The 72,089-nt window shown below is 37.4% G+C and overlaps 3 protein-coding genes and 1 pseudogene across 5 annotated transcripts in view; 3 read left to right on the top strand and 1 right to left on the bottom strand.

The window, feature by feature from the left end:
* The window catches only part of LOC145087810 (P-loop containing nucleoside triphosphate hydrolases superfamily protein), a 4,268-nt gene extending 2,669 nt beyond the window's left edge, over positions 1 to 1,599 (top strand). Inside the window, exons 9-13 of the mRNA XM_079025885.1 lie at positions 74 to 176; positions 725 to 808; positions 906 to 1,001; positions 1,092 to 1,219; positions 1,344 to 1,599. Of these exons, the coding sequence (XP_078882011.1) occupies positions 74 to 176; positions 725 to 808; positions 906 to 1,001; positions 1,092 to 1,219; positions 1,344 to 1,454 (522 nt within the window). The 3' untranslated portion in view covers positions 1,455 to 1,599. The remainder of the gene's footprint in view (positions 1 to 73; positions 177 to 724; positions 809 to 905; positions 1,002 to 1,091; positions 1,220 to 1,343) is intronic.
* A 20,643-nt stretch (positions 1,600 to 22,242) lies between these two features.
* Positions 22,243 to 31,373, top strand: LOC145089873 (ATPase family AAA domain-containing protein FIGL1-like). Its single transcript, XM_079028261.1, has 11 exons — positions 22,243 to 22,638; positions 22,961 to 23,064; positions 23,184 to 23,317; positions 23,402 to 23,520; positions 29,652 to 29,744; positions 29,850 to 29,951; positions 30,050 to 30,152; positions 30,666 to 30,749; positions 30,854 to 30,949; positions 31,032 to 31,159; positions 31,253 to 31,373. The coding sequence occupies exons 1-11, from the start codon at positions 22,243 to 22,245 to the stop codon at positions 31,364 to 31,366; spliced, it is 1,473 nt and encodes a 490-aa protein (XP_078884387.1). The 3' UTR covers positions 31,367 to 31,373.
* A 92-nt stretch (positions 31,374 to 31,465) lies between these two features.
* SOX (sulfite oxidase) lies at positions 31,466 to 34,267 on the bottom strand. The gene is made up of 12 exons (XM_079025886.1): positions 34,089 to 34,267; positions 33,644 to 33,759; positions 33,501 to 33,563; positions 33,370 to 33,406; positions 33,217 to 33,298; positions 32,846 to 32,964; positions 32,664 to 32,759; positions 32,459 to 32,569; positions 32,260 to 32,361; positions 32,111 to 32,158; positions 31,809 to 32,024; positions 31,466 to 31,726 (listed from the first exon to the last, which is right to left on the bottom strand). Exons 1-12 carry the CDS (start codon positions 34,161 to 34,163, stop codon positions 31,610 to 31,612), a joined length of 1,182 nt encoding a protein of 393 aa, XP_078882012.1. The 5' UTR covers positions 34,164 to 34,267; the 3' UTR covers positions 31,466 to 31,609.
* Positions 34,268 to 53,423: 19,156 nt separating this feature from the next.
* On the top strand, positions 53,424 to 55,111 carry LOC145087812 (pentatricopeptide repeat-containing protein At5g56310 pseudogene; annotated as a pseudogene). 2 transcript variants are annotated; one of them, XR_013700889.1, is made up of 2 exons: positions 53,813 to 53,951; positions 54,106 to 55,111. The product of XR_013700889.1 is annotated as a pentatricopeptide repeat-containing protein At5g56310 pseudogene, transcript variant X2 (transcript). The 2 variants fall into 2 exon arrangements; XR_013700887.1 differs by having other exon boundaries at positions 53,424 to 55,111.
* Positions 55,112 to 72,089: the final 16,978 nt, after the last annotated feature.

The raw sequence follows: 72,089 nt of genomic DNA on the forward strand, positions 1-72,089 counted from the left end.
TAAATACTTAAAACCATATAGTCTTATTGGATTCTTCACTTTTTTGCAACTTAATGAGTAATTACTACTGCAGCGTAAGTCAGATGGTGAGCATGAGTCAAGCAGACGACTTAAGACACAGTTTCTCATTGAAATGGAAGGATTTGATAGTGGAAGTGAACAGATTCTACTCATAGGTGATCTTTAAAATCCAAATTTTTTCTGATGTTTATTCATCTTATAACATTTCAATACTTCAAGAGTCATTTCCTATTGCAACTGTAAAAGCCAGTAGTGTACTTCAAACTCTAGCATTACAAAGAAAGGTTAAACTCAAGAAATAGCAACGTACTTTTGTTTGTTCGTTTATTGTAGTATTCTACTTTCATTTTTTTCTATTACAACATTATACTTTGAAAAATCTGCCCTCCTATAGCAATGCTAATAAAAAGCACATTTGATTGCTATAATTGGGTATATCTTTTAAAGTATAATGTTCTAACAAGTACAATGCTATTTAGATTTTTCAAAGTACACTGTCTTAATAAATAAGAGGACAAAAAAGATGTAATGGAAAGAAATGAAAGTGGGATGCTATAACACACAAATGACTGAAAGTACAATATGCTGCTAAATGGCAGATTAAGAGCTTTATATCCACTTCTGTTTTTTTAGTGCAAAAATCCCACTTGTAAATTTATCTACCACTTTTGTATTTACTGGCATTTACATTCTGAAATGGCAGGAGCGACAAATAGACCACAAGAATTAGATGAGGCAGCTAGGAGGCGATTGACCAAGAGACTTTATATTCCACTCCCTTCCTCAGGTGCAAGTGCAACTTTGATTTACCTTTTTTTCTTTAAAATTCCTTATGCTACTTATATATACAAGGCTAATTACGTAATTATGTCTTTGGTGTAAAGAAGCAAGAGCCTGGATAGTCCGTAATCTTTTGAACAAGGATGGACTTTTTAAACTCTCAACAGAGGATATTGATACCATATGCAAATTAACAGATGGTATTCTTTTTCCTCTATTTGATGTGGATGTATGTCTTACTCTTACCCTTATCTTACTTGAACTTGAACTTGTACTTTGATTTGTTTTAGGGTATTCAGGATCTGATATGAAGAATTTAGTGAAAGATGCTTCCATGGGTCCACTCCGGGAGGCTTTGACACAAGGCACTGAAATCACTAAACTTAAAAAGGAGGATATGAGGCCAGTTAGTCTACAGGTACGCACTTTGAAATTAGCATGGATTATGAACTTTTATTAACTGAAAAATCAACAAAGAGTTTGCTAGTTTAAGTAAAAGTTTTGGTTTGTCTGTTGTCACACACTATTTTTGTATTTTGTAGGACTTTGAGAATGCACTACAGGAGGTCAGACCTTCTGTTTCTCTGGATGAACTTGGCACATATGAAATTTGGAATAATCAATTTGGGAGCTTATCGCCATCAACAAAGTAGCTTCCAAGTAAATTTCATATTTAGTTTATTCATAACTTGAAGGGCGCAAGTTTCAAAGCTTCTCTTGTGTAACAACTTGAAATTGTTTCAAAATGTTCAATGACAACTATGTTTACTCCATAATCAGACCATTCTTGTTCTTGTATATATATATTCACTAAATTGGAACTCCATGGCTGTTAAATGGAAGGAATCTAATATATTTGCTTAGATTAATTACACAAAAGCAAGGTATGGTTTTTTATTTTTATTTTTCACTCTCTTGATGGTTATAGTGCAATTAGGTTTGTAAGTTGGGGTTTTTGGGGATAATGAAGTAGATGATAAAGAAATTTCAATGGATGTTGAGGTGATGGTATAATAACCTTAAGAGATGAAGATTATAACTCCATTAAGTGTCAATTTTCACATACTGTGAATGCAATGTTGAGTGAAATCCGAAACTTTTGATTTAAGGTGAACCACTTGGATTCAAGTGATGGGGTTGCTAAAATTGCTCAGCATATTGGTTAGAACCCAAATTTGGTGAAAAATTTTATTTGGAGTAACGAAATCACCCTAAATAGGAATTTGGTTGATAGTATCTGTTCATGCCCGTTTTGTATGTGTCAATGGGCCTGGAATATAAGTTCTTATTTAAAAAAATGGTATACTTTTGAAAGTGGGATGTTACATATACAGAGAAAAGAAAGTTATGTTTACATAGTTATACACCTTGCGTTCATCTTATAAGCAATCAAAAAAACATTAGCTTCAAGATTTGTTGGTCGACTTAAAGGAATTGACGTGAATAGGTGTCCCTTATCAAAAGCTAGAGGGTTCAAGTCCCATTGGAGACAAAATATTTTGATTTAAAAGTAAAGTAGTGGTTACCTATGTAAGTCATTCTTTAAAAAAAAAAATTCCAATTGACATACAACACTAGAAGACAGTGTAACAAAAGTAGTAGAGAAGCCAAAAGTTCCCTTGGACAAGCAAATACAAACCTTTCAATGCTCAAATTTGACATGTTTCCGGTACTTGTTAATTTGGGTATGCCAAACTAGTTCAACAACATCTTCTTTTGCCCAACCTAATCGTGGAATCAAAACCATATCATAAGGCAACATCCCACCCCAAATACCCAACTCCACTTCGATTATGGCTTTGCTCATTATAGTTATATTACCAACATGCTACATTAGGCAATGCACTACTATAAAAAAATCAAAGGTAAATTATAATAAAACGAGAATATCCTTCTTAAGGCGTGTTTGAGATTGCTTTTCAAACTCTTTATTGACTTTTTGGAAAAAACATCTTTTTGAAAGTCATCTTTTCCATTGAAAAGTTGTTGGTGATTTTAGTGTCATCATGTCATTTTAAGTAACTGGAACTAACATGTGAGCTAAGGGGCTTCATGATTTGTACTCTAATACATGTACGGGGTTGTGCGGAGTGCACGTATGTATAAGATCAAGTCAGAAGCCGGTTCGACGACTAGTCGGGGGTCCAAGGGCAGCGCTCCTAGCTGGGTCCAAGGGACAGAGCCCCTGGCTGGGGCCCCACTGGTATTATGGTAAAACTAACGAAACTCGTTAGTTTTTGGTAACCCTAATCCGGATTAATATTACTTGCTTCCAAAGCAACTAATGACGGCCCAACCCTAATGAAACCCTAATCGTGTTTAGTATATAAACAACTCTTCCTTTCCAGAAGACGCATGTTCTTTAGCTCTCGTTTTTCATCACACATTCACAGAACCCTTTAACATAATAGCTTACGTTTTCTGTACCTAGAAACGTAGGTGTCCGCTTGGATTATCCTAAGCTGAATTTCTTGTAACCCAGGCATAGGGTAGAAATATCAGTTCGGAAAGTGATATCACGATCCAAGCTGATATCTAGATCTCCACCGCAAACCCTAATTTTCCTGACAAAAGTTAGTGTTTACCAAACAATTTTTTAATTTATTGGCTTTATGAAAAATCAGTAAGCCAATAAACTATTTTAAAAAACATTCTCAAACACCCCTTTAATCGTGTCAATTAGTAAAAGAACAATATTTGTTTCCTAAAATTAATATCTTAAAATTGCGATGAAGATAAATCAAACAACCAAGAATTTAAAATTTTCTTTTGGAACCTCATGTAAAACTACATGTAACAATCTACAAGCAACATCACTAAATAACCGCGAAACTTAAGAACCACCAGAAACCTCAAAGGAGACATGGAGTAACCTGTAACCAAAAATTAATTAAATACGTTTTACAACACCAATGGTGAATATGTGTTATCAATGCCCACAAGTGCACATCCAGGTAGTTATCACTTCTGCGCCTAAAGACCTATTTAGAATGCTCAGTCAATGTCACTAATCGCAATCGCAAATTAGAGAGGCCTTGAGAGAAGGCACTGGAATTACTAACTTAAAATGGAGGATATGAGACAATAACTAGTAAAAGTTGCGTCATACTATAGATACACAGATAGAGATTGCTAGCACTTAAAAGAGCATAATTATTACGTTTATCTGTTGTCTCAATTGTAGGGCTTTGAGGATGCACTAAAGGAGGTGAGACATTCTGTTTCTATGAATGAACATGGCAAATATGAAGAGTGGAACAACCAATTTGGAAGCTTATCGCCATCACCCATGTAGCTTCTAAGTAAAATTTGATATTTAGTTTGTTATTAACTTAAAGGGCACAAGTCTGAAAGTTTGTGTTATCTAGTTTTTCCTGTTTTGGAACTTGATATTGTTTCAAATGCTCAATGATAACTATTTTAATTACTCCATAATCAAGTGATTCCTATTAGTTCTTGTGATGCAGATATTTATTCAATAGTAACATAGTCATCAAAGATATATTACCAACCAAATATAAACTTGTGATTACATGCCACGAATCAAGAGGGAATTGAAGGGAAAATAACAACAAAAGTGCACACATATGCATTTGAAATAAAAATATATTTTGCAATTTGAAATTTAAAATTCCATGAAATTAATATCTTAAGTTTACTCAAATCATCCTGCACCTACAAATTGTTTTTGAACACCAAGGCGTTGTTTGTTTTTTCGAAACGAAAATCCATGAAGTCTGCGGACCACCTCTGCAACAGAAGAGGTGGACTAAATGATTGCAACATATAATAAGAAACATGTTTGTTTTTTAACATCTACAGACTGTTACAATAAGTCACGAAAGAATACCGAAGAGCCTGAAATTTAAATAAAATGATTTTACAAACGGAAAATAGTTCTTGACATTGAAATTTTAATAATTTCAGTCTTAAAACATTGAAAAAAATATACTAAAAAGAACATTTAAAAAAACAAAAATATAATTTTTTTAAAAAAAATCTAAAAAAAAAAATGTAAGAGAAGCCTCTTGCTGACAAAGGCAAGAATGAGATGAACATTACATCAAACTCTGAAGGAGATGCTCTTATTTGTGCAGTTGAATCATGGATCATGGATTCTCGTGCGTCATTCCATGCTAATGATCATTCCAAAGATGTGATGCAAAATTTCAGGCAGTACCAACGGAAGGTCGGACTGGCAGACAACAAGAGCCTTGATATTACAAGTGTTGGGGATGTGGTCCTCAAGACTACTTTGGGTACGAAGTGGACTTTGAGGAATGTCAACTTCATTCAGGACTTGAAAAGAATGTTGATATCAGTGGGGCAACTTGAACCATGTCACTTTTGGTGATCAACAGTGGAAGGTGACAAAGGGAAACTTGGTGGTTTCCAGAGGTTAGAAGCGGGGTACACTTTACATGGTGAAGTTTTTGATGATGAGACACATGTTGTTGAAGAAGTTGGGGCATCCACTCTATGGAACCAAAGACTTGGACATATGAATGAAAAAGGAATGAAGATGCTTGCCTCCAAAGGAAGAATTCCAGATCTAAAGAATGTGATAGTAGATTTCTGTGAGCCATGTGTTCTTGGAAAACAGAAGAAAGTTACTTTTGCGAAGATAGGACATCCACCCAAGATAGGGAAGTTGGAGCTTGTTCATTCATATGTCTATGGTCCCGCTTCAGTTACTTCAGTGGGAGGATCTCGATATTATGTTACTTTCATCGATGACTGCACTAGGAAAATTTGGGTATATTTCTTGAAGCAGAAGTCTGAAGTTTTTAGTGCTTTCAAGAAATGGAAATCGATGGTTTAAAATGAAACTAACTTAAAAATCAAGTGCTCCAGATCCGATAATGGGGGTGAATACAGTAGCATAAAATTCGTTGATTTATGTGTTGAACATGGAATCAGGATGCAAAAGACCATTCCAGAAACACCTCAACAGAATGGAGTAGCTGAGAGGATGAATAGAACATTGAATGAAAGGGCGAAGAGCATGAGACCACATGCAGGTATGCCCAAGATGTTTTGGGCAGATGCAGTCAACATAGCTGCATACTTAATCAATAGAGGGCCCTCAGTTCCTATATGGTTCAAGATTCCAGAAGAAGAATGGAAAGGTCGTGCGGTTTCATTGAAACACATGAAAGTATTTGGTTGTGTCTTGTATGTAAAAGTCAATGACTCTGAGAGAGACAAGCCAGAGGCAAAGTCAAGGAAGTACACCTTTATAGGCTATGGGTTGGATGACATGGGTTACCGCTTCTGGGATAACGAGTACAAAAGGGTTATTAGAAGTCGGGATGTGGTGTTCAATGAGAATGTGCTATACAAGAATGAACTAGATAGAGGCTCAATCAGTAATAAACAACCAGAAAAGGAATAACAAGTTAAGTTAGAAGAAACTTTAGAAGACGACATTCTAAAACCTATTAGTACTCCACAGATAGGTGAAAGCTCAGGAAGCAATGGGAGCTCTGATGAAACTGGAGATAATAGGAGCGTAGATGATAGTAGTTCAAAGAATGAAGGTGTAGAAACTGAAACTCTTACCGTCCATAGATCCACTAGAGTACGAAGGCCTCCAATTAGGTATTTTGAGTCTTATCTAGAAGCTTTGAGGATGAAAGAATCCATACAGTGGATGAAGGCTATGGAAGAAGAATTGAGCTCACTTGAAAAGAATCACACTTGGTCCTTAGTCAAGCTCCCAACAGGGAAGAAAGCACTGCAAAATAAGTGGGTGTTTCGGGTTAAGGATGAGATTCATGACACCAAGGGATACAAGACAATGTTGGTAGTCAAGGGTTTCCAACAGAAGATGGGGGTTGATTATAATGAGATCTTCTCGCCAGTTGTGAAGATGATTACAATCAGAATGGTTTTGGGAATTATGGCCTCAGAAGATCTCCATCTAGAGCAACTAGATGTGAGAATAGCTTTTCTCCATGGAGAACTTGAAGAAGACATCTACATGGAACAACCAGAAGGTTTTCCCATAGTTGGCAAGGAAAATCTGGTGTGCAAACTAAAGAAAAGTCTGTATGGTTTGAAGTAGGCTCCAAGGCAGTGGTACTTGAAGTTTGATAACTTTATGAAGATGAATGGGTACATCAGATGTGAGATGGATCAATGTTGTTATTTGAAGAAATTCAAATCCTATTATATCATCCTATTGTTATATGTTGATGACATTTTGATTGTTGGATCCAACATGCAGGAGATCAACAAGATAAAGAAGCAACTGGCCAATGAGTTTGAGATGAAGGACTTAGGGATTGCTAAACAAATATTGGGCATGAGCATAGCCAGCGACAGAGTTACTGGTACTCTAAAACTTTCACAAGCCAAGTACATCAAAAAAGTTTTAGAAAAGTTCAGCATGGCAGATACAAAAGCCAGAAGTACACCATTGGGGAGTCAGTTGAGACTTACCAAGAAGCAATCCCCAAAGACGGAAAAAACAGAGAATACATGGCTAAAGTTCCCTATGCATCTGCAGTTGGTAGTTTAATGTATGCAATGGTTTGCACTAGACCAGACATTGCTCATGCAGTGGGAGTTGTGAGCAAATTCATGTCAGATACAGGAAGATAACATTAGGAAGGAGTGAAATGGCGCTATGATACTTAACAGGAATAGATGAGTGTTCCTTGTGTTTCAGAAGAAAAGGAGTAGTTTTAGAAGGGTTCGGTGATGCATACTTAGGTGGATGTGCAGATTCAGGCAAGAGCACAACGGGTTATGTGTTCACAATTGGAGGTACATCAATCAACTGGATGTCAAGGTTACAAAAGAATGTTGCTCTTTCAACCACATAATCAGAATACATGGAACTTGCAGAAGTTGCCAAAGAGCTCATAGGGTTGAAGAGTTTCTTATTAGAACTTGTAACAACCAAAGTGCAGTTCATTTAGCAAAGAATCCAGTGTTTCACAACAAAACAAAACTCATTCAGATGAGGTACCATTTTATTCTAGAGTTAATCAATGAAGGAAATCTAAACTTGAAGAAAATCCTTGGAACGAAGAATCCATCTGATATGTTCACCAAGGTGGTTACCAATGAGAAGTTGAAGCTTTGCATGGCTTCAACTGGCCTTTTAGAAGTTCGAAGAAAAGGGGTTGGCAGAGAGAGAGAGAGAGATAGATAGATAGATAGATAGATAGATAGATAGATAGAGAGAGAGAGAGAGAGAGAAAGGGAGTACTTTGAGGAATGGTGAAATTTTAAATGGCAGATGAAGTTATTCTAGCCTTCAAGTGAGAGATTGTTGGGGTATGAACTCTTGTCCAACATTAAGCATTTGGATCATGTTCATGAAGCTTTGGAGCACTTACAACTCAATGGAGCACTTGAGGTTCATGGAGAATGTGACAAAGGAACATATATTCTCATAAATGAATGGATCATCATAAAAAGGAATGGATCAAGTGCCTAAGGAACAAATCATGTACAAGGGGGTTTGGAGCACTTGGAAGAGGTTTGGAGCACTTAGAAGAGGTTTGGAACACCTAGGATGCATATGGAGCAACAATGAGTCCTTGTTGTGCCATTTGATAAAAGGATGGGCCAAGAGGGATGCTCTTGAGCCATATGTCACTCTCTCTTGAGCCATCTTATTCTCCTCTTGCGCCAAGATGCTACTTGTTGCTCCATGCATTTGTCTGTTGCTCCATGGTGATGTTGTTGCTCCAAGATTGATGTTTATGCGCTATACTTGATGCGCTTGCGCCATTTATATCCATGTTGCGCCATCCAGGGTTGCTGTTGCGCCATGAAGAAGTTGTTGCGCCATCATGAACCATCTTGGTACATGATGTGCCATATTGATCCAAGTATGCCTAGAAGATGATGATGCTCAAGAATGTTCCAGAAGATGCTGTATGACGGATGGTGATTGGTTGTCACCATTCATGGGCCTATAGGCCAATGGGCTTGGCCCATTAGGGTTTTAGGTTTGATCGCATAAGTATAAATAGGCTCACACCCCTATCATTGTAAATTGCTAGATTTTTGTGAGAGCTCAAAGTGAGATACAATTTTGAGTGCTTGTAATTATTCCAGAAAGTTAATAAAATCCTCTCTCTCTCTCTCTCTCTCTCTCTCGTTTGCCTGTAGATGTAGGTCATCTTGACTGAACCACGTTAATATCGTGTTCTTTTGATTTACATTTTTCAGAAGTTTTGTGTGTTTACCGAAGGTTGTGTTTTGATATTTGTCTGAAATGCTTAATTTGTTTTGTTGTCACCCAACAAGTAGTTGGAAAATAGAAAACATTAGCATCAATTGAATGAAGAAATCAACCATCTCATTATCAAGACAAGATAAAATTAGAAAACGGAAAATGAAAAACAAAAGACATTAACATAATAAATTTAATGAAATGTTATGGTGGGTAAATTCCCATGCCCCATCTGATTCATTAAAACAATATATATATATATATATATATATATATATATATATATATATATATATATATATATATATATATATATATATATATATTGTTTTAATGAATCAGATGGGGCATGGGAATTTACCCACCATAACATTTCATTAAATTTATTATGTTAATGTCTTTTGTTTATATATATATATATATACACACACACAAGCACAATAAGTAAAACCTAGCTCAAAAAATATAATTGGGTCTAACATAAAAATATATAAATACATGTGGGTTAACAAAATCAACCTAAAGGCACAGTAAACCATCGCCATATACAATTAAAATATAAAGAGAAATAGAAAGTACCAAATCAAAATCGAAATTGCATTCACAAAACCTGAACCGGAATCCAATCAAATTGAAATGAAACTCATGGAGAAATTTCACCACGAGGTTCAAATCTGAAAGTTCAAATTTGACAATGTGCTTAATTCGAGCAAGGATTAGATCACTGTGAAATCCAAACATCATTATGGCGACAATAGTCGATGATGATGGTGATTGGGTATCGAACGTATGGAACTGTAATTTTGGGTTGGGTAGGTTGTGAGTGTAAACCTGACTTGTGTGAACCTGGCATCAGTAGTTGCACCTCCATCTATGTTGACAATAAGAACTCAAATGACAACTTCGTATGTTCACATAACGAACACAATAAATGGTAGCAGTAGTAATTGTAGGCTTGTTTAAGTATAAATAGATGCTCTAACCTCAGTTGTAAGACACCAAAAAATAACAGAGAGTGTAGTGTGTAATACTTAGAATGAGTATTATTACCTAGAGGATTGTTTATCTTTCTTGTAATAGAGAGTGTTATTTCGTTTCTTTTGTTCCAGTTCAGAATAAAAGAGTTTTTCAACCCAACAAGTGGTATCAGAGTTTGGTTAAGCTCCGGGAAGCATACTTTGTTTTTAGGTCGAAATTTTATTGTCTCAAAAATATTTTCGGAGTACACCGTTGGAAAGGTCTCATTCCGAGGATTCAGAAAATATATTTTTTTTTGAATTTCCGGAAGGCCTCCAAAGCACCGGTAAAAGTTGGTCAAACTCCCCGGAAAAACTAGGGTTCACCGGAGAAGACGACATTGTAGCAGTGACATCAGCAGCTGACCAAAGTTCTAGAAATTGCAGTTTACCCCCTATTCTTTCGGAAAGTGCATTTTAGCCCATGTTTTTTAGAAAAATTGCAATTTTGGTCCCCGTTTTCAGAAAAATTTCAATTTAGCCCCTGTTTTACTTCTGTAAAAGTTTTGTTTGCCCCCTGAACTTCTGAAAAGTTCATATTGGTCCCCGTACTTCAAAAAAAGAATTCTTACTCATGTATACCCAAGTATATGCCAAGAATGACTACCCAACCTTGTCATCTTCTTAGTCTAAAGTTGAAAGTTTTCAAAGGATCGGGAAAGATGGTAGCGTTACGTTACACTATCCAATGCTCACGAAGATGAACTACGCGGTGTGAGCCATAAAAATGCAAGTGAATTTACAAGCACAAGGAGTATGGGATGTAATTAAAAATGCAGGACGAACGTAAAGATCGGATGGCTCTTGTGGCTATTTATCAAGCTATTCCAGAATGACGTACTTCTAATGTTAGCTGAGAAGGACATAACTAAAGAAGCATGAGAAACGCTTAAGATGATGTACATGGGAGCCGATCGGGTCAAGGAGGCTAAAGCTCAAACCTTGAGAAGTGACTTCGAGGTGATCCAGATGAAAGACAGTGAATCGGTATATGATTTTTCCATGAGATTGAATACTATCGTAACCGGTATTCGATCTCTAAGTGAAAAGATTGAAGAAATTACGGTTGTGAAGAAGTTTTAGCGAGTTGTACCGATATGATTTATACAAATCGTAACATCTATCGAGCAATTCGGAGATTTGAAGAATATGACGGTGGAAGAAGTTGTGGTTCGTCTTAAGACCCATGAAGAGAGACTTCAAAGCTATGGAGAAAAAGAAGGAGGACCATCTCTATTGCTTACACATATCGAGTGGGCATCTCGTTCCAAGCAAACTGGCAAGAAAAACTCGTCAAACACTTCAAGAGGACGAGGAGGACATGGTAACCGAGGCCGGGGACGAGGCCGAGGTCATGGACGTGGCCAAGGAGGTGGTGTAACGCCCGTAGATCCAGGCTAGTCAATTTAGAGACGATAAGCGTCAAAAATGACTTTTTGATAGAAGGTTATTTAAAATGAATAATCTTAAATAAGTTGTAGTATATGTTACAAGGATTCCGTACATATAAAGAACGTCGAAATCCGAGTTATAACGAAGAAGTTATGACATGTCGAAGTTTCACGACAGAACCGGCACGACACAGCGCGACGTAAAAAGTGAATTTACGTTAGAGCGATATTTAGCCTTAGCAATCTAAATGAAAGTCGTAGAATACGTTAAACTGTGAGCGTGCATAAATATAACGCCCAAATCTGACTTCGTATGTGGAAGTTATGATTTTTCTAAGTTTTGACTTAGCGGTGTGCAGCCCGAATACTCGATTTGAGACCGAGCGGTTTTTAGCCGAAACAATCTAAATGAGAATCGAAGATCTCATTAATTGTAGTAAAACGATAAAAAGATAGGAGAAAACGGACGTCGGATGAAGAAGTTATGAATTTATAACGGAGTTATCCTGTCCCGGCCTACTAAAAATAAATAATAAAAAATAAAGTTAAAATTAGCCGACGGAGTCTAAACGAAAGTTGTAGAGCGTAGTCTCACCTACGCGGAGATATAAAGAACGTCGAAAACGGAGTTCGTATGAGGAAGATATGAATTTTTGAAGTTTATTAAATATTTTCGATATTTAATTCAATTATAAAATAATCGATATTATCCATGGGGGGAGTCAGCGAGCTGATCCACATTATGCCCAGCGTAATTCGGGTTTCCAGCCCCCTATAAAAGGAAGTCGAGGGCAGCCGAGTTCTATTGCTCCATTCTTCCTTCCTCTCGCGTTTTTACCTCGTTTTGCGTGCAACTTATGCCCCGAAGCCCCGGTATCATTCTCGAGCCCCGAAGCAAGTCCCGAGGCCTCGAAGATCCCGAGAAGTGCGATTCCCGAGCCGAAGCTCTGCCCACGAGGAGCCCGGTTTTTGTGAAGATCTTCCAGATCTACCGAAGAATACTACTTCTACAAGTCGTAGTGCTGTCCGATCATCTTCTAATCAAGTGAGTGTGTAGTTACTTTCTTCTAAACACATAAATATTAAGTATTTGCTATGAAATATGTGCTATGTGTATAATATAAAGATGTTTATATGTGTCACACCCCAAAACCAAGAACGGCGGAAACGTTCTGGGGCGGAGGACGTCATGTATAGTATCACAACACAGTAAATGTAAATAAGTAAACAACATCATCCATTGCATTAAATATATAATTTTAATACAAGTGTTCTGTACAGTTATAGACACCAAAAATAATGTAACACAAAAATAAAATGAGATGAGTCTTGAATGCACTCCATTTTCTCAAAAGCTGGCCTCGGTACCTGTCTATTGATGACCTGAGAATACAAGTTATTTTGAAAGAGTATCAGCATTAAGCTAGTGAGTTCATAAGTATTTTAGTGTCAATGTTTGTTGTCAAAAACATCTGAACGGTCTCAAGTATAAGTTTGTAAAATGTATGTAAGTGTTTGAAAGTGTTTGTAAAAGTTTGAATCTCTTAGAAAAACCTATATTTTCTATTAAAGTAAGCTTCTACCAAGGCTTAGCTGTTTTGTATACTCGTTTGTTGTAAAAGTATGTAATTTCCCAAGTGTAACTATCATTTAATAAAATATAGTATGTACATTAATGCTTAAGTGAGGTTATCACTAAAATATGTAATGGGTAAATCATTGTAGTACTGTAGTTTTGTATATTAAGAACTACTGTTGTACTAACTACTACTACCTTAAACCGGATTTATATTAAGGTATAATGTGATAAATTGCTCCATGCTATCGACTGGTAACAACGACATAATGAATGGTCGTAATAAAAGAAATGACATTTGGCACCCGCAGACCTGCAGGTCCGGCTGTAGCTAGCAGCAAGGTGTAGGCTAGTCAATCCAGTATAGATCTATACGCAAACTCATGCTCTCCCTCCAAGAGAATTCTGGCTACAACTCGGGCCATGACATTTAAGGCATGATCCGACACAGTGGATCACAATTGTTACGTATTTATGTATATGTAATGTTTCTCGTTCTAGTATAGTTGTATATGTACTTGTTTCTAGTATAGCTGTATATGTACTTGTTTCTAGTATATCTGTATATGTACTTGTTTCTAGTATATCTGTATATGTACTTTTATGTCTATACATGTATATCTGATATATAAGTAATATGGAAACGACCTTCGGATGGTCACCCGAAATCCCACCAGACCACATCCAAATCGAGGAAAAGGAAATAGGGTGGATGGCCTTCCTAAGCCCTTTGAACATTATTTATATATCTATACATATATGGGCATGCAATTGAATATATAAAAGCATAAATAAGTTTTCATAAGACATTTGAAGCATAAATATAATTTCAAGAGAAGATCGACTTGATGTCGATCTATAAAACAATTTGAAGGCATAAGTTGATAAAACACTTTAAGCATAAGAAGCATTTGTTTGAATCACAGTCTATAAATAAGTTTGGATAGTAAAAGAGTTTGTAAAACATTTCAATGTAAAGTAGTTTGATAAACAGTTTGAACAGTGGTAAAAATCGTTGTTTCCCTAGTTATTAATCACATGTGATTAAATGCAATCACATGTGATTGAAGCAATAACTATAAGTATTTGACTTGTATTCCCCCCATAAAGTATTTAAAACATTTAAAATCATTTCAAAGGTTGATTTAAGGGGTATGAACTCACTTGTGGTGAGCTGTTTGAATTGCAGTGTCGGATACCGTGCTAGGTGGCAAACGGAGACTTGTTTACACGCACGAGCCTAGTTATCATATAATAAGCATATATATAACTAATTAGACAAATAATAACTTAATAAATAAGTTAAGACACTTAGAAAACATGTAAACACTTTTTATAAGTGTTTAAGGTCCAAATGGTTGCATCTAAGTTGCTACGGGACAAGGCAAAAGGGTTTGAAACATCAAATGGCCTTGCATAAGAGTTCACCACCCAACGAACCCCACCCTTTGGAGTTTACAGCTGTAAACTCATGGGTTTATGGCCGTGAACTCCTCACATGGTGGTTTTGGGTGTTTTAAAGTGTTATCTTGATCCTAGAACACTCCTAGCTTTGTTGGAATAACACATGAAGTAGTTTAAGGCCCTAGAATGCTCCATAGGGGAGTTTACGGCCTAAAGTCCATTTACCCTAGAGTTTACGGCCGTAAACTCCTATGGGTGATGGCTTTTAATTCATTTGAGGCACTTGCACATCAAGGATGGCTTCCATGATTTTACCTAAGGCTAATGGGGACAAGAGGCACACTTTTGTGCCTTCACTTGGAGTTTACGGCCCAAGAGGTGTTCCTTGGCCGTAAACTCCCTTTAAGGGATGTTCTTGATGGTTTTTCCTCCCCATTAAAGTCCTAGGTGTTCAAGGTAATTGTCTTAAGGCCTAAGGTGTGCTTGGAATGCTTTTTACCCTAGAAAAAGGGGTTTACGGCCCAAGAGATATTCTTGGCCGTAAACTCCTATAAACTTATGATTTTGATGTGTTTTGATGTCTAAAATAGGCACAAACATTTGAGGGTTAAAGTCTTTAAGCATTAGGGGAAGTTTAGGGCACATTTAGCCCTTGAAAAGGGGTTTACGGCCCAAGAGAAGTTCTTGGCCGTAAACTCCAAATACTTGTGTTTCTTGGATGATTTCTAGCCTATAAAGATCATACACAAAGTCCTTGATAAGATGCCTAACATGGGAATGGGTCTAGGAAGCATTAAAGTTCCATTTTGGAGTTTACTCCCTAAGAACGTTCTTGGGCGGTAAACTCCCGGATCTTGTAATCTAAACATGTAATTGATGTTAATAAGCATCTAACAAGTATTGAAACACATTTAGTAAAGTAGACTCACAATCTGGGATGAAAACCCGAAGATCCGTCAGAGAGAATATGGCTTTTCTCTATTTGGAATTGTAAATAATGAATTAATTTAATTTAGAAAACTATTTATAGTCCTGGAATATTTTGGCAGAAAATATTTTTATTCCTGATATAGGACCGCAACAGTATGAAACTTGAAATGCCCAAATTTCACAAAACCAGGAGCATCCACTCTCCTGATATCACCTTAAACATAAACCCTAATGTACACAAACTGATTCGGAAAAGTATGAAAATCATTGAAACTGAACTAGCTTCTACTGAATAGATGGTGTTCGTACAAATGGAAATTTCGGGTTGTCACAATATGTGTGAGCGTGTGGTCACTTTCTTCTAACACATAAATATTAAGTATTTGTTATGAAATACGTGTTATGTGTTTATATATTTTTTGTTTATTTGTGATGAGTATGGAATGAATGAACTATATAGGTTTTAATGAGTTAAACTGTATATATATTTTGTATCTACGAATATGTTGGGTAGGACATGGGTACATGAGATCCATAAGTATAGATCAGATCAAGAGGTTAGTTTTAGATCCATGAGTATGGATTAGATCAAGAGATTGTATTTAGATCCGAGAATATGGAATAGGAAAAGAGATAAACTTGTTATTAATCCGGGAGTATGGATTAAGACATAGTAAATTGTCCCTAGTCCGGGAGTATGGATTGGGCACAGTTATAGATCCGGGAGTATGGATCAGATATGGATTAAGATTAAGTTAATTGTCCCTAGTCCGAGAGTATGGATTGGGCACAGTTATAGATCCAGGAGTATGGATCAAATCAGGATTAAGGTATAGTTAATTGCCTCTATTCCGGGAGTATGGAACGGGTACAATTATTGATCCGGGAGTATGGATCAGATTAGGAGGTTAGTTTTAGATCCGTGAGTATGGATCAGGTAGTTTTAGATCCGTGAGTATGGATCATGGGAAATGGTTATTTTTAGATCCGTAAGTATGGATCAGGTTAAAAGGTTAGTTTTAGATCCGTGAGTATGGATCGGGTGAAGAGGATAGTTTTAGATCCGTGAATAGGGATCAGGTAAAGAGGTAAATTTTAGATACGAGAGTTTAGATCATGTCGTTGTGAGGATCGATGGGGGTGGGATAAGAGTTTCCTTTATATGGTGAAATTGTACAAGTTTGAATGTTCTATATTTATAAATATATGATATAATATTGTGGGATGAAAACCCTATTTGCTCACCAGGCTCCCAAACCTGACCCACTCAGTTTTCTTTGTATCACAGGTATCGATACGAAGACATATTTCACAGAGAGATTTAAAGGAGATATAAATCATTAGTGTAATTGAATGTAAGTTCTGTTTATGCTTATATGTCTGTATCGAAACATGACATCCCGAGGTTTTATTATTAAATGAAAATACATTCTCTTTGAGAAATGTTATGATAAGTTATTATCATATCTTGTTTTGGGAACAAATTCCGCAACCGTTTTCTTTAAAAGATTACTCTGATTTTATAAAACAAAGCATAAACAAATCGGTCTTTTCTGGCCGTGAAAATGGGGATGTTAGAGGTGGTCACGAGTACAATACAAATCGGAATGACCAGAATCCTTCTCGAAAGGATAAAAGTAAAATTAAATGTTTTACTTGTGAACAACTTGGTCATTATGCTTCGGAGTGTCCAAACAAGAATCGAGGTGAGGAGGCGAACCTCACTCAAGCCAACGAAGAAGAGCCTATTTTGATGATGACATCCGCAAAAGAATATGCACATAAAAAGGTGTCTCTAAGAGACAAGATTTGTGTTAATCTTCTTGCATCGGGAGAAAGTTGAGTCGAGTCTGAGGTATGGTATCTCGACAATGGTGCTAGCAATCACATTAATGGAGACCGTTCAAAGTTTCGCGAAATAGATGAGCAGGTTACAGGTCATGTGAAATTTGGGGATGGTTCGACCATCACTATTTTGGGAAAAGGGTCGATTTTATTCGATAGCAGAAATGGGGACCAAAGACTCCTTAATGAGGTATATTTCGTTCCAAGTCTAAAAAACAATATTATTAGTCTTGGACAAATGACGGAGGAAGGGAGTCGGGTCATAATGGATGGGTCGGATTTGAAATTGTTTGATAGAAACAAAACTCTACTTTTGAGAGTTAAACGATCCCCAAGCCGGTTATATAAAACTCCTTTAAGGACCGGTAGACCGACTTGTCTTTTAGTAACAAAAGACGAACCAACTTGGATTTGGCATTCTAGACTCGGTCATGTTAACTTTCTTGCCTTAAAGAAGTTGTCCGAAAAGAATATCGCAACCAGAGTCCCAAAGATTGAGCACCCAAACCAAATATGTGAAGGGTTCATTCTTTCCAAACTAACCCGAATTCCTTTCCCGGATCACATAGTTTTTCGGGCTGAAAAACCTCTACAACTTGTTCATGCGGACTTATGTGGTCCGATCACACCTATGTCTGTTGGAGGGAGTAACTATTTTCTCCTTTTAGTAGACGATTTTAGCTGGTGGATGTGGGTTTACATGCTATCGGAGAAGTCTCAAGCCTTGAGCGCTTTCAAACGGTTCAAGTTGACGGTTGAAAAGAATTCGGGTTATCAAATGAAGACACTTTGAACGGATCGAGGGGGAGAATTCATTTCAAAAGAATTCTCATTATTTTGTGAAGAAAATGGTATTCAAAGGCATCTTACGACACCATATTCGACTCAATAGAACGACGTTGTAGAAAGGCGAAATCGGACCGTTATGGACATGGCAAGAAGTCTGCTCAAAGGAAGAAATGTTCCAGGAGAGTTTTGTGGAGAAGCGGTTAGACATGCAATTTATCTTCTCAACCGTCTGCCAAAAAAAGCACTTCCCGACAAGACGCCTTATGAAGCATGGTTTGGCAAAAAGCCCAACCTTGAACGTCTAAAAGTTTTTGGTTGTGTTGCTTTTGCTAAAATTGTAGGTGGTCACTTGAAGAAGCTTGATGATCGAAGTAAGAAGATGGTGTATTTAGGTGTGGAAGATGGAACTAAAGGCAACCGTTTGTTTGATCTGCAAGACCGAAAGTTGCGAGTTAGTCGCAATGTTGTTTTTAACGAAAAAGAAGAATGGAATTGGTACAAAAACAAAGAAGAAGAGATGGTGACTCCTAAGACCTTTACCATAATTGAACCACAACCCCAAATACACCTCAAAACACCTCAAAATGACCCTGAAATCAACCCGAAACAACCAGACAGTCCCGGAATCGATGCTATCCAAGTTGGACAACCATATGCTGAATTTGACGAGCCTGAATCAGCCCCACAAACTCCTTCCTCAGCCCCATTTTCTTCAACATCGCCCTATATGGAAAGCCCTTTTAGTGAGATTGGGCCAAGGGGATTACGTCCGTTAACCGATATTTATTCTGAAACCGAAAATGTGTTCCTTCAACCCGGAGAATTGTTGATGATTGCAGCGGATCAACCCTTGAATTTTAAAGAGGCAGTAACCTCTAAAGCATGGCAGGAGGCTATGCAAACAGAGTTGAATGCAATCGAGAAGAACAAGACATGGCAACTTACTGATTTGCCACTCGGACATGAAGCAATCGGTTTGAAATACAACTTGGGAAAAGTGGTGAAGCATAAAGCTCGACTTGTAGCAAAAGGATTTGTACAAAAGGAAGGATTCGACTTTGATGAAGTTTTTGCACCGGTAGCAAAGCTCGACTTGTAGCAAAAGGATTTGTACAAAAGGAAGGATTCGACTTTGATGAAGTTTTTGCACCGGTAGCACGACTTGACACCGTGAGGCTCATCCTTGCCTTAGCAGCTCAACATGGGTGGTTTGTCCACCATCTCGATGTCAAGTCGGCTTTTCTCAATGGTGATCTCAAGGAGGAGGTCTATGTTACCCAACCAGAAGGATATGTTGATAAATCAAACAATCACAAGGTGTTCAAGCTTTATATAGATTTTTATGGTCTACGACAAGTTCCTCGAGCTTGGAACATTTGTTTGGATAAAAGCTTAAAAACGCTTGGTTTTACAAAAAGTTCACAAGACCCAGCTGTTTATAAAAGGAACTCGAAAGACAAAATTCTTATTGTTGGTGTCTATGTTGATGACTTGATCATTACTGGGTCGAACACTAACGACGTTGTCGAATTCAAAGAAAAAATGAAGAAAGAATTTGAAATGAGTGACTGGGGATTACTTTCTTACTACCTTGGAATCGAAGTTTCACAAAAGAAGTGCGGAATATCTTTGCGAAAAACGGCTTATACAAAGAAGATTTTAGAGCAATTTGGGTTGCTGGATTGCAATCCGACAACGTCACCAATGGAACTTAAGTTGAAGGTGAAGAAGGATGACAATGGTGAAAAAGTTGATCCAACTGAATATAGGCGAGTGGTAGGTTGTTTAAGGTACTTGACTCACACTCGACCGGACTTGTCATTTTCGGTTGGAATTTCAAGTCATTTCATGGAGGAACCGACCACTTTGCATTTCCAAGCTGTGAAACACACCTTACGATATGTGAAAGGAACCGTTGACTATGGACTCAACTATGTAAGAGGTCGTGAAGTTGAAGATTTGGTTGGTTTTACCGATAGTGATTTTGGAGGTGACCCTCTTGATAGCAAGAGCACAAGTGGAATGATTTTCTATCTAGGAAGGAACGTGATAACTTGGCAATCCCAAAAGCAAAAGATGATTGCTTTGTCCACGTGTTAAGCCGAGTTCATGGCAGCTACAACAACAGCATGTCAAGCCATTTGGCTTGCAAATATCATGAAGGAGCTCACGAGACATCATATCATGCCTATCACCTTATACGTCAATAACAAATCAGCAATCGCATTGATGAAAAATCATGTGTTTCATGGTCGAAGCAAACATATTGACATTCGTTATCACTTCATACGAGAATGTGTTGAACGTGGGCAAATTATAGTGGAATATGTCAACTCGAATGATCAACGGGCGGACATCTTTACGAAGGCTTTAGCATACGTGAAACATGGTGAAATGCGAAACGTGATCGGAGTGACGAATCTCGATTCAAGTTCGGTTTAAGGGGGAGAATGTGAGTGTAAACCTGACTTGGTGTGAACCTGACATCAGTAGTTGCGTCTCCATCTATGTTGACAATAAGAACTCAAATGTCAACTTCGAATGTTCACATAATGAACACAACAAATGGTAACAGTAGTATTTGTAGGCTTGTTTAAATATAAATGGAGGCTCTAACCTAAGTTGTAAGACACCAAAAAATAACAGAGAGTGTAGTGTGTAATAATTAGAGTGAGTATTATTACCTAGAGGGTTGTTTATCTTTCTTGTAATAAAGAGTGTTATTTCGTTTCTTTTGTTCCAGTTCAGAATAAAAGAGTTTTTCAACCCAACATAGGTGACACTAGATTCATTTAAAAAAAATGATGTGTAGTTCGTTAAATTGATTAATTGCATACTTCTATTCACTATATTTCTTAATTTAATATGTGGAGTTTTCAGAATAAAAGAGTTTTTCAACCCAACATAGGTGACACTAGATTCATTTAAAAAAAATGATGTGTAGTTCGTTAAATTGATTAATTGCATACTTCTATTCACTATATTTCTTAATTTAATATGTGGAGTTTCCAAATGACCGTATTCTATCTTTCCGTATTCTATTTCCATTTTTCTAGTAGTGCCCGAAACATAGAGCATCCACAATGAGAAGTTTAATGGAAGAGTTGAATAACGTGTCATGCCTACTTGTCATTCAATGGATACAACTCCACCATTGTGAAATGTCACCTTACATTCAATGGATTTGGAGTTCAATGACCATTGAACTCTTCAATGGGAAAAATGAAAGTGTTTAAATTTTTAAATAAATAATTTTTTTAATATGTTCCATTGAACATGTAGAGTTTAATGCATTGTGGGATAAAAATGAATAGAGTTGTATGATGTGGTATGAACTCTATAGACAGGCCCGTCCCAGAGGGTGGGCGATAGGGGCGACCGTCTAGGGCCCATCTTTTAAAGGGGCCCAAATTTTTTATGGAAATTGTTATATTCAGAAGATAGTACAATCAATTTTCTTTCAATTATTGATTTATTATAAAAAAAAACTTGATGACATTTGTGTATTTTAAGGGCCCACTTTTCTTCTCTCGCCCTAGGCCCAAAATATGTTAGGAACGGCCCTGTCTATAGAGTTCAATGCATTGTGGTGCCCTAAGTTCGTGCTTTATCCGAATTAACCCATTAATTTAAGCGTATACTTTATGTTGGTATTTAAGCTGACTGATATCCCTTCTCATACAGGGATAAACAAAACCCACGAAGAAATCAGAAACCCTCACGAGTTCTCCATCGTCGGTAAAAATCAGAAACCCACAAGTTGTCCATCGTCTTCACGGCAAAAATCAGGTCTTCTCAGTCCTTATTCTTATTGATTAATTTATTTGCTTCATTTGCGTCTAAAAAAGTGGTCGTGAACTTCCTTAAGCATGTGGTTGCTGATCAAAGCGGAGCCGCGGATCATATATACATATTTCATCATAGGCGCTGTTCTAAAAAGAACATACTGTATTTCATAGGTTGAATTTTTTTATGATTTTCTTCAAGTTTTACGTATTTTTTGTGTTCTGTATGACTTTCTTCAAGTTTTACGTCATTTATTGCTATAAATTTCCTGCTTTGTGAACCCCACGTCAACAGTTCTATGTAGTTTAGGTATATTTGCGTATGATCCTCAGTTTATGGCGATAGTTTTAACCTAATTTTCACCGTTGCATGTATTTAATTATATAATTAGTATATGTTTGCATTCTGAACGTACGATCGTTTTTGGGTTGCAGTTTAGGTTTCGCATGCACACTGTCGAGCCAGCATTTGTAGCTCAAGTCAAGTCAAAAACCGTATTCATCTTCTATCATGAATATGTATCAAGCTCAAGTCAATTCAAAAGTTCAAACTCGAGCTGCAGCTGCCCGATACAGATCTCAGATGCAAGCTATTAACCAATCTCATGGACCTCAAGCTGATCAGGCCAATCATGCCCATATCAGTGGCAATAATTCTGTCATTAATTCAGGAGAAAATGGTTCCAAGGTTGTTGCTGAGGGTGGTCCTTCTTCGTCTGCGTATAATATTAATGTTGATCATGAAGAAAGAACAAACAAAAGTAGCTTGACATTGAAGAAGAAGCGAGCTCACATTGAAATCAGTAACCCAAAGAATGAACAGGTCTTGTCTCAATCAAGCAACAAGGAAGCTAATGCTGGTCATGTTACTAGCAATACTTTGTTTACCGATGCAACAAAAATGATGGTATACATGTTTAACTTTGAAATGTCTTCTTATATGCATGCTTCAAAAGAAACTTAATTATTATCCCTTAATCATGTGTTTACTTACTCTAATTGCTACATAATTTGATGTGCAGCCTTTTTAATCCCATCAAAGAAAGTGATTTATATACTCTAGTAACTCATAAGAAATTAATATTGAGCAACAGCTTCTTTAACTTAATACTACTTTAATTTGTAGTATTGGCTTCTCTCTTGTTTTCCCATCTGAAATTGGAAAAATATTTAAAAAGCATGGGTCATAAATACTCTCGATCCATGATGCAAGTCACTTTATGCCACAGGAAATTATTGCTAGGCAAAGGGAATATTTGGCTGGACAAATAGGCAATGGTGTCACAGGTAATCTAGCATCATTTAAAGCTAATGGTGCTTCAACAGAAAAAGGGTAATTAAGTTCAATACTTGGTTGTTAATTAACATCATAAAGCTATTAGTTATATATATCGAGCATGGTTCTATATAAAAATTTTGTTCATTAATTTTAACTTATGATTAATTACGTACATGCAGCGTGGGTTTGCTACGTGGTCCTGATGGTCAACTTCCACAGCAGTTGAGGAATATAGAGCCTCGACTTATTGAGCAGATTAGTAATGAGATAATTGACTCTAATACCAATGTTCACTGGGATGATATTGGTTAGAGGTTTTTCGTGTTTCATTAACTTTTAATTATCTTTATTAATAAATAAATTTTTTTATATATTGTCATCTGAATTACAGCTGGATTGCATCATGCGAAAAAATGTGTAAATGAGATGGTGATATGGCCTTTGTTACGCCCTGATATTTTCAAAGGCTGTCGTTCTCAAGGAAGAGGACTTCTTTTATTTGGTCCCCCGGTAAGCTCAATATATATACATTAATCTACTATATAATATATCGTTTATGACAAAAGTCAAACTCTTTTGATTTGTTAATTGATATAGGGAACAGGTAAAACAATGATAGGTAAAGCTATTGCTGGAGAGTCTAAAGCAACATTTTTCTACATATCTGCGAGTTCAGTAACAAGCATGTGGGTATGTATGTATGTATGTGATTGATTTATAGCACTACGTACCCACATATTTTTTATTGGTTATATTCAAGTAAAACAAAAGGTTATAAATTAAAGATATGATAACTATATATGTATAGGTGGGAGAGGGTGAAAAACTAGTTCGGGCTCTTTTTGGAGTTGCCAGATGTCATCAGCCAGCAGTAATATTTGTGGATGAAATTGATTCTCTGATGTCCAAGGTATATACCTCACATTTAGATTTTATTCGAATACTTTAATTTATTTAGGCTAATTACATGATTCACTTTCCTTTTTTTTTCAATTTGATTACAATTGCAGCGTAATTCATATTATGAGCATGAGTCAACCAGGCGAATTAAGACACAGTTTCTTATTGAAATGGAAAGATTCGGTGGAAGTGAACAAATTCTACTCATAGGTGAATAAACTCTAACATCAAAGAGAGGGGTTAAACTCAAGAAATAGCAACATACCGCCATTGATTCACATATTTTAGCATCCAACTTTCAATACTTAATTTCTATAAAACTGTAATTTGAAATTTTTACTCAGCTATAGCATGCAGTACCAATTTAAATACACACCAATTTACATTGCTATAATTAGGTAGATCTTTTAAAGTATAATAATGCCTTGAAAAAAATATTTGTAAGTAGACGCTATAATTGAGTAAATGTTCCAAAGTAAGGAAAAGAAAAGGTAAAATGCAAATACTAAAATTTCTCGTGACACCCCTGCTATAAAATCTTGCGTGATGTTGTTATATATATATATATATATATATATATATATATATATATATATATATATATATATATATATATATATATATATATATATATACCTGAAAATTGAAACACCTTTTTCAGACAAATAAAGAGCTTCCATATATATTCACTTCAATTTTAGTGAAATCCCACTTGTAAAGTTTTATCTTATTTCACACCATTTATAAATCCATTTGCTTTGTGATCATATATACATCTGAAGGAGCAACAAATAGACCACAAGATTTAGATGAAGCAGCTAGGAGGCGATTGACCAAGAGATTTTATATTCCACTCCCTTCAGCAGGTACAACTTTAATTTATCTTTTTTTTTTTTTTTTTAAATTAACTCCTTATATATGCTACTTAATATTTATACAAGGCTAATTATGTCTTCCGTGTATAGAAGCAAGAGCCTGGATAATCCGTAATCTTTTGAACAAGGATGGACTTTTTAAACTCTCAAAGAAGGATATTGATACCATATGCAAATTAACAGATGGTTTTATCTCTACTCTTTTAAAACTTTATTTTTCCTCACTTTGATGTATGTCTTACCCTTACCTTACATGTATTTTGATTTGTTTTAGGGTATTCAGGATCTGATATGACAAATTTAGTCAAAGATGCTTCCATGGGTCCAATCAGAGAGGTTTTGAAACAAGGGGCCGAGATTACTAATCTTAAAATGGAGGATATGAGATCAGTTACTCTAAAGGTACATACGATTGAAATCAGCATGGATTTTCAACTTTCATACCTCTTGGGTTTTATATTTAAAACTAGGAGTCTGTTACAACAGATTGTATACATGTAACAGATTGTATATTTGTATACATGCGATTCTTAGTGGTTATCTTATGTTTGTATGTTCTCTCTAATTTTTATAGGACTTTAAGGATGCACTAAAGGAGGTGAGACCTTCTGTTTCTCGGAACGAACTTCGAATATATGAAGAGTGGAACAACCAATTTGGAAGTTTATCGACATCAACCATCTAGCATTTTTCAAGTAAATTTAGTTCATTAATAAGTTGATGATGGACAGATATGAAACTTTGTTTTTGCGCTCTTGGTTTTGGAACTTGATTTTTTTTTTTCGAAAATGCTCAATGACAATCAAACAAATCATAATTTCTCGTACATGTATTCTAACACTAAATTGCAAAAATAGTCATTATTTTTAGTTGAAAGTTACCACTTTGGTCTAAAATTTTTTGGACCAACACCATTGGTTCAAAAATGATAATTTTATTGTAGTTTTGTTCCAAAGCTTTTTGAAAATACTACAATTATATCTTTACTTTTATCTTTTTCCTTTTTCTTTTTCATTTATGCATTTATAAAAAACTCAAAAATAAAAATCCAACACCACCCTTACTATCCTCACACACCCACCGTGTCTCTCTCTCTCTCTCTCTCTCTCTCTCTCTCTCTCTCTCTCTCTCTCTCTCTCTCTCTCTCTCTCTCTCTCTCTCTCTCTCAGAACGTGCGTGCAGCCACTCAGAACACCACTACTTGCCAGAAATTTAGAACGCGACCACCACCACCATCATAACGTCATATTTTTGTCGTCGGAGGCACTAAAAATCTAGTGCCACCAGAAGCATGGAAATCCTAACACCACTGTAACCTAGTGTCGCATTCACCGGCGCTTTAATTTCTCGTTGAGACGACCTTCTGAGTGAGAGAGTGAGAGAGGGAGATACATCGTTGTCGAATCCAGAACACCACCACCTACCTTCTCTGACATCGCCTACTAGAAACCACAAGTCGCCGCAGCTACTAGGGGTGAGCATTTGGACCGGCCCGGACCGAACCGGTTATGGAGAATTTTATGGACCATGGACCGGATCGGATGAGTCGTGTCCGTGTCCATGTCCGGGTCCAGTTCCGGTTTTTGGACCCGTTTGGACCGGTACAACGTTAATTGCATATAGTATAATAAGTAATCTACATTGATGTATAATATTATAACTTGCAAAATTAATATGTTTCCGTTTCATGCCTGACTAATCTACATTGATGTATAATATTATAACTTGCAATTTGCAAAAATTAATTTTCCAAATAAAAGCAACTAACATATAAATCAAGTTCACCAACAAAAGTTAAACAATTTTAAGACAAACATACAAAAGTATTACCGTAACAACAAAAATCATAGTTTAAACTTTAAAATCAATCAAACTAACAAATTTCATAAACTCATAATCTAATCTTCCATTGGTCTCTTCCCCATATCATTGTCATACATATGTAATATATTTAAAGCTTGTGCAATCTCTACATAAACACAAATGAAAATGTTGTTAGTATTTAATAAGAAGTAATAATTGTATAAAAAAAGAATAAAGATTGTAATTTTTTTACCCAAAGCTATATCATCATCGTTCAAGATGTCACCAACGTTGTCAACTATCGAATTTGTAAACTTTATCACCTAATCTTGGGTGCATAAAAAAGCTTCCACTATCAATGTCGATAAACTAGTTTGATACTCACTTACAACTCTACTACAAGTGTTAAACGCGGACTCGGAATTATAGTATAAAATAATACTAAAAAGCTGAAATATTTCAGCTTTGATAGCTCTACTTTGAGAGATTGTAACTCAATGAATATAATACCAAAATAAACAAAATTATAGTCTAAATTCATCTACAAATTGTAAAATAAATGTTGGAAAAAACCGTAGGTCAATCCGACTTAAAACGAATGAGTTATGGGTGTTTAAAAAACGTCACAGATTATAAAATCTTGCTAAAAAGCTGAATTTTTTCAACTTTGATAGCTCTACTTTAAAGGATTGTAGCTCAGTGAATATAATACCAAAATAAACAAAATTATAGTCTAAACTCATCTACAAACTGTAAACTAAATGTTGGAAAAAATCGGAGGTCAATCCGACTTAAAACGAATGAGTTATGGGTGTTTAAAAAACGTCACAACTTACAAAATGTTGCTGAAAAGCTGAATTTTTTCAGCTTTGATAGCTCTACTTTGAAGGATTGTAACACGGTGAATATAATACCAAAATAAACAAAATTATAGTCTAAATTCATCTACAAACTGTAAACTAAATGTTGGAAAAAACCGCAGGTCAATCCGACTTAAAACGAATGAGGTATGTGCGTTTAAAAAATGTCATTAAAATCTTAATCATGTCCAACCAGTTCTAAACCCGGTAAAAACCGGACCGGACCGGGAAAAAAACCGGACCGGACCGGCGAGAAATCTTAGAACCGAGAACCGGCCTGGGGGTCCAAAAAAACGGTCCGGTCTGGTCTGCTCCGGTCCGCCGGTCCAAATGCTCACCCCTAGCAGCTACTAGGGTTTTTAGAGCCGATGTCGGTTTCGTTTGAAGATTTTGTCATAGAACTGGAATGTCTCTATCGTCATCGTCGCAAATCTAAAAGTCCAGTGTCGTCGCAGATCTGGAATGTCATTCCTGAGATCTCCAACAACTCATTCGCGACCACTTTTTGTTTTCTCAGGTAGTGGAACCCCTAGATCTCCAATAAAATGACAACGAGATACAACGTCAACTTCTGTTGTGTTTTTAATACATCTATACACATAAGATATGTGCAACGAAATAACAAAACAAGGTCTATATGTACATGCACCATAGGATCTAGGTTTTACTAAGTATAGCAACCTACTTTGAAATCTAACTAAAGAAAAGGTAAGAACTAAAGAAGTTTTTTGTACTGTTTGCTCGAACCTGAGACCGGGTATGAGGATGCTCTCAAGCTTAACTACTGCAGCCTATGGTTTCCCCTTAGGATTTTTCTTTAGATCATTTGTAGGTCTGAGCTGACGGGTTTCTCACCATTCTGGGTATCTGATTTTCTCAAAACACCCATCAATGTTGTAACCATCTTTTTCACAAGGCTTATATTTTAAATTTCTCTTGTCGACATCTGTGTAACACCCGATCATTTATAACAATGATTTACTGTGGTTTTAGAAATATATTAATTTTTTTTTTATCAAAAGTCAATTTAATAAAAACCTTGTATTACATCTAGTGTACAACTCATATTACACAAACCATACAACTGGTTTAACATTTGCATATTCTCTATTTCTTTGTATGTGATCATGGAATACATGACATTAAATAAAATATATGTAAGACAAAAATTGTATTGTGAGTTATAAGAATTTAGACTCAAATCATATACAATATCTTATAACAATTTGTTTTCATATTTTAAAATACTTTAAGACTATGCAATGCATGTCCTCACTCAATGAAAACTTATAGGTCCTTCCCGTATCTTTTATATGTTCTTTATCTCACAGTTGTATGTCACATCTAGTGTCCATAGGACATAACTTTCGGTAATAAATCGAACCTGTTTTATCATGTTAGAAGAACATATCAACTACCACGATATCTAGACAACTACTTCGCGACGGGGGTTATCATCCTAGTAGTATCTTGCTGATCCATTATAGGAAACTGTGGCTAGTTTGCCTTGTATTTATTCACTTGCTATGTTATATCCAGTAGCATCTTGCTGATCCCTTATACGAAGTTGTGGCTAGCATGCTCTTTATTTATTCACTTGCTATGCTATATACTCGAATGATGCATGCTCATTCTTTTTTTCAAGACTGGTCACACACAATGTTATGCTTAACAAAATAATCATAAGGGAACATATAATGTTAAGCCATTTCATATCAAAACATATAATCCAATTTTGCTTAGCAAGCTCATATTTTGCTATACTTTTCAGTTTTCAAGTATCATATTTCACATATATAAACTTTAAAAAATACATCGTTAAGCAATGTCTTATTTTATTAAGCCATGTATCCCAATAAAAGTTTCTAATATCTCACAACAAACAATAGATATATGTTTTACAATAACTCTTTGATATGTAAAATGTGCTCTCCCAAAATGTATAGTCTATTCTTTAAAAGTTCTGATTGATTTTGTATGATTCAAATTTAACTGAAGATGCACTCTATTTATACTAAATCTTTGAGCATGTTTCGTATAATCTAGAAGCTTAACCATCCACACGATATCCCAAAAGTTTGACACATATCCTCCAAATCATCATACATACTTATAAAGCTAGCATTTTTTCTTAAATCTCATGCATTTGAAACCCCCATTCTTTTTGACTTGTTTATATATATCTTTTTCTTGATATATGTAGGGAACAGGTAAAACGATGATAGGTAAAGCTATTGCTGGAGAGTCTAAAGCAACATTTTTCTACATATCCGCAAGTTCAATAACAAGCAAATGGGTATATATGTGAATATGTGATCGATTTGTAGCACTAATTTATGGTTATATTCAAGTAAAACAAAAGGTTATAAATTAAAGATATGATAAACCTATATATGTATAGGTGGGAGAGGGTGAAAAGCTAGTGAGGGCTCTTTTTGGAGTTGCCAGATGTCGTCAGCCAGCAGTAATATTTGTGGATGAAATTGATTCTCTGTTGTCCAAGGTATATACGTCACATTTAGATTTTATTCGAATACTTTAATTTATTTAGTCTAATTACATGATTCACTTTCCTTTTTTTCAAATTAATTACCATTGCAGCGTGATTCAAATTCTGAGCATGCGGCAAGCAGGCCAATTAAGACGCAGTTTCTGATTGAAATGGATGGATTCAACAGTGGAAATGAACAAATTCTACTCATAGGTGAATAAACTGTAGCATCCATTGGTTTATATATTGTAGCATCCAACTTCAATACTTAATTTCTATAAAACTGTAATTTGAAAATTTTACTCACCTATAGAGTGAAATATCAATTTAAATCCAAAGCAATTATTTGCATTGCTATAATTAGGTAGATCTTTCAAAATATAATTCCTTGAAAAGAAAGTTTGTAAGTACAACGCTATAATTGAGTAGATTTTTCAAAGTAAGGAAAAGAAATGGTAAAATTCAGTATAATGTTGTTATCAAAAGAAATTAAAGGATGATGCTATGATACAGAAATAGATGTAAGTACAATGCTATTTCTTACGTTTAGCCCAAAAAAAATAGGTCACAAAATGTCAACAAAGTGTTGAATTGATCTTGACACACCTTTTTCATACAAATAAAGTTTATGGCAGATAAAGAGCTTTCATTTTTAGTGAAAAATCTCATTTGTAAAGTTTTATCTTATTTCCATTTGCTTTGTGATCATACATATACAATTTGAAGGAGCAACAAATAGACCACAAGATTTAGATGAAGCAGCTAGGAGGCGATTGACCAAGGGATTTTATATTCCACTCCCTTCAGCAGGTACAACTTTAATTTATCTTTTTTTTTTCTTTAAAATTAACTCCTTATATATGCTACTTAATACTTATACAAGGCTATTTAATAAATATGTCATTGGTGTATAGAAGCAAGAGTCTGGATAGTCCGTAATCTTTTAAACAAGGATGGGTTTTTTAAACTCTCGGCAGAGGATATTGATACCATATCCAAATTAACAGATGGTATTATCTCTACTCTTTTTGAACTTTCTTTTTCCTCAGTTTGATATATGTGTTAAGTTAATTGTACTTTGATTTGTTTTAGGGTATTCAGGATCTGATATGACGAATTTAGTGAAAGATGCTTCCATGGGTCCAATCAGAGAGATTTTGGAACAAGGGGCTGAGATTACTAATCTTAAAATGGAGGATATGAGATCAGTTACTCTACAGGTCTTATATTTACACCTAGGTGTCTGTTACAATAGATTATATACAGTGGTTATCTTATTTTTGTTTTTTGTATGTTGTCTCTAATTTTTATAGGACTTTAAGGATGCACTACAGGAGGTGAGACCATCTGTTTCTCAGAACGAACTAGGCAAATATGAAGAGTGGAACAACCAATTTGGAAGTTTATCAACATCAAAAACCATGTAGCTTTTTTCAAGTAAATTTAGTTCATTGATGTTGGACACATTTGAAAGTTTGGTTGTGTGCTCTCTCAGTTTTGGAACTTGAACTTTCAAACAATACCTATTAGTTAATTCTCGTACATTTATTCAATCAAAACTTACATTACCAAGATATCAATTTATGTTACAAAACCCAAGAAATAGAAGAAAAAGTTTCACACAGACTAGTAGATATTTTATTATTGCCATGTATTTTGATTCATTCGCCTTACATGCTTGAATGCCTAACTTGTATATGAACACGATGCCATGATGTGTTAAGAATTCCCCTCAAGTTCCAGATGTCTTGAACCTTTTCAGGTTGAACATTTGCAGCCGTGTCCACCTGCTCATTGATATTTAAACTTAAAGAAGTTAGTGAACATATTAACAAATCATACAAGTTGTAATACACAGAGATGACATACTGCTTTGGCGATTATCTCTGTATTTGAGTTTATATCAGCTTCAGCTTCAAAAAGTACCCAAGCCCATTTATCGCTTCTTTCTTCATCAGCAATGTATTTGACTCCAGGCTTTTGGTATCTGGATGCCTCCATCCATGTTTTACCCCCATCAATCGATATATCAACTCTCTCAATCCCACGTCCACCTCCTGAAACTGCATATCCTTTTATAGCTATCTGCATGCACAACATTTTTAATCATATAATCAATCAATCTTCTTCTACACATATACTGTAGATCCTAAAAAAAATGCAACACCAACCTTTCCATTCTTCCCCACATTCACATCCTCTAAGGAGCATATTGCACTCTGCCAATAGAATCAAAAATCATAATGTTAACTTCACTTTCAAGTTTCAACTCCCTGTTTGATGTGGTAATAATTTATTAATTAATATAGAAAAGTAGTGCCTGAACAGGGAAATCCATTTGTGGTCTCCTGGTAGACCAATCAATGTTGTCCCAATTTACTGTTGGTGGAAACATTTTATAGTCTTTCTGCTGAAAGAATCCCTGGAAAGTAGTGATGGATACACACATACACTGTCTTGTTAGAAACACTTTATAAGTTTTTTACAGTAGTAAAAGTTAAATATGAATCTGAGCAGACCTGGCAGACTTGGGAATCTATGTTGATGGTATCCAGCCACTTGACAGAACGAGCACCAATAACCCCTGGGACTACTACTCTCAGTGGATACCCATGATCCCTATTCAGAGTCTTTCATATAATAATACAGTTTCACAAACCAATAAGTCAATAAGTAGTTAAACATTATGAATAGCAAGCATTAAATACTTGTTTGTAGGTCTACCTCTCCATTCATCTCATAAGCAAGCAGAACATCAGCTTCTGGATTTGTTGCCTGACTTAGTGGAATTGACGCCTTGTATGGACCCCCTTTTTCCTCCTATGGAAACAAACACTGAATCCCGTTACAGACAATAACACTTGAAAAAATAAGGTAAACAGAAGAAGTAAATACATGATACAAACCTTGCACCTGTCAATGCTCACAAATTCTACATGTTTGCCACCTGCAGGTGTGGTACTTGTTAACTTGGGTATGCCAACCAGTTCAAGAACATCTGCAAGTTTTGCTCCACCCCATATTGCTGACACAAACACAACAAAACACAATTTAGGTATAACTGTTGATGAAAGCTCCTTAAAAATGGCAGCTAGGGAAAACCCCTTTAGGCTGCCTTTAACTTCTCTAGGACTACTTTTGTCTTTCAATCATGAGGATAAGGAGGGCATTCACGTCTTTTGCATCATTTTTTGCCAATCTCAGTCTCAGAAATGCCATATGCTGTCCAGAAGCAGGACCTTCCTCAGATATCATATCAGTAGAAAAAGAAAGATACCATTTCCTAAGGCAGCAACATCCCACCCAACTCCTCTTACAGTTCTGGTTTTGCTCATTGCAGTTCTTCTATTGCCAGCACACTGCATCAGGAAATATACGACTGTTAAAACAAATCAAGTAACATATTTTTCAACATGAACCAAGGGTATACCTGTAAAGTGGCAGTGACATTATATTTTGGAAGATTCCTATATGTAATTCAAAAAACAAAAACAGTTTCCTAAAATCAATATTGTGAATATAGATCATATGATAAAAACACAACCCAAATTTTTTGCTTACAAAATATCTTTCATATACAGGTCTTTGGGCTTCTCAATTAGCCCATGAACAGAGACACAATATCTGTTTGTGGCATAAGAGCATTACAAGTTATCTCAATAAATAATTTATAATTGTATGCGTCAAGATGAAAAGTTCAGGACCTTTGTATATCATCAACAATAGGTATTGGTCCATGGTTTCTCTTGTAGAAGAATTCCGTAGGTGTCACATAAGAAGAAACCAAATCTTGGCGTCTTGGCTCGGCATTGAAGGGCTCCTGTACTAGAAAACAACTTAATAGTAAAAAACAAGACTATAATCAAAAGTTACTGATGTATAAATGCGTTCCAGAGTCTGAATTCAAATAATTTATAACTGTTCGTTCGTTTCTATTCATTGATGTTAATCATCAGACATATAGCCAACGATTATGCGTCTTAAATTAATAAATACGATGGAAACACAGATTTTTTTATTGGATAACCAATTAACCATAGAACTCAATACTCATACACCATCTGTCCAAATCCCTAGGGCTTTCGCTTCTAATTTTGTATTTATGATTTGAGCAATATCTTTGGGAAAAAAATCAAAAGGATAGCTTGCCTTGGCGTTAATTTTAAGAGCAGGATGACGTTGAGGCTCTTGTGAATAGTCAGATGGTGATCTGATTCCTGGCATTTCTCAACTTTACCTTCTTCTTCAATGTAATCTGCGGTGTGTGATAGGATTAGGAAGTGAAAGATACAATGAACAAACAAGCCGAATGAGAGAGTAGTCGGGTGGAGTGTGCTATCGTCACGAGTAGGTGTGGAACCCCACAATGTTCGAAAAGCTGTTTGGACGGCAGGAATTTTTTTAAGGAAATGGAGGGTGAGATGGATGGCTGTGAGGTGGTACGCGGGAAAAGCAGCGTTACGTTAGAACATTAGATAAAAATACTGATTATTGATTACCATTTAATCTAGATTCACTTTGGTAGCCACGGAAAAAGATATGGCAGCTTGTGGGTTGCGATTTGGAATTTGGATGCATCTATTTGTAATCTACTGCGATCAGGTGAGTGTAAACAAGTGTTTACTTTGGTTGGTTTAAGTAAAAAATTGGATTTTTTTTTTCATAATGGTTATGAAACTTTTTTTTTTATCTACCATGGGTTTCGCACTTGTTATTGGGTTGAGTTTCGAACATGTTTTTTTTGTATGTCTTGGTTGAGATTTAATTTTGTTTATGCATTTCAAACTTGTTTCTTGTGCGTCTTGGTTGAGTTTCAATTTTGTTCACAAGTTTCGAATTTTTTTTTATGTTAGATATCCATTGAAATAATATAATAAGAATAGAGAAGGAAAAAAAAAACTATTTTTTATTAAAATGTGAAATTTTGAAACAAAAATAGAAGAATGGTGATAAGAAATGATAAGTAAGAAGACGGGAGAGATAAACAAAAAGAATCAATGGAAACTTTGAAATTTTTAATTTTTGAACCCCTCGACCGTTTTGGTTTTTTTAGAAAAAATCATTATTATTTTATTATATTCCGTTAAGAAAGGACTCGTTGTATGAGTCGATTATTCAGTTTTCTTTTAATGGTACAAGTTTAGAAACTGCAAGCTAAATGTCAAGTAGGTTGGTTGACTTAAAAATCTTTTGATGGCTATCCTTTTGTAATTTTTGCTAGTTTTGTAGTATGATATATATATAATACTTGAAAGTGTTAAAACATGATATTCAATTATAAAGATTATCATTTTGGGAATAACTATGAAAAATTTTCACCATTTTGGATGCCTGTTAGGTATTGGATTGTGACTGGGGATATTTTCGTGGCATCTATTATAGTCAAATGTTTAGAGGTTAAAAATAAAAATAAAGATCAATCTAAGAATCATCATAATTGAGATAATTTTGATTAGGGATGAGCAATTTGGACCATTTTTCAAACTCGAACTAGAGCCAATACCAAATTATAATTGTATAATAACCGAACCGAATACATATATACGGTGTGGTACTCGGTTCCATTGTTTCCACCACCTCCATCTTCGATGTTTTCGGGTCATTACCCACTATTTTGTATTTGGTTCATATCCTCCAAATAGTCTTCCAAGAAAATGTACACTTCCACCGATATGCGTTGAGTTTGTTTCTTTTTGGAGATGACATCATTCTACTAACAGGAAAAAAATATTGATTGTAACGCGTACCACTTGGTACACTTAGCGTACAAGTGGCATGTTCTCATTTTACCCTTGTTGTGAAATAATTTGCATTTTGGTCCTTGAGCAGTACGCAACGCGTACCACTTGGTACACTTAGCGTACAAGTTGTAAAGCGAGTACGCGGGGCGTACCACTTGGTACGCTTAGCATACTGATCCGAGATTAGGATGGGACTTCGGTCATGTACGTTAGACGTACATATGTGTATACGAGGCGTATGCGAGTTATGATGAAACCATAATTTAGGGTGTTGCACCCTATATAAAGGTCTTAAGTCCTCATGGTTGGGCTCCTTACCAGCCTCCATTGCTTCAAAAACCCTAAAATCGACCCTTAACCTCCTCGTAGTGTTCTTGAACTATTAAGAAGACTTTGGTGCCCATTTTTGCTTTTGTGAAGGGAGAGGTGAAGCTTGAAGTTGTCTTGGTGGAGTGAAGGTCTTGGATCCAGAATCATCATCTTGTGGGAAAGCTTTATGAGGTATCAAGTTTGAATCTTGTCTTGCATATGTTTAGATCTCTTCATATCTAGTTTGTTATGCTTTTGGTTCCTTTTTGAGTTAATGGAAGAGTTAAGTCGTTTGAAGGCTCGTTCCTTTAGATATGGGCTTGTTTTAGTCTCATTGAGCATAAAGGTGCAAGCTTTATGAGATTTATGGTGTCATGCATGCATTTTAAGTTGCTTGTTAAGTCCTTTTTAAGCTTAGGAGCATCATTAGCCATGCATGAACGTAAAGTTAGCAACTTTACGTGATATTCCAGCTCAAGGAAGTCAGATCTATGTTTTGGGCCTATGTCTTAAGGGATTAAAGACGAAAATCGAGTTTTGGCTGAATAGGTGAGTATGTTGGACGTAAAAGAAGGCATGCTTAGCGTACAATCCTCTAAGCGAGTACATTGCGCGTACGAGCTGAGTACGCCTCGCGTACTCGGTCTGTTTGGGCTTTGGATTGGGCTATCTTTTGGGCTTGGTTGCTTGGGGCATTGTTGGGCCATCTGAGAACAAGTGTTTTGGACTAGGGAAAAGTTATTGGGCTTTAGGGTAAGGCCTGTGTAGGGATTTGAACCCAATTTGGAAAATTGGCCCATATGTAGACCTTAGATGGTTATTTGGTTTTTGGACTTTTAGATTGAAAGTTTGGGCCTTAGTCTTGGACCAAACTAGGTAATGGGTAAAATGGTCTTTTTACCCTAAGTATATGTATTTTGAAAACCATTTACAAAAACATTTTGAAAATCTTTTTCCTTAGTTTGAAACTGGATTCACACGAGTGTTCCTCCAATTCACTCAAACCAAGGCTCTGATACCAACTCGTAACATCCCAAAAATTTCATCAAATTAATCTTTTCAAAGCAAACCTTTTGAAATAGAAGTGTTTACAAAAACCTTTGTTCTCGGAACATTATTTAAAAATCAGAATCTCTTTCAACATAGTTTTCAAAACATTCACATTATCAGAGTTTCCCAGAAATCATCAGTTCAAAACACGAGGAAGTGTACGGTCATGCCTTCACCTTGCCACGATCCACTGAAGTACCTAAAACCATAAACCAAAATTGTAAGCACGAAGCTTAGTGAGTTCCCCTAAAGTCCCAACACCCAAACAAATAACATATACAAACAACATCATGTATACAGAGCCTTCAGCATGTATGGACCGCCTCATAGGGCCTACAGCCTGTCTGGATCGCTCACATGACCTTCAGCATGTCTGTACTACCTCATCGGACCTACAGTCTGTCTGGACCGTCCTTCGGGCCTTCGACCTGACTGGTTCGCCTCGCAGGCCTTTAGTCTATCCGGACCACCCTGGGTCTGTTGGCCTTCAATACAAGGCAGGGCCGCCTCAACCCAACCACACACACACACATGTCGACATATACATAACAATTAACATATAACTAATCTATAGACAAACAAGCAGATCATATAAAATCACTAAGCACAGCATAATTGTATCTACCAGGATATAGATCTGACAGATTATAACAACATGGCAACATCCTATCTACTAGGATACAAATCTAACATATCATAGCAATATCCTATATACCAGGATACCGATCTAACAGATCACTACAACATACAAATATACGATAAATCAGGATAACAATCCAAAAGGGTCGACATTGGTGCCTTCGACCCATAAGCACAATAAGGAAGACTCACCTCGAATGCAGAAGCTCCTCGAAAGAAATCCCTAGCTACAGCCCTTCCAACTTCCTGAGCTATCAATACCAACAACACACCCAATTATCAATTGGGTTCCATGCCATAAACCAACATCCAAACTTGGCGTAAAATGACCAATTTACCCCTAACCCAACATACACCAAAACTGAGGCCCAAAACTGAAAGATCCTCATAGGCCCACTAATGGCCCAATTTTCCAAATTGGGCCCAACCCCATATAGGTCTTATCCTAAGCCCATAATTTCCTTAAATACAAATCAGATTACCACAAACACCTCTTGAGACAAACTTGGTCAAAGACATAAGTCAAAAGTCAAAGTCAACAGTCCAAGTTGACCCAACTCGTCGAGTTGTCCTTCAACTCGTCAATTTCCTCCATCAATAAGAACATATCGAGAAAACCCAAGTCAACTCACCGAGTTTACCCACCAACTCATCGAGTTCCCCTATTCATCTGAAAATATCGGGGAAAACCGAGCTAACTCATCGAGTTTATCCATAAACTCGCCGAGCTCGCTCAAAGTCCAACAACTTAATTCATTAAGCACCTAATCCATAAAGTCATGGGCACAAAGCATAGATCGGACTTCCTTGAGCTGGAAAACCATGTAAAGTTGCTAACTTTACGTCCATGCATGCCTAGATGAAGCTCTTAAGCTTCAAATGATCTTAATACTCAATGTAATGCATGCATGACATCTAAATCCTCCTAAAGTTTGCACCTTTAAGCTCAAGGGTAGCAAAACAAATTCATATCTGAAAGGATGAACCTTTACACCACTTTTCTTAACCATAAACTCAAAAAGGAGGCCAAAATCACAATAAAACCCAGATGAGAAGATCTAAGCTATTAATCACCAAGTTCCAGACTTTTTACCTCAAATGGTTGCCAAAAGTGTGATAGATTATGGATCCCAAAGCTTCCCTCCAAGCTAAACAACTTCAAGCTCTTCCAAACTTTCACCAAGCACCAAAAGCCCACAAAAATTCACTCAAAACCACAATATTCCCAACAAGAGGCTCACAACTTGATTTAGGGTTTTAAGAGGATAAGGAGGCTGAACAAGGAAGTTTAAGGCCTTTAAATAGGGTGCAAGACCCTAAATATATGATTTCCTTATGAGTGGCCAACTTGTCGAGTTAAGGCTCCTCAACTCGTTGAGTTGCCTCATTAAACTTCGTGGTCAAGCCAATTCCTACTCGCTGAGTTGAGGCTCCTCAACTCGTCGAGTAGACCCATTAAATCATATGATTCTTCATCTTCAACTAGCCAAGTTGGCTCCTCCAACTCGTCGAGTTCAACTTGAAATTTGCCTAATTCCATAATTAACCTTCTAGATTCCGAGTGTTACAAATCTCCCCAGCTTAAATTAGATTTCATCCTCGAAATCTCTCCTTATTAGTACTTATAACCAACGACCAACCCAGTGCTCACAATCGGAAATTTTGCGCCTAAGACAATCTTCCCTTGGTAACCGGAATCCAAACAGAAATCTCCATCCCAAAGACAACAATCAAAACCTCTGACCATGCAAACCACTTCTACCCTTTTAAGACCTAAAATCTATAATGGTTTGACTCCCCAACAGACCGCTCACACTCAAACAACTCCATGCCAAGCCCTCGATGAACAACAGACCCACCATAATGCTTCCAACTCTTATCATACAACGGTTTATCAAGATCTACCAAAACCATCCCTAAATTAGTTCTTCAAGCTCGATGAAGGATAAACCCTCAATCCTTTGCATACTAACCAATATTACCTCTCCTGAGATCCGCAACCTAAAGTCTCAACGGTTTGAATCCCTGTCGGACCTCCCCTACCAAATCGTCACCAAGCCAACCTCATAGAGTCTCATACCAACCAAAATACTTCCAACACCTGATCATATTGTTGCTTCAAAATAAAACAAAGTCACTAACCATATATAGTGACAGAAGACTTATACTCGATAAAAGGATCAGATAATCCTTCGAGTATAAGATTCATCCTTGCATTGGTTAGACTTAGAAGAGAATTGCCCAGCCAGGTCAAACCAATTACTCTGAGATTATTTAATCCTGATGTGAGTGATTTATCATTTCCAAAACTCCCAGATACTCCACACACACACACACGTGTAATCCCATGTCACTAATACAGCCTGAAACACTAATACTGCCAAAAATAATGATATTGCCCAAAACACTAATATTGCCCAAAACACTGCTGCTAGGAGCCTGAAACCTCCCCACTAGTCCAACCTTCACAATGGTAGAACCATGTATTTGAATCCGCCCCCAGTCCCTAACTGGGGCATTACCAGAACCATGAAGAATGATCCTCGAAACACACTGACCGTGAACTTATCCCAAAACCAAACCATATGAAGAATCCAAAATCTTAACACCCTTGACTCTAAGCTATGCCATTACCGACCACTGCTTTGACTAGCAACGATGATCAAACCATGAAATTTTGCGATACATCCAACCCTTACCGACTCCGGTGCACTCCCACCTGGGCACCCACTCGATGCAATCCCCAAGAACTTTATGACTTACAACTGCATTGTTGGATTAGTGTCTAAGTCCATAACTATTTTGGTATGTACTTGACCCGATGGTGCATGGTCCTTTTGGGTTGCCTTCACCAAAGCAACTTGATAGGATGAATTATGGAGAGAAAGGATTAATTATGATTTATTAATATATTATGAGAATAATATATTAAATGAGAAATCATATTGTTTAATTAATATTAGTCAATAATTAATTAGGAATTAATTTTGTGGCTAAAAGACATTAATTAAACTTAAGGGACTAGAACTGTCAATTGTATGATAGTTGAATATTGAGCTAATGGACTCCATATTAAAGGGGTGGACGAATACTATGGGGAAACCCATTAGAAATCGTCCTAGGCCTTTAAGGAAGGAGTCCATGGGTTGCTTAGGGCCTAAGCATCCAAATTAGGGTTTCCTTGTTTGATAACCCTAATAGCCTCACTATTTAAAGATCCCTAGAGCACCAAAAACGTGTGGAAGTAACTCCTTAGGGTTTTGGACGGTTTTTGGCAGCCTCCTCTCTCTTTATTCTTCATCCTCTTGCTCTTGGTGTTTGTGAACCATTAGAGGAGTGATACTTGTGACTCTAAAAATTCTAAAGTCATTACAAGGAGGCTTTGAGATTGTTATTGCTACATAACAATCAAGGTAAGATCTAAACCCCATTCATAAGTTAATTTGATTAATTGTATGCTAGATCTAGGGTTTAAAGTCTTGGATGAAGTGCATGTACAATAGAGAAACCTAGATCCAAGCATTAGGGTTTGCATGAGCACATAGGATGTTCTTATGGCCAAAACCCATCAGTGGTATCATAGCCTTGATTGGTTTCTATTGTATTGATGCCTTGGTTATTTGTTTGTAAAGAAATGTTTATTGACAAGAGAATCTTATATGTCAAGGAGTCAGTGGGAGTCTTAATGGTCTTGAAAAGTTTCAAGAACTAATCAAGAATAAACCTTATCGATCATCACTAGCACACGACTTGAGGTTTACAACCTATCATGTTGACACTATCTTGTTTATGTGCCGTTCCAATTGAGTTAATTATGCATGTAAGCTCTATGAGTTCTCATTTGAACGCATAAAAGGCAAGCACCTTGATTAATGAAAAGTACATTGATAAGAAAGGGTGAGCTACTTAACTACTTGGAAGACATGGTGGGCAGCCGTGTTACCGTAAGGCAAAAAGTCAAGATTAAGAAAGTTCAGTCCATATGAGTTTGGATTTGTCGCAAACATTGGTTTTGACAAATTCACATGGATAGGAACACATCACCATAAAAAAAATCTAAGTGTCACAAGATTCCCTCCTTCATGAAAATGATTGTGAGGAAATGCTTTCACTAAGAGAGGTTTTAAGAAGATAGTGATTGTGAAAATTGCATTCTCAAATCTGATTATGATTACGGTATCCCTTTCCATGATTCGAATTGTGAGATTTGGAAAATAGTCTGAATTGTTTAGACATGCATATGAACTATCTAAGGCAAAGGTGTATAAGTTTGAGAAGCTTAGATAAAGGATTATCAAAGCATTAGAAATATGAACTTAAGAAATTCAATATGAATTGTTTTCTGGAAGTTAAGTTGTTTCTGAATACATGTCAAAGCTAGTGGGAGCATAAGAGTTATGCTTATGTGATAATAATCATCATATTGGGAGCATAAATGTTGTGCTTGTATGATTATTTGTAACGCCCGCAAATCTGGGCTAGTCAAATTAGAGGCAATAGGGGTTGAAAACGACTTTTCGACAAAAGATTATTTAGAATAAATAATCTTAACCAAGTTGTAGAGTATGTTACAAGGTTTTCGTACATATAAAGAACGCCGAAAACCGAGTTATAACGAAGAAGTTATGACCCGTTGAAGTTTCGCGACGGAACCGGCACGATACCGGGAAGCGTAAATAGTGAATTTACGATAGAGCGAGATTTAGCCTTAGCGATCTAAACGAAAGTCGTAGAATATGTTAAACTAAGAACATCGATAAAAAGAACGCCCAAATCTGACTTCGTATGAGGAAGTTATGATTTTTCTAAGATTTAGCATAGCAGTGCACAGCCCGAAATCTGAATTTTAGATCGGTCGATTTTTAGCCGACGGGATCTAAATGAAAGTTGTAGTACTCGTAAATACCAATGCGTGGATATAAAGAACATCGATAATAGAGCTCGTATGCAAAAGTTATGGACGAAGCTTAGTCCCTACTTTTCGAGTGCGGCAAATTCGATACAGTTTTGTAAATACGAGATAGAATGAGAATTAGCCAACGAGGTCTAAATGAGAGTTGAAGATCTCATTAATAGGAACTCAACGGTAAAAAGACAGAAAAAAATGGAGCTCGTATGCGAAAGTTATGGACGAAGCTTAGTCCCTACTTTTCGAGCGCGGCGAATTCGATACAGTTTTGTAAATCCGAGATAGAATGAGAATTAGCCAACGAGGTCTAAATGAAAGTTGAAGATCTCATTAATAGGAACTCAACGGTAAAAAGACAGACAAAAAACGGAGCTCGTATGCAAAAGTTACGGACGAAGCTTAGAGACTACTTTACTATAAAACTCCTATAAATACAAGGGTGAACTCCTCATATTTTCTTCACACCATAAGCCTCTCTTTCTCTCTCTAACTTCTCTCTAGCCTCCCTAAACCCCTCCCAAGTCTACGGAACCTCCCTAGTACGAGAAGAAAGCCCTGGAGCGCCCGACGGCTCCGAGAAGAAAAGCTTTCGGCTTGGAAACGCTGCTCCAGCGAAGCCCGGTTTTTAATAAAAACTCGCTGTAAGTGAGCTATGCCTATACTATATTTAATATAGATTTTATTTAATTATAGTAACATTATTAGGACCTTAAAATAATTATTTGGGCTATTATTATGAGTTATATTGAGTGTTATTTAACGCTTATATAATAGTAATAATAGCTAGACTATTAATTAGTTGTGGTTAACGTTAAAAACTAAACCCTAGTGGTATTGATACTAGGTTTTGTCAAGGAAAATTGTTTTGAGATAACGAAGTGCTGTCTGAGTTCGGAATCACCACCTAATCAGGTGAGTGCATGGTCTCTTTCATCTTACACATAGATATGAAGTATTTTAATATAAATTACGTGTTATGTGTGCATATTGTCTGAATACTTGTTGTCTATGCTGGTGAAAGATTTTTATACATGTTTTAAATGATGTAAACTGTATAAAGTATTTTATATCTACAAAATATGTTGGGTAAAACATGGGTAGATGAATGATGATGGATAAAAGTTGAAATAGAGGAACATTAGTAGTACGGACCTAGTGCCCTATAGGTATACATTGGCAGCAGTGGACCTAGTACCCTATAGATGAGCACTGGCAGCTGCGCCACAACCCGTAGATGATTTAGATCTACGGTAAACGTCCTAGCAGCTGCGCTCTAAGGATTGTATCGGCAGCTGCGCCTAATAAGGAGCCTTATGACCATGATAGTAGTGTTTAAAGGTCAATACCGGCAGAAGCGCCTCATAGAAAATGTCCTAATTCTGGCAGCTGAGCCTAAGTGACAATATTAGCAGCTGCGCTTGACCAATGTGTCATTGGCAACAATGGACTTCATGTTGTTTCCTTAGGATGATCCTTAGGAATGAATGAATGAGAAATAGCTGATTCTTAGGGTAGATCCTTAAGAATAAAGAAGATAATGGGGATGGGTAATTGGGTTGATTGTTTGATTGTTTAAACATAATAATTATATTATTGTGGGTTGAAAACCCTATGTACTCACCAGGTTTCCCAACCTGACCCACTCAGTTTATTTATATCACAGGTGTTGATATGAAGTGACATTACACTGAGAGATTTAAAGAGATGTAGATCACTAGTGTAAATAATTGTAAGTTCTGTTTATGCTTATGTTTCTGTATTAACGATGACATCCCAAACGTTTTAAAATGAAATAAATACGTTTCTTCGAAAATGTTTTAATAACGTATTTACCATGTTTTTCTGGGAACAAATTCCGCAACATTTTTATAAAATGAAGTACTCTGATTTTTATAAAGCATAAACAACATCGGTCTTTTTTGGCCGTGAAAATGGGGATGTCACATTATTATAGCAAGTATTGCAAGTTAGCAATATTAATTATAGAAAACAAAAGTTATACTTTGCAAAGTCGTAAGGGTTGAAAAGTTGTTTTGCTATAATTTGCTTCATTTCAAATCTAAAGGCATAGGTTGTGGAATGTTAATAAATTTAGTCAAGGATTAATAGTGCATTCTCAAATTTCGATTATGATTATGGCATCCCTCTTCATAGTTCGAATTGTGAGAACGTGACACATAAAATATTATGGCAAAAGATTGATAAAGTATCGTATCTTTATGTAAGACATTATGCATCGTGTCCCATACAATTCGGGTATAGGATTGATTGCAAATGCTATAATATTTGACCATTCTAAAATTTTCCAAATGTCTAGCGCATTTAGAGGGAAAAATGACAAGAATCGGTTTTGACTAAGATAACTAAACAACTATCAAAGGACGATCCAAAGTTCGCTGAGCATTGGTCGCTTGTGAGTAGTTGGAAGTATGGTATTAGATGGACCATATCGACATTATTATGAATAGATAAGATTCTATTAAGAATGAGTTGTCATATGGCAAATATGGAAATGTTTCCATAGTGGGAGTTGGATATTGAAAATCTATATCTAGATTAGAAACTTTTATGCAAGAAGGATGTTCAAAGGAATGTACTTTGAGTGAGAGACATCATATCTATAGAATTGTTTCTGATAGAGATTAGCTAAGTCTTGATGATTTTGAGCTATGACTTTACAAAAGAATCATTGCGTAAAATGTTAGAATCTAGCATAAGTAATAAAAGTTTGATATTCTTATACTTATGATAAGGATTGGGAGTTGTGAAATGAGTATGATTGGAAATGTATTCATTTGACCTATTTCACAAAGTAAGGACCGTAGGTAAACATTGTGTGCATGCTAAGAGCATGGGACGAGTATAGTTATAATTCAAGTAAGAAGTTGATTACCCGAAACAACAAATAATGAGTAATCGATATGGCGATAAATAAAAGGTGTTTTATTTATACTCAAAGGTTTGAGGCCATATGGGATTAGTATTATTCTTGTGTTTCACTTTGCATGTTTTGACTTCCTGAATAATTTAATTGCTTCAGAACAGTCAAATTATTCGAACGGGCCACAGTCGTTCATATGTTGGAAGTAGGTATGAATAAAGACTGTCGTGAATTGGTGTGTGGATTGTCTAAAGTGTATTAGACATAAGCAAATGTTTTCTGCAACGTTCATGAGTGCTTATGAATACGATTTGAGCATTGGATTAAACCCACGCTCACGTTGATCACTTCATGAATTGTATCACGAGTGATTAGTGAGATGATAACATCTTATATTCTTGAAACCGAGATGTGTGAGTTGTATCTTGCGAGTCGGTTGCACATTGATAATATATAAATGCACCAGTAACTTGGTGTTATAAAACATATTATTGTGTGTGATTCGATAAGTGAGTGCAAGCGAGCATTGAGTCAAAGTTTATCCGTTCCTTTTATCCAAAGTAGGATAAAAGCGATATCTTTGGGCCCCTTGATGATTTAGTGATGGCACCTAAGCGCTTGGCCAAGCCGAGACTAAATTGATGGTTCAATTGTAGTCTGTTGTCAGTTGTCATAAATCGAAAGTCGGGAAATAGTATAGAGAGAATGATTAAGTTCATGTCTCACATCTATACGATATCTAGAATGGAGGAATATACGATCCTTATCTAAAGGACACGCGTATCTGATAAGATCAGAGTTGACAGCGGCTTTGGAAAGCTACGATTGCAGATCAGGATCTGAAGTCATACGCAGAATAGTTATTAGACTTATCCAAGTGGGAGACTATTGGATTAGTGTCTAAGTCCATAACTATTTTGGTATGTACTTGACCCGATGGTGCATGGTCCTTTTGGGTTGCCTTCACCAAAGCAACTTGATAGGATGAATTATGGAGAGAAAGGATTAATTATGATTTATTAATATATTATAAGAATAATATATTAAAGGAGAAATCATATTGTTTAATTAATATTAGTCAATAATTAATTAGGAATTAATTTTGTGGCTAAAAGACATTAACTAAACTTAAGGGACTAGAACTGTCAATTGTATGATAGTTTAATATTGACCTAATGGACTCCATATTAAAGGGGTGGACGAATTCTATGGGGAAACCCATTAGAAGTCGTCCTAGGCCTTTAAGGAAGGAGTCCATGGGTTGCTTAGGGCCTAAGCATCCAAATTAGGGTTTCCTTGTTTGATAACCCTAATAGCCTCACTATTTAAAGATCCCTAGAGCACCAAAAACGTGTGGAAGTAACTCCTTAGGATTTTGGACGGTTTTTGGCAGCCTCCTCTCTCCTTATTCTTCATCCTCTTGCTCTTGGTGTTTGTGAACCATTAGAGAAGTGACACTTGTGACTCTAAGCATTCTAAAGTCATTACAATAAGGATTTGAGATTGTTATTGCTACATAACAATCAAGGTAAGATCTAAACACCATTCATAAGTTAATTTGATTAATTGTATGCTAGATATAGGGTTTAAAGTCTTGGATGAATTGCATGTACAATAGAGAAACCTCGATCCAAGCATTAGGGTTTGAATGAGCACATAGGATGTTCTTATGGCCAAAACCCATCATGCATAAGGAATTTCCAATTTGAGAATCACAACTCTAACAACCGCTTACAAACAACTGGAATTATTGCCTACAACATGCCGAGACTTTTTGATAATTGCCTGATACTTCCCTCAATCCTTACTACTTCCCTTGTCCAACCAACAGATTACGACTCGCCTGACCCCCATCAACGCGTCAACCCTGGAAACACTATAAGTAGAAGAAGTGAGCCATTATGATCCATAGGCCCATAGCATATGACTGAAATGCTTCTGATAACACACACACCTTGACGACACTCTCACAGCGTCACTAAGCACCACATAGTTGCTACCCAAGCAATCCTTATGAAAACAAGTTGCACACGATCCATAGAAGGATAATGCTCGGACTTTTGATCCAAACCGAAAGCTGAAACCCAAAAGAACCATGCACATAACTCGAACCAAGAAACCTAAAGCCATCTTGCCCAACTTACATGGAACACCCCCATACATATACTTAAGAGACCGAAAATCTCATCCACAGAGAAAAGAAACACCATATATAATCAACATGCCACCTTAATCAAACAAAAAACATCCTCATGATTGGTCAAAACAAGACCCCATATTGGACTGAACGGATTCCATCGCTACCCTACTAGCTCGAGAAAACCTTCAAGATGATCCTGAAGGCTACCAAAATCTAAGTCTACCATGAACCAAGCTCCCACTCTACCATTGAGGGTAAGCACACCTGAAGACCGAAGGGACTTAGAATATACCAAACAGGAGGGTAGCTGTCTCATTCCTTGACCTTTAAATTGCACCACTTAAATCCTTCAGATAAATCCTGATGAATAACAAACTCAACGACCAATGGCCTAGAATACCTTGACACCCAAACCAGAGAAACCACAACCCGCTTAGAGCTGAACATACATGCTTCTGAAAAGGGCCACCAACCAACATCTTCCCAACAAATATGAAAGCAGCAAACCAACTAGCAAACTAACAGAACCCTCAATGATTGACGTTCGACCTGAGAATTCCAATTCTCCCCCACTTAGAACTCGAACCACCACCTACTGGTGGTGAAACCAAAACATAACCCAAATAGCCCAACTAGATACAACCATACTTGACCATGGATTAAATAACATACGAAGAATAGACTTCAAAAGAATGGATCCAACGAACCCCAAGAGAGCATGAATTCTAGCTGAAAGCCTCTGAATTTCCAATAATAACCACTTACAAAACATAGGAAACTACTGATTTACGACCCAAACATAGACCCCTGCATGCAACCCATATGACAATCCAGCACCTGACTTTCCATCTCCCAAGGATACGAACCTTGCTCACATCGCTAAGATACTCGTGCCACAACAGACCACTTACGCACACCAGCATTGACATGTTGTCGCCAACCATCGTGATCAACAGACCTCAAGCTAAGAATCCAACCTAACTTGGGAGGTTATTAGACTGCCCACTTCTTCGAACTCGGAAATATGAAAGCAAAATCCTTGCCACATATAACAACAACCCAAACTGACAATTCGCCACTTAAACCCCAGATGCAATTCCAAACCGATCATGACAACCGCTTCCTCTTCATATCTCGTGGTCCGAGGCACGACCTCTAACAAAACCCTCGAAACTTCCAATCAACATACTCATTCGGGCCTGAACCATCCAACCCACATCAAAATCATTGCAGGGGCCTGCACAACACAAAACCTATCCTTGTCTGAGCGGCCCAAGCCAAAAGATCAATAGATATGGAACCACTGCCTCGAACCATGGTATTCAACCATGCTATCTACCCTGACCAGCCTTAAAATCTCCGAAATGCTCCTCGATTTGAGTATGAATCATGTGCTTCCAGTAGTACGGGCCCAATACTACCTTCCACACCTATCCATACTCTCCTCAAGAATCCTTTCGGGTCCTTTAAGACCTAATCATAACATACTCCTGAAACCTGCTCAATAGCAAAACAACTGCACTAGAATACTTTATAGGCTATCTAAGGATTCACCCACGCTCCCTCTGCCATCAGTTGCTGAAAAACTCCTCACGATATCAATCAACCATTCCATGAATACAATAGCTCAGATAATCCTTCGAGTAACATACTCATCCCTACAACGGTTGGACTCAGACAAGAGTTGGGAAGCAGGGTCAAATCTATCACTCTGAGATTATCTAACTTTTTCACATGTGACTTGACATATTCACTTAATGGATAACTCACATCACTCATGAGTTCCACAAAGCACAAAGCACACAACATTCGAGCAGGGAAGACGAATAACACTAAAATGCAATAAAATCAGACACATTCTCGTGCGAAATCCTTGATCTCCAACTCCCAGCATCACAGGTACACCTTCGCCTTGTCCTTACTCTCTCAAGAGTGGCTAACCATTCTTTGCGCTAACCCGCTATACACTGCACCCGCTCATGAAACTTCCACTAACCCTGCAGCACTCGTGTATGCTAGCCATACATAACATTGGATTCTATAGACAATCAAATATCTGATCCTACCCTAAGCCCTTCATTAAACAAGAACAGGAAATAAGGCCAAACCAAACATTCTCAGTCTATAGAATTTTAGTTATGTACAACTATGATGCATACACTAAGTAACTACAATAATGATGTCAATTTCATATGAGGAAGAACCCTAGGATATCAGGCATTATATAAGCAGACAATTCTATCATGCAATTCCTAAAGATCCCTAGCCTATCACTAGCATGTTGTTCTAACATATCACAATATCAACTAACAGTATGGTATTTTGGGGTCTACTTACTGGCTCCGGCTGATCGTACACATCACATCCTCATTATGTATTTTGAAAACACATTTTGAAAATCTTTTTCCTGAGTTTGAGATTGGATTCACATCACATCCTCCTGGCCTTCGGCCTGACTGGTCTGCCTCACAGGCCTTCAGTCTATCCGGACAACCCTGGGTCTGTTGGCCTTCAGCACAAAGCAGGACCGCCTCAACCCAACCACACACACACATTTTGATATATACATAACAATTAACATATAACCACTCTACAGACAAACATGTAGATCATACATATCACTAAGCATAGCATCATCCTATCTACTAGGATACAGATCTAACAGATCATAACAGCATGGCAACATCATATCTACTAGGATACAAATCTAACATATCATAGCAATATCCTATATATCAGGATACCGATATAACAGATCACTACAACATACAAGTATACGATAAACCAGGATAACAATCCAAAAGGGTCGGCATTGGTGCCTTCGATCCATAAGCACATTGAGGAAGACTTACCTCGAATGCAGAAGCTCCTCAAAAGAAATCCCTAGTTGCAGCCCTGCCAGCTTCCTGAGCTATCAATACCAACAACACATACAATTAGCAATTAGGTTCCATGCCATAAACCAATATCCATACTGACCAATTTACCCCTGGCCCAACATACTATTGGATTAGATGTCTAAGCCCATAACTATTATTGGTATGTATTCGACCCGAGAGTAGTATGGTCCATTTGGGTTGCACTTCACCGGAACAATTTATATGTATAATCTTTTGAGAATAGTATGTTTATGATTTATATTAATATATTATAAGTTCTAATATATTAATATGGAATCATATTATATAATTAGTATTGATCAAGAATTAATTTAGAATTAATTTAGTGATCAAAAGGAACTAATTAAGTATGGACTCTTATATATAGTATGGGCTAAGTTCATTTAGGTTGGGCTAAGCTTGCATGGATAGTCCATGGAGTTTTTAACCCATGGATCCTATAGAAATGAAAGGTCATGGGTATTAGGGTTTACATCGATGAAACCCTAATCCTCCATACTATATAAAGAGGTCTTTGGCACATGAAATGACACTAGTGTGTGAGTAAACAAGAGTGGGCCAATTTCTAATGTGCTTAATATTCCCTCAAGTTTCCAAGGGGTTTTTGGTGATTTTTGATTCCACTTGAGACCTTCCACACTATTGGGGCTAAGCTCTTAAAGTTCAAGACTTCAAGCTTCATAAAAAGGTATGTCATCTAACTATGCTTTTGTAGTATAGTTGCTTCATATTATGCTAGTTAGGATGAAACATTGGAATTTTGAATATTTGCATGTATAATAGAGAAAACATAGATCCAAGGTTTATAGGGTTGCATGTATACCATAGCAGTGTTAGAATGCTCAAATCCCATCACATACACCAAAACTGAGGCCCAAAACTGAAAGATCCTCAAAGGCCCACTAATGGCCTAATTTTTCAAATTGGGCCCAACCCCATATAGGTCTTATCCTAAGCCCATAATTTCCTTAAATACAAATTAGATTACCACAAACACCTCTTGAGACAAACTTGGTCAAAGACATAAGTCAAAAGTCAAAGTCAACAGTCCAAATTGACCCAACTCACTGAGTTGTCCTTCAACTCGTCAAGTTCCTCCATCAATCGGAACAGATCGAGAAAGCCCAAGTCAACTCACTGAGTTTACCCACCAACTCGTCGAGTTCCCCCATTCATCTGAAAATATCGGGGAAAACCGAGCCAACTCGTCGAGTTTATCCATAAACTCGCCGAGTTCGCTCAAAGTCCAACAACTTAATTCATTAAGCACGTAATCCATAAAGGCATGGACACAAAGCATAGATCTGACTTCCTTGAGCTGGAAAACCACGTAAATTTTCTAACTTTACGTCCATGCATGCCTAGATGAAGCTCTTAAGCTTCAAACGATCTTAATACTCAACTTAATGCATGCATGACATCAAGATCCTCCTAAAGTTTTCACCTTTAAGCTCAAGGGTAGCAAAACAAACTCAGATCTGAAAGGATGAACCTTTACACCACCTTTCTTATCCATAAACTCAAAAAGGAGGCCAAAATCACAATAAAACCCAAATGAGAAGATCTAAGCTATTAATCACCAAGTTCCAGAATTTTTACCTCAAATGGTTGCCAAAAGTGTAATAGATTCTAGACCCCAAAGCTTCCCTATAAGCTAAACAACTCCAAGCTCTTCCAAACCTTCACCAAGCACCAAAAGCCCACAAAAATTCACTCAAAACCGCAAGATTCCCAACAAGAGGCTCACAACTCGATTTAGGGTTTTAGGAGGACAAGGAGGCTGATAAGGAGGTTGAACAAGGAAGTTTAAGGCTTTTAAATAGGGTGTAAGACCCTGAATATAGGATTTCCTTATGAGTGGCCAACTCGCCGAGTTGAGTTGCCTCATTAAACTTCGTGGCCAAGCCAATTCCTACTCGCCGAGTTGAGGCTCCTCAACTAGTTGAGTAGACCCATTAAATCTTATGATTATTCATCTTCAACTCGTCGATTTGGCTCCTACAACTCGTCAAGTTCAACTTGAAATTTACCTAATTCCACAAATAACCTTATAGATTCCGGGTGTTACATTTTATGTCCACCAAGCCAAAATATCTAAATTTTCAAACTCTTCTATAGTTATATGTACTAAAAACCGGACAAAATATACATTCTTAGCTCGCTACTAGGGATTTTAGTATGAGCCCGTTTAGTAGCAACATCTTTTTAAGTATTATCTAGTCTAATTGTTTCATTATCGTTGAGTTTCTTTTTGTCGATTTAACCACAACAACCGTTAAGTAGTTTGACAAAGCTCAGACACCAATAGAAGATTGTGAATCATGACCACATTTGGATGTCATTACTTGCATAAGATTAGAGAGTCTTTTTAGGTTTTGAGATACTAAAAAGCGTTTTTGTGTGGTGTGATTAATCTAACACATCCAATAATTATATAATTATGTACGTCCGACAAATGAAGGCAAAAAAAATTTTGTGATTTATTATTTTTTACCTTAACATATGTATATAGTTTATGCTCTTTATGGTTGAAATGTTTGATATGACAATGTTAATGGCATTTAGTTTTAAATTTTACTAAACTAATATAGTCAAAGATTAATATGAAAGAAAACAATGTGATATAACTCCATATTTTGTCTTTGTAATTATCATTTAAAATAAAATTTTAGGGTTTATTATGAATCCTTCCAAATACATTACTCCCTACCATGTTTACGGGAGCTTGGAGTGGTGTTTACGCATGGAGTATCTCTCCACATCAACCTCATGCGACGAGTGTAAGACCCGTACGGGTGCCCTAAGTTGAAGTGTATAGTTTCAAATAACTTAGAAAAAAAGTCAAAAAATAAATGAATAAATACCCTAGTATAGTTTAGTTAATTGTATTTTAATTCATCCTAAATCCCAAAATGCGTAACTATTGCTAATACGCACTTCAATTCAATCCGAACACCCTACATTAGAACTTTGCATTCGTTAACAATTTTCTCATGCATGACCGGATCTATTGCTTGTTTTATCTGTATCCATTATCCGAGTGAATGTACATATGTTCCGACGACCGCTCATCGGGAAACACCGACTTCGATCGTCACGGTCCGCCATCAGATGTGTTCATATACAAAGTCCACCCCCTCCACACTTATCTGAGTTATCACTGCTCGCAGACAAATGCACTTCGATACGACAGCTCCAACAAATCCACGCTCAAATGATCGTCTCTGCCACCATAAACGACAACTTCGCGGCTAGCCGTTTACTATCCTTCTCCGCTCTTTCCCTTCATGGCGACCTAATTTATGCTTCCAAACTACTAAATAGTGTACAACAACCAAACATGTTTATGTGGAACACCCTCATTAGAGGCCTAGCGATCAGCCCTGATCCAAGCGAAGCATTGTTCCTGTATATAAAGATGCGTCGAATCGGCGTTACCCCTGGTAAACACACCTTCCCTTTTCTTCTCAAGGCGTGTTCTAACTTACAATCGCTTACATCCTGCAAACAAGTACATACCCAAGTCGTAAAAGTCGGGTTAGACCTGGATTTGCATGTTGTGAATAGTTTGATCAGAGGGTACTCTGTCTGTTGCAGCTTGAAAGACGCCCGCCAAGTGTTCGACGAATTTCCTGACAAAAACGTCAACATTTGGACCACAATGGTATGTGGCTCTGCTCAAAATAATTGCCCAGAAGGCGCATTGGCGCTGTTCGATGAAATGGTAGCTCAAAAATTCGAACCAAATGGTCCAAGCCTTTCATCTGTACTATCAGTTTGTGCACAATCGGGGTGTTTAGATATCGGAGAGAAGATCCATAGATACATACAGGAGAAAGGACTCGAAACTGGAGTTATTCTTGATACTGCTTTGGTGAACATGTACGCCAAGAATGGAGCACTTGTGATGGCTAGAAATTGCTTCAATAGTATGCCTCACAAAAACATTGTAACCTGGAATGCAATGATTTCAGGGTTAGCAGTTCATGGGCATGCTAAAGAAGCGCTCGAATACTTTCATGAGTTACAGAAACATGAAGTGGTTCCAAATGATCGGACATTTGTTGGGGTTTTATGTGCTTGCTGCCATGCCGGAATGCTTGATTTTGGATGGAAAATATTCAAATCGATGAGGAGTGTTTATGGGATTGACCCCAAGATACAACACTATGGATGCATGGTTGATCTTCTAGGTCGAGGTGGGAGGGTATTGGAGGCGGAGGAGTTGATAAAGGGGATGCCATGGAAAGCTGATTTGAAGATTTTGGGAGCCTTGTTGAGTGCTTGTGGTAGCCATGGAAATCTTGAGGTTGCAGAAAGAGTGGTGAAGAAGATGATTGTATTGGAGCCGGATAATCATGGAGTTTATGTTGTTTTGTCAAATATGTATGCAGATGTTGGACGTTGGGAAGATGTTTTGAGGGTGAGGGGGATTATTAAAGATGGGAGTTTAACGAAAACACCCGGTTGGAGCGTTGTCGGTGGTGAATAACTTGATCATATGTTTGAGTTGAAAACTTGAAATAAAAAGTATAATTTAAATGAATTGAAAGTGACATAACTATGATTGGTTGAGGTAAAGGCGTAAAACTCTTGTTAAACATTTTTCTTAGTTTGATGTGCAGTTGATGGCAAAAAATACAAAATGTATTTTGATACGTAATTTTACAAGTGTAGTCTACTAATAATTATTCAAATTAGCCAATCCAGTAAGTAGAAAAGTAAGGTGACCATAAATTTGGAACTATTTTTTTTTTGGGTTAGGGATAGAGTCATGCTAGGGGGGCAGCGGATTAGGGACGTTACCGGAGGTACCACCACTCCGAGCAAGACATGTTCACCAGCCTCAACGTCCCTGAGATGAGAAGAGAGAAGACTGAGACTGGCTATGAGTAAGAGAGTCGGAGGTACGTGCCTGAAAAAAAACACAACCAGAAGTTCACCAGGGACGGTTCCGGGAGAACGCTCTGATGGTTAAGTCAGTCAATGATCTTAATTCAAATTCGAGTAGTGAATGTAAAGTAATCAAGTCTGCATACCTATGCTCTTCATTCTCACGATCTTTTATATGTCTTACATTGGGAATCATCGTCTTACCATACCTAGCAGGCCAGGTCTAATCGTCATTAATGCAAGAACGGTTGAAGGTACTGAAGATTGTATTTAGGTTAAGTCATTAGTCACATCTGATAGATCATAAGTATTGTAGTTAACTTTAATGGTAAGCTACATCATGTTATAGGTCATAAGTATTGTAGTTAACTTTAATGGTAAGCTACATCATGTTATTGATTATATCGATGTGCATTTGTCTTGATCCCATTGCTACTTGATGTACTTTACTTAAGATAGGTTCAACATCTCGTCATCCTGTACAATTTCAACACGCTATTATTTATCACTAGGTTCAATAGTTCGCCAATCCTCATTTAGGTTCGATCGAAGCACCTCCTTGAGGGTTTGACCAGGGAGCTTATTTAACCGATCAGGTATATATATCTCATTAAGTTCCCTAGTTCGTCGCTTGGTAGTTGCCCGACCACCACCAACTGCCACCTCCTTTAATAGTTTATCTTCAGAATTCGAAGGCGGAGGTTCGTCGTGAGAAACATCCTCAATGAGGGCATCTACCAAATTCGGTTCAACTTGAGGACCAAAACCTCTATTAGACAAGATAATATTAGTACGGGGACTAGATTGTAACTATATATATATATATATATATATATATATATATATATATATATATATATATATATATATATATATCCCTTGTGTATGTTACGTATGATAATAAGAGAAAACATACAATTACCAAATCTGTTTTGGAATCAGAGCCCAGACATTCTCGGCTCCCTAGGGTTACAACCCTAGCCGACAATTCCAAAAAAAAAAACACACAGCCACACAGGTCTGTCTTCATAGTTTATTGATCATGGCGACTATCACAGCTTTCTCTACAACCAAGAAAACCTCACATAACTCCCATAAGTTTCCGTTTACTTTATCTCCTACCAACTATGGTTTTTGGAAGACAATATCCAGCCATTTCTCGTTACCAACAATCTCTTTGGATATATCGATGCTTCTATTCCATGTCCAACTTCAACTTTACCAGCAGCAGAAAAAGCCACCACTGCTGAAACCTAGCCAAACCCGTCTTATGTTGCTTGGATAGCCAATGATGCACACGTACATATGCTTATTCTCTCTACTATCTCTGAAGCTTCCTATCCCCATGCACATGGTACAACATCCAGGGATCTATGGCTTTCCTTACAACGAGCCTATGCTCCTCAATCATCCTCTCGAGAGTATACTCTCAAAACACAGCTTCTTAAACTCGAGATGAAGCTTGATGAAACAGCCTCCGCCTATCTCTTACGTGCTCATGAGTATTCTGATTCACTTGCCAACATTGGTGAACCAATTAAAGAAAAAGATTTTGTTATGCTTGTGATTTCGGGTCTCCGGGAAGAATACAATGGACTAAAGTCCAACCTTCTTGCTCGACAAACCCCCACCTCTTTCCAAGACCTTAACGGCCTCCTTGCTGATCATGACTTCATGATCAGGAAAAACACCCCCATCGTGGCCCCTGTACAGGCGTTTGCTGCCACCACCACCAACCAGACCACCTCCACACCCACTACCCTTCCAGTTGATCAATTGCAAGCCCTTCAACAGCTTCTCAACCAGCTTGGTTTCCAACGAAATTCAGCCCCTTCCTCTAGCCCTCAGGCATTCTACACCACCCGCCCTCCCACTTCTCGGGGTCGCGGATCCAACAACAGACGAGGCCGAGGCAGTCTCTCACACTCATCAGGGGGAATCAGGCTCAATTCCATTGGGCTTCTACACAAAATACAGTTTTTAGCACCTGTAATCGGTGCGGTATTGGGCACATTCCTTCCCAATGTCCCAATCAAGATCCTAATACCATGCGTACTCACTCACAACCCACTGCCAACTTTGTAGAAAATCGATCACAAACTACTGCATGGCTCCCCGATACTGGCTCCAGCAACCATGTTTCTCACGATCTCTCATCACTAGAAAGTAAGGGTGAGCAAAAACCGCACTGCAACTAAAATTAACCGCAAAAACCGCAACCGATAAACCGCAACCGCAATAAAAATCGATGGTGAGGTTTATTGTTTTTCAAAAACCGCAAATTTGCGGTGCGGTGTGGTTATTAGTTTTCAAAAACCGCAAAAAAACTGCACCGCACCGCATATATTATATACATTTTTTTATTAATTATTAATATATTAAATATTAAAAATAAGACAAGTTTCATGGATGAAAGATGAAAAAATACTAGAAGACAAAAGTGTTGGTTTTTTGTTATGTTTAATTTTGAAAAATGGTGAAATTAGAACATTTTAAGATATTTATTGGTAATAACTATTGATTTGACGTTTTTAAGATATTAGTTGTTTGTGATTTAAGTTAATTGTCTTATACCTTATGGTTTTTTATTATTATTACAAGTAAATATGTTTAAACTCTTAAAACCGTTTGAGCTCTAAACTGTGGTTAAAAACCATAAAAAAAATAACCGCACCAAATCCATGTGGTTAATAACCGTAACACAAAAAAATAAAACCGCATCGCAAAAATAACCGCCTAACCGTACCGCAAAAATAACCGTACCAAACGGTTTTGAAAATTGATTAACCGCATTTGCGGTTAGTGGTGAGGTTTTCGCTAATAACCGCACCGAACCGCACCGCGCTCACCCCTACTAGAAAGTCACACACCGTATTTTGTCGAGGATGCTCTTCATGTTGGCAATGGTATTGTTTTACCTATTCTTCATATTGGTTCTACTCATTTTTATTCACCCTCAAAAATGTTTTCATTATCCAATATTCTTCATGTCCCGTAAATTAAAAAGAATATTCTTTCCGATCAAAAGTTTTGTGTTGACAATAATATTTTCTTTGAATTTCACTCGTCTTTTTTTGCTGTGAAAGACAATATTACCAAAATTACCCTCCACACGGGTCCAAGTGACAATGGGCTCTACTCCATTCATCTTCTGTCCTTCCAGCGTCTTCCCAAAGTTGCATACACTACGTTTAGAGCTTCTTCTGATATTTGGCATCAACGGCTGGGGCACCCTCATTCACAACTTTTGAATTTTATGTGCTCTAAATATTGTCTTCCTGTATCTAGTAAATCTTCAGATTCCTTTTGTAATTCGTGTCATATTGGGAAATCTTCTAAACTTCATTTATTTACTTCAAGTTTTAATAGTAAACGAGTTTTAGATCTTATTGTTTGCAATGTCTGGGGTCCGGGCCCGGTTACCTCATCTGATGGTCATAACTATTTCTTACTTTGTGTGGATGATTTTTCTCGTTTTATGTGGATATTTTCTCTTAAACGCAAGTCTGATGTTTTTAATGTCTTTAAACAATTCCTTGTTGTGACTGAACGACATTTCTCTACAAAAATCAAGGCCGTTCAAACTGACTGGGTGGTGAGTTTCGTCAGCTTCACACTTTCTTTTAAGTCCCTTGGCATTTTATCGCCTCTCTTGTCCTCATACAAGTGAACAAAACGGCTTAGTTGAGAGGCGACATCGCCATGTAGTCGAAATCGACTTAACCTTACTTGCTCAATCAGGGGTTCCAAATACTTATTGGCACTTTGCCTTTGACATTGCAGTCTATCTCATCAACAAAATGCCCTCTCGTGTCACTTCCCATGTCTCACCATTTGAGACCATCTTAAGTGTAACCCAGATTTCTCCTTTCTCAAAGTTTTTGGGTGCCAATGCTTCCCTCATCTACGACCCTACAATCACCACAAAATGGATTTTTGGTCCATTGCTTGTATTTTTCTCGGTTACAGCTATCCTCATCATGGGTACAGGTGCCTTGATCCTACTACCGACAAGTTATACATATCTCGACATGTACGGTTTCATGAAACTTCATTCCCTTTTTTAGCACCTAAACCTGTACCGCCTGAGACACCTCCACGTGATCCTTATGTGTCAACTTATCCATTCCCTACTATACCTGACCCCGATCCTCCAGCTCCACCCTTACCCCAGGCCGAACCTTTTCGCACCTATGAACGTCGTCGACAACGCGATCCTGTTCACACCGGCGCATCCGTTATCCCAAATGAGGCCACATCCGCCTCCCCCACGACCCAAACAGCCCCTCCTACAGCCCAACCAGCTCCTACCAAAGCCCAACCAGCTCCTACTGATGCCCAACCAGCTTCTACTACAACCCTATATGTTGTTCGGTCTCGCCCTGCAAAATTGCGTCCAAACCCAAAACAAGTGCAACACTTCACACCTTCGGCCTTCCATGCATCCACTATTATCGAATAGGAGCCCACAACCTTCTCTGCTGCAGTTAAACACCCTCAGTGGCAACAAGCAATGGTTGATGAGTATGCCGCTCTTATTCGCAATAGGACTTGGACGCTTGTTCCTCCTAAGCCTAATTCCAACATTGTTGATTGTAAGTGGGTTTATAACATTAAACGCGACCAGATTGGCTCTGTCATCCGCTACAGAGCTCGCCTTGTTGCTAAAGGTTTTCATCAACAACCTGGGATTGACTATCATGACACGTTTAGCCCGGTTGTCAAATTTACCACCGTTCGAGTTGTCCTTTCTATTGCGGTTTCAAACAAATGGCCTCTCAGACAACTGGATGTTAAAAATGCCTTCCTTCATGGTGATCTCCACGGACAGTTTACTTGCGCCAATCCCCCAGGTTTTGTTGATCCCCACAAGCCCAATCATGTTTGTTTACTGCATAAGTCGTTATATGGGCTGAAACAAGCCCCGCGTGCCTGGTTCCATCGATTGTCTTGTGCTCTACATACCCTTGGCTTTAAAGGATCTCACACCGATCCATATCTCTTCATACTCTCGACTAAGGTACACAGGTTTATATGTTGGTTTATGTTGATGATATTATTATTACGGGTAATAATCCAGGGGCTATTGATCACATTGTTCAGAGTCTTAGTCAGACTTTTGTCCTTCCAGACATGGGAACTCTCTCATATTTCCTTGGTGTTTTGGTTAACTATTGTGGCATTGATCTTTTCTTGTCTTAGACATCTTGCAGCATGCAAGTCTTACTAATGCCAAACCTGCTAGCACTCCTCTTCCTACTGGCGCCTCTCTCACTCTTGGTAACAGTGCTCTTTTTGAAAACCCGCTTCGATATCGTCAAATAGTTGGGGCACTACAATATGTTACTTTATCCCGCCCGGACATTACTTATTCAATCAACAAAGTTTGTCAATTCATGCATTCTCCAACTGTTAATCACTGGTGAGCGGTTAAACGGATTCTACGATATCTTAAAGGCACTAGCAATTTTGGTTTATGTCTCACACCTTCACACGACACTACCATTCATGCTTATGGTGATAGTAACTCTCCTCTGCTAACTGCCTATTCTGATGCGGACTGGGCAGGGTGCCCGAATAACCGACGATCCACCGGGGGATATGGTATCTATCTTGGTAAGAATCTTGTTTCCTGGTCCGCAAGGAAACATAAGACTGTCTCTCGCTCATCCACTGAGGCCGAATACAAAGCTCTTGCCGATATTGTTGCTGAGGTTACTTGGCTTGAAAATTTACTTCGAGAACTATGCATTCCAGTCACGACAACATTAGTTCTATGGTGTGATAATCTTGGTGCCACCTACCTGTCTGCTAATCCTGTTTTTCATGCTCGCACAAAACATGTTGAGGTCAATTTCCACTTTGTCAGAGATAGGGTTGCAGCAAAGCGTCTCTCAGTCCAATTTATATCCACAAACGATCAGATTGCTGATATATTTACTAAACCATTATCTTCACAACGATTGGAGGGGTTACGGTCCAAGCTTAATGTTCGTACCTGACATTAGCTTGCGGGGGGATATTAGACAAGATAATATTAGTACAGGGACTAGATTGTAACTATATATTATATATATCCCTTGTATATGTTACGTATGATAATAAGAGAAAACATACAATTACCAAATCTGTTTACCTTTTTCCTTAACAGGGGGTGCACCAAGCGTCGGGGCTCGATCAGTGCTAACAGGCGGTGGAAGGGTCTCCACCAGAGGTACCTCACGATGCTTGAGATTGCACTTATACTTGTCCTTCAGAACCGTTTCAAAGGACAAGATCCTTTCGAGACCTACAAAAACAAGCAACAAACGAAGTGGGTAAACCTGTTCTCTCAATAATGACAATAATGACAATTCTAAGCCTATCATTTTTTAGTTAAGTTATTTTTTGTAATTAAGAAAAAAAAATATTTCTAAAAATAGATAAATAAATATATAAGGGAAATATTGTTCTTATAATGACTTTAATTAAAATAAAGACAATAAGGATAATTCTAAACCAATCATATAAGGGCAATATGGTAAAAGTGAAAGAGATAAACAAGGAAAGTAGATTTCCATAGGAATTTTAAAGAATATTAATAAATAATTAATTATTTTATTTTTTTAATTTAATTGGGATTTTAATGTTTACTTTTAAAATGCAAATTTTATCTTGATTTTTATTAAAAAAAAGTTACAGATTTTACAAAACAATGCATATTCATGTTAGAATGTCCATAACCTGATGTACGTAGAATATCATTACGAAATTCTGATATTAAAAAGTCAATTAACAAATACATATTCATATTAGAATGTATGAAAATAAATTCAGAATTAAACATTAACAAGTTTGTTTTTTGTAAAAAAGCTTTTTCAGACTTTTTATTGTTGTGTGGCGCAACACACACGTAACATTTTTTATCTCACAGCTGTTTGTTTTTTAGAAGTCTTCGGAGTAAAAAAAAAAAAATTTGTGTGTGTTCTGTTTGGGGCAATACTTGTATTGCCTTTTTCAATTTTTTCTTTATTTTTTCTTGCTGAAATTTTGATGAATCTTGATTATATGTTGTTGAATTTTTGTTTCACCTTCTTTTTTGCTCCGTTTTTTTAGTTTATTCTTGCTAAATAATTTTTTTTCAATTTTTCATATTAAATAATGATAATTTTTTGCTGAAATATCATTATATTTTTGTTAAATATCATTATTTTTTTTTGCTGAAATATGATAATTTTTTTCTAATAGGTCATACATTATTAAATTTTCAGTATTAAAAAACTGTTTTCGTTATATAAAATCAATTTATTTTATTTTTTTTAATATTTGCAGCAACATGCAGATGTTAAAAAACATTCTTATTATTACATTCTGTAATTGTTTAGTTCACCTCTTCTGCTGTGTAGAGGATTGCAGAGATGGTCCACAGACTTCATGAAGTTTTGCTTCAAAAAAACAAACACCACCTAAGTTCATATTCATACTTGAAGAGAATGTATGTTCATATTTGAATATCCAAAAATAAATTTCGATTAACAAGATGAGTTATCCAATATCCATTAGGAATATACAAATATATTATGCAATAAACAATGTATACAACTAACAAATTTACATTACGAATATACATATATGATCAATGTCTTAGACCATCCGGTGTGGTAGCCACGAAGTGGGTCGTGGTCTAGGTGGCCACAAACCACGACCGTGCACACCGTCTGTAACATCCCAAAATTCAAGACCAAAAATTTCATTTTTAATTAAGTAATTATGAAACCAATAGTCTGAAAACATCCATAGTGTCATTCCATATTAAAACCAATATGTCAATAATCAAAACATGTCATAATAAAACAACATTAGAGTATAACTCACAAAGATCTCATGTGCGGAAATCATGGTGTAATGCGCTACGATCATGACGGCTCCTTTCCTTTTGAAGAAGAAGTACCTGAGACCAAAACTGAAAACCGTAAGCATGAAGCTTAGTGAGTTCCCCCGTCATACCACATACCATACAATAAACATACGGCCTAGCATATCCGAGTGCTGGCCTACCCATTCGGTGTCTTTCAACCGGTACTGCCTAGCATATCAGGGTGTTGGCCTACCCTTTCGGTCTATTTCAACCAGTAACCGCCTAGCATATATAGGTGCTCGCCTACCCCTTCCCTCTCTTTCAACCGGTAACTGTCTAGCTTGTCTAGGTGCTGGCCTACTCCTTCGGTCTCTTTCAACCGATTACGAGGACTATTTCACCCCTACCACTACCACATAATATCCTAGCATATAAACACATAAATCACATACTGCCTAGCATATCTGGGTGCTAGCCTACCCCTTCGGTCTTTTCGACCGGTTACGGGTCTATTTCACCCCTACCACTACCACATAATAACATAGCATACAAGCAAATAAATCTCAATATATAGTGGCATACCAGACAATTATCACAAAGACAATCATCTCTAATTTAAACAACTACTAGTGGCCCGACCTTAGTGCCTTCGACCCACTTATACCGGGAAGGTAACTCACCTCACACTACTGAAGATCACTACAAGAAATCCATAGCTGATGTGTAACATCCCAATTTTCAAGAACGAATTTTAAATCTTTATATGTATTTTCCCAGGGCAACTCGACGAATTGGGAGGCACCAATTCGTCGTGTTGAGTTTTCATGGTCGCATACTTTTCAATGTCTACTCGACGAGTTGGAAGGCCCCAACTCGACGAGTTGAAGGCTGAACATGAAAACCCTAATTTCCAGGGTTTTGCACCCTATTTAAAGGCCTTGTGACTCCTTTATGGCCTCCCTTATCGTCCCCTCAGTCCAAAGAAAACCCTAATCGCACCTCTTTCCCCATTTTGAGTGTTTGTGAGCTTAAAGAGTGTTATTTGGTGCTTTTCTTGAAGGAGCTTGAAGTTAGTGGTGCAAGGCTGAAGGGAGAAGCTTTAGATCCAAGGTTTTCGGTGTTGTTACAGCCACTTGGAGGTATAAAGTCGTAATATTGATCATCCCTTCTTCTAGATCTCTTCTTTTAGAAGTTATGGCCATTATTAGCTTATTTTGGGACCATTCTTGTATTTAAGCATGACATGAAGTTATGGTTTCAGATCTGGACATTTCATGGCCCCTTTTGACATAAAGTTGTCATCTTTATCAAGTATTTGTTGGGTTATGAGCAAAACATCAATCCTACGGTGCACATGCAAACCCTAAAGCTTTGGATCTAGGTTTTTCTATTTGTACATGCAATAATCATCCAAATCTCTCAAACCCTAGATCTAGCATATCAAAATAGAAATCAACATAAATAAACTAGTAAGAATGTTACCTTTGATTGTAGCTTGAAGATCTCAAGCTTTTGAGAACCTAGCACCTCAAATGCGATGCCTATAATGAATCACAAACACCAAAGCAATTGGATGATCTTTGAGAGAGGGGAAGGAGGCTCAAAAATAGCTCTATGATCTTTAGGGTTCAAGTTGTCGGTTTTGAGATGCCAAAGGTGTCTTTATATAGCTGAAGAATTAGGGTTTCAGTCAAAGACCTCATCCGATTTCTTAGGCTCTAAGTAGCCTACAAGAATCTTCCAGAACCTAGCCCTAGGACGAAATCCTTATGGGCTCCCATAAGATTTCGTCCAACCCCTTTCCAAAGGGTTCCTCAGCCCATTATGCAATTATCTTATAATTACAAGTTCAATCCCCTTAATTCAATTAACCTCTTTTGACCACAAAATTAGTTCTTGACCAATGTTAATTAATTAATATGATTTCTCCTTTGATATATTATTCAAAAAAATATATAAATAAACCATAATAACCTCTTTCTCCATTATTCATCCAGTCAAGTTGCTCTGACGAAGGCAACCCAAAAGGACCATGCTACAACCGGGTCAAGTACATACCAAATATAGTTATGGGCTTAGACACCTAATCTAACAGTATTGACCATCCTTCATGACCTAAATCCCTTGATAAGCCTTAATTAAGTGTTTTAGCCCCTTTGATGCTATGTATGGATGTAAAGTTAGCAACTTTACGTGGTATCTCAATCCTAAGGGACCAGATCCATAGTTTGGGGCTTTGGTTTCGCATGGAAGTGTATGAATGCATTAAGGCTAGGAAAACTCAACAAGTTGCTCATCCAACTCGACGGGTTGGTGAGGGTTTACCCGCTTTCTAGATGTTGAAGAACTCAACGAGTTGCTCTGGTAACTCGACGAGTTGACTCGAGCTTTTTCACGATTTTCTGTGACATGAAGAAACTCGACGAGTTGGGTCAACGTGGACTGTTGAACTTGATTGTTGACTATTGACTTTGACCATGGTTGACAAAGTTTGGCTTTAAGGGTATTTTGGACATTTCGGGATTTTAATGATATTAGTCTCATGGTGGTTATAGGCGGTTGAGTTCGAAGCCGTGATTCGAGAGTTAGATCTTGTCAGTCAGTGCTACTTGCGAGGTGAGTTTTCCTCACTATACTAACATGGTCGAAGGCACCAAGGCCAACCCTTTTTGGATTGTTATCCTGACTTATCTTATGATCGAGTATTGTTATGATCTCTTAGATTGGTATCCTGGTAGATAGGATGTTGCCATGTTGTTATGATATGTTAGATCAGTATCCTGGTAGATAGGATGTTGCCATGCTGTTATGATATGTTAGATCGGTATCCTGGAAGATAGGATGTTGACATGTCGTTATGATCTGTTAGATCGGTATCCTGGTAGATGGGATGATGTTATGCTTAGTGATCTGTTAGATTTGCTTGTTATCTGTCCTGGTTATATGTTTTCTAATAGCATATGTTGATGTAGTATGGTTGGGTTGAGATTGGATTGCTTTGTGCTGCCAGTAAACAAACCCGATAATGTTTATATTGGTACATTATATGTATGCTTATCTGTTATATGTCAACATGGATTGTGTGTGTGTGTGGTTGGGTTGAGGCGGACCTGCTTTATGCTGAAGGCCAACATACCCAGGGGGCCCAGATAAACTGAAGGCCCATCGGGGCCTACCAATCAGGGTGAAGGCTCGTAGAACGGTCCAAACAGGCTGAAGGCCCAGCGAGGCTGACTAGACATGTGAAGGTTCTGAGAGCGGCCCAGACAGGCTGAAGGCCCGGTAAGGTGGTCCATACATGTTGAAGGCTCTAAGAATGGTCCAGATAGGCTGATGGTCCGGTGAGGCAGTCCAGTCATGCTGAAGACTCTATATGCATGTTGTTGTTTTTTTGTATATGTGCTATTATTTGTGTTTTGGTACTTTGGGGGAACTCACTAAGCTTTGTTCTTACGGTTTTAGTTTATTGTCTCAGGTGCTTCAGATGTTTTGGCAAGGCGAAGGCGTGACCGTACACATCCTCGCGTTTTGGACTTATGGTTTCTGGGATACTCTGATGATGTCAATCTTTTGAAAACTATGTGTAAATGATTCCGGATTTAATTAAATGTTTTGGAAACAATGTTTTTGTAAACACCTCTTTAATAAAGGGTTATTTTGAAAAGTTTAAATTTTACTGAAATTTTATGGATGCTACATGCTTCCCAGGTAACTCCTCGAGCTATCAATACCAAAATATCACCCAATTAGCGATTGGGTCCCACACCATGATCCATAATCCATACTTGGGGTAAAATGACCATTTTACCCCTGGCCCAACAAGATTCATAACTAAGGCCCAAGCCCAAAACCAAAGAAGTCCAAACTCTAAAATCCATATAAGCCCACTGATGGCCCAATTTTCCAAATTGGGCCCAAAACCTTGCATGGGCCTTACCCCTAACCTAATAACTTATTCTCAATCCAAACATACATCCTTAGTTGGTCCAACAAAATACATGCACTTACAAACCCATAAGAAAGCCCGAACCTAAAATGGCCCACAAGGCCCAATAAGGCCCAAATCCATCATGGACCTAACCTAAGAAGGCCCAATGTCCAAAAAGGTCTAAAATACTGAATGGTCAACCCTAGTCAACTCTAGATCCAAGGTCCAAAGCCCAAAAAGTCCACAATTCAAGAAAGCCCAACCTGGTCGAGTGCGCCCTACGTACTCATCTGATATGCTAAGCGTATACCTGTTGGGGATAGCACGCGTCGCGTACCAGGTGGGTACGCCCAACGTACTCCCCTTTACTCCAAAATTTTCCAATATGCACTTAATCACTTCATCCCTTGCTCCAACTCTCTAGTTTGACTCCTAAAGGTGACTTTTCATGTAAAGTTGGCAACTTTATTAATATGCATGGCTTAATAGGACCCTAGAGCTCAAAAGAGCTTAATGGATGGTCTTAATTCGTGATTAAGCTTAAAATCTCCATAAATCTTGCACCTTTATGAGAGAGGGAACCTTAGAATGTCCATAACTACTAGTTTGAGTCCCTAAAACGACACTAGCTCACCAAGACCAAGCAAAAGGGACTAAAATGGCCAAAAACCAACCCAAAGTATATATATGAAATGAATATCCAAGGTAGGGACTTTATACCTTGAAAGTATTGAAATGGAGATGTTAGCACTGGATCTCCAAGCTCTTATCCAGAGGTTGAGTCTTTCACTTCCTTATCCTCTTGCACAAACCACCAAAACTCTTCTTTCAAGCACCAAGCTTCATCCTAGGCAATCTAGGGTTTGGGAAACCCTAAATCTGGGACTTGGCACCCTATTTAAGCATCTTATTCTCCTCCTCTTGGTTCCATTCCCAACCCCCATTGTCTAGCTTAACCCACGAAACCCTAGATCATTTTGTGAGTGTTTGAGCCGTTCTTGAGTGTTTTGGTGTTCTTGGAGGCTAGAAGAAGAAGGAGGAGATTGAAGGTTCAAAGAGAAACTTCTAGATCCAGCAACACCACCTCATTTCTATCATTTTCTGGTAATCGAGCCTTCATCTTGACTTGTAGCTTCTTAGATCTCTTTATGTCCACTTTATGAGAGTTTTGGTCCATGAAGCTTGATCTATGGGACAAGGATGTCCCAAGAAAAGATCCTTTCTGATTTGTAGTCCCTAAGAGTGGTTAAGGCATAAAGGTGCAAGCTTTATGCCATTGGAACCCTCATGCAAGCTTTAAGGAGTTGTTATGGCCTTTTAAGCCTTAAAAGGCCATGCTTGGAAGAAAAGGCAGAGACTTTATGTGTCCTTCTGGTTTATAAGGCCTAGATCTATGTTGTTATGCGTTGGATTGGAGTAATAAGAGTTTTTGGACATAGAGTTGTGTCTTAAGGAGCTAGGGTTTTGGCTTAACCCATTAAGAAGGATTAGGAGTGGGTAAAGCTAGAAACTTTACCCTCATGAGGACATCTTCAACATGTAGACGAAGTTTGGGGTTTGGATCTGAAGTGTAAAGGCTTAATCTATTAAGATGGCCAATCAAACTGAGGGACTCGGCGAGTCCAGGGAGGGACTTAACGAGTCTAAGTGAATTGTCCTATTTTTGGTTATGCTGGAACTCAGCGAGTCTGAGGGCTGACTCGACGAGTTGACTCGATAAGTCGCGACTTTGAGTAGCCAGTGAACTCGGGGAGTCATGGGTCTACTCGACGAGTTGGTTTGCGATTTTAGTGTTCAGAGTTTTAGCACTCGACGAGTTGATGGAGCAACTCGGCGAGTTGAGCCAACTTGGAGCGTTGACTTTGATTGATGACCATTGAGTTTGACTTTGACCAGGGTTTAGTTTGACTTTTGGAAGGTATTTTGGTCTAAGCGTTATTTTGGTATTGGTAGCTCGGGAAGCTGAAGGATTAGCAGCTCGGGGAATTTCCGGATAGCAGCCAGAGGGGTATCTGCAGGACTCCAGCAGTGCAAGGTGAGTTTTCCTCCAGTAGGAACGAGTCTAAGGCATCAATGCCGATCTGTTTATGTAGTTACAGTATGTCGGACTCCAGTCTGATGTCGGGGTTAGCCTGATGCAACTTATGTGTTATGGACTTCAGTCCGATGCCGAGGCGGTCCCGAGAAGTAGTTATGTATGCGTGATGTCTTTGTGATTCATGCATGTTGTATGTTATATGTTATATGTTATATGTACCGGGCTTCAGCCCAATGTATGTTAGTTTATATACTATGAGTTATGTGTTACGGGCTTCAGCCCGATGTATGTTAGTTTATATGCTATGAGTTATATGTTTCGGGCTTCAGCCTGATGTCGAGGCAAGCTCGATGTATGTTAGTTTATATGTTATGAGTTATGTGTTTCGAGGCAAGACTGATGTATGTTAGTTTATATGTTATGAGGTATGTGTTCCAGGGCAAGCCCGATGTATGTTAGTTTATATGCTATGAGTTATGTGTTCCGGGGCAATCCCAATGTATGTTAGTTTATATGCTATGAGTTATGTGTTTCAGGGCAAGCCCGATGTATTTTAGCTTATATGTTATGTGTTATGTGTTCCGGGGTAAGTCCGATGTCGGGGCAAGCCCGATGTATGCTAGTTTGCATGTTATATGTTATATGTTCCGGGCTTCGGTCCGATGTCGGGGGCAAGACCGATGCAGATTATGTGATTATGTGTTATGTTGTGTATGTGTCGGGGTAAGCCCGATGTCCGATGCGGTCAGATGCCGGGGTGAGCCCAATGCCGGACAGGAGTCTGATGCCAGGTTCGTCCCGATGCAGCTGGGCGGTGTCCCATAGTTGTTTTATGTGTGATATGTTATGTGTATGGTATGTGGTAGTTTGGGGGAGCTCACTAAGCTTCGTGATTACAGTTTCAGTTTTGGTTTCAGGTACTTCAATTAGCAAAGAGAATGGCTCGGAATGATCGCATGACACACACCACAACTTTCTAGCATGCGAGATTTACTCTTATATTTGATAGGAGATTTTGATATGATGATAGATATTACTTTATGTTAAGATACATGGTTTATGATTTTTATATGATGATGATATTCATGGTTTAAAAATGAAAATTTTGGACCGTGTTTTTGGGATGTTTCAGAAACATTATACATATCATAATAGAATCTTCGCGTAAACTCAGTTAAGAATCTAGCGAGACATGTTGGTTGACACCTCTCGAGTCTATGATTGTAGCCTGTAGTTATAACCAGAGTCTCCTAGAGGGAGAGCGAGAGTTTGTGTATAGATCTATACGGGGTGACACCCCACACCTGAGTTGTTCGCTACAGTTGGACTAGGCCTGTCTAGGGTGACAAACCTTACCTTAAACAAGTCGGCGCATGAAAACGCCACGACATGCGAATTCGTCATAATCAAGTACGGTTAAAACGACTCACATAGAGATTAACTCCACCAATATTTTACGGAACATGTGTAAAATCATGTCGATATGAAAACATACATACACTGATATTCAATCTTAGGGTTTGAGACCACGACACTTTTATAAACAGAAAATATCGGACTTTCTGGGGAAATATACAGTTAAACAATACTTTCTCCTTACAACAGAAAATACAAGATCTTTTTCCATATTACATTTTTTTATTACATTCCAAAAATAGAAAACACACATGCATTAGTACTTGATTTTGACACATCATTTTCAAACCATTTTTCAGAAAATATCAAATTTTCTAGCATTTTTACGAACAATACAAAGCTTTTCATTCAAACATGCTTATGAACTCACTAACATTATATATGTTGACATTTTCAAAATAACTTGTATTCTCAGGGAATACAAGAACATGTGGAATTTGTCGTATTTTGTTATCATCATTCATTGAATATTTTGGCATGTAATTTATGATACTATACTTGATGTAAACAATGATGGTTGTATTTTGATATGTATGATGTTGGTGTTGTCTTGTTTCAATTATATACATTGTGATGATATTACAAGATGAAGTCACCGAAGCCACCGGACATTTCCGCCGTCTGGTTCGGGGGTGTGATAGTCTTCGAAGAAACGTTTGGAAGATATTCTCCCTCAATATGATGAGGCCGAACAGGTCAACTCTTCCAAGTGGTGGGCGTCCTTATTTATTATTATGTTTTGCGATCGTTTTGTTTGCTTGGTGTGTCTATGTATCTTGAACTTTGGCACTTTTGGTATTGGTTGTAATGGTAGTGTATGATTATGTATTTTGCCTATCTCGTTTAATCATATATGTTTGTGCGTCATGTTTTCATCTACCTCAAGCATTTGTATTGTTGGATGTGACACCCCAGAACTTCTACCTTGTTCAACTATTCAATACTATCAATGTTAAAATCGTTTCAGCTATCTTTTAGCACTTTTGGATGTGACACTCTGAATCCCTCAAACCAAGACTATGATACCAACTTGTAACGACCCAATTTTTACCAATATTTTTTCTCATTTTTAATTAATCACACAAATCCCATAATCCATAAATTTCCTAACTATTTGTTTTCCAATTCACAATTATTACAATTTCATTGTACTTTTTGAAAACATCAGAGAGTCCCAAACACACAAAAAGAGAGGTAGAGTGCACGCCACGTCATCACGCCTTGCCTTTGCCCTTAGGCTCTGAAGTACCTGAAACAATCAACAACCTGTAAGCGAAATGCTTAGTGAGTTTCCCAGAGCATACCACACACACACAAACCACATATCATATATCCTGTTAGCTATAAAAGCTACACACATATCACGTAAGCCATGCATACATGAAACTTGTGAGAATGCCACGGGCTACCCCACATGGTCTTTACCTAGGACTGTCATGGGCTCCCCCACATGGCCTTACATCCAATGC

The sequence above is a fragment of the Lactuca serriola genome, chromosome 2 (assembly GCF_051521515.1).
Source record: "Lactuca serriola cultivar US96UC23 chromosome 2, Lser_US96UC23_V15, whole genome shotgun sequence".
Taxonomy (NCBI): Eukaryota; Viridiplantae; Streptophyta; class Magnoliopsida; order Asterales; family Asteraceae; genus Lactuca; species Lactuca serriola.

Bases quoted from the DNA above. Each gene is read 5' to 3' on its own strand.
- LOC145089873 (XM_079028261.1), top strand. From the start codon at position 22,243: ATGAATATGTATCAAGCTCAAGTCAATTCAAAAGTTCAAACTCGAGCT. The intron at 29,952-30,049 runs GTATATACGTCA...TTACCATTGCAG, and splicing joins TTGATTCTCTGTTGTCCAAG to CGTGATTCAAATTCTGAGCA. The intron at 30,950-31,031 runs GTATTATCTCTA...GATTTGTTTTAG, and splicing joins CATATCCAAATTAACAGATG to GGTATTCAGGATCTGATATG.
- SOX (XM_079025886.1), bottom strand. From the start codon at position 34,163: ATGCCAGGAATCAGATCACCATCTGACTATTCACAAGAGCCTCAACGT. The intron at 33,299-33,369 runs GTATACCCTTGG...TTCCTGATGCAG, and splicing joins ATGTCACTGCCACTTTACAG to TGTGCTGGCAATAGAAGAAC. The intron at 32,760-32,845 runs GTTTGTATCATG...TTGTTTCCATAG, and splicing joins TGAGCATTGACAGGTGCAAG to GAGGAAAAAGGGGGTCCATA.